Here is a 52,500-nt window from a genome sequence, read left to right on the forward strand (position 1 = left end):
CATTCGTCCGCGCAAGCAGCGATTTCTAGCACGAGCACGGCGGAGCCTGCGTTCATTAGTCCTGTGTGCACGCGTATGTTTTTATTTATGCCCATGCGCCTTTATGTACAACTTTACAAATGTATGTACAACTGGGTCCTGTAAGCCATATGCAGCATAAGAGTGACTGACCAGGATCAATCATATTAAACCAGTTAAACCAGGGAACATTCACGTTATCAGTCGTTGTCAAAACATGATTAGTAACACAGATCTATGGGCAGACACCCACATAATAGTAATCACCGTGTGAGGACTGTAGCAATTACTGTTGTAATCCTGGTGTGAGGACTGTTGTAATCCTGGTGTGAGGACTGTGGTAATCGCGGTGTGAGGACTGTGGTAATCACCGTGTGAGGACTGTGGTAATCGCGGTGTGAGGATTGTGGTAATCGCGGTGTGAGGACTGTGGTAATCGCGGTGTGAGGACTGTGGTAATCGCGGTGTGAGGACTGTGGTAATCGCGGTGTGAGGACTGGTAATCGCGGTGTGAGGACTGTGGTAATCGCGGTGTGAGGACTGTGGTAATCGCGGTGTGAGGACTGTGGTAATCGCGGTGTGAGGACTGTGGTAATCGCGGTGTGAGGACTGGTAATCGCGGTGTGAGGACTGTGGTAATCGCGGTGTGAGGACTGTGGTAATCGCGGTGTGAGGACTGTGGTAATCGCGGTGTGAGGACTGGTAATCGCGGTGTGAGGACTGTGGTAATCGCGGTGTGAGGACTGTGGTAATCGCGGTGTGAGGACTGTGGTAATCGCGGTGTGAGGACTGGTAATCGCGGTGTGAGGACTGTGGTAATCGCGGTGTGAGGACTGTGGTAATCGCGGTGTGAGGACTGGTAATCGCGGTGTGAGGATTGTGGTAATCGCGGTGTGAGGACTGGTAATCGCGGTGTGAGGACTGTGGTAATCGCGGTGTGAGGACTGTGGTAATCGCGGTGTGAGGACTGGTAATCGCGGTGTGAGGACTGTGGTAATCGCGGTGTGAGGACTGTGGTAATCGCGGTGTGAGGACTGTGGTAATCGCGGTGTGAGGATTGTGGTAATCACCGTGTGAGGACTGTGGTAATCGCGGTGTGAGGACTGTGGTAATCGCGGTGTGAGGATTGTGGTAATCACCGTGAGGACTGTGGTAATCGCAGTGTGAGGACTGTGGTAATCGCAGTGTGAGGACTGTGGTAATCGCGGTGTGAGGACTGCGGTAATCACCGTGTGAGGACTGTGGTAATCACCGTGTGAGGATTGTGAGGACTGTGGTAATCACCGTGTGAGGACTGTGGTAATCACCGTGTGAGGATTGTGAGGACTGTGGTAATCACCGTGTGAGGACTGTGGTAATCGCGGTGTGAGGACTGTGGTAATCACCGTGTGAGGACTGTGGTAATCACCGTGTGAGGACTGTGGTAATCACCGTGTGAGGACTGTGGTAATCACCGTGTGAGGATTGTGAGGACTGTGGTAATCACCGTGTGGTCCGACTACTCCAAACAGAACACAAACTCCCAATAAGTTCAACACTTTATTCCTGAAACACTGGTTGCACCATTCAAAGTGGCACAAGATTGTGTGTGGGTGCATATAGCGCTCTCTCTCACACACCTCTAAATTAAAATTATATGTGTGTGGGTGCATCTCACGCTCACACACACCTCTAAATCTGATATAAAATATATAATGTGACAATGTTTGTCATATTGTCCTCTTTTTTGAACACGTTAATCTGCTGTACAAGAATGCACCTAAAACCTCTCCAGACGTCCGAACCACACAAAGGTAAGAACAGGTTAGATTTCATCTGTACATCAGAGGAATATAAATGTCTGTTAATTGGAAGAAAATATCTCTCTAAAAGCTACAGCAAATTTATCTTCATTCCATTCATGTCTTGCAATTAAGACGATAACACACATGATAATGATAAACCATTTTCATTTCATCTGGAAGGCAACGTGTTCCTTCTACTTATATAAAAGATTAAGAAATTACACATTTAAAAACGTACAATAAATAAGATATTTAAGATATCTGCAGGCATTCCATTAGGAGTAGATCACAGACAGGGAGACTGGGCCATTTCTCTCCACTTGTATGAGACAACATGGCAACGGCAGCCCAGCACGGTGGAGTGTCTAGACGGGACTTGTGGCGTGTGTGTGTTGGGTAATGTGGGGCCCGCAGCTGTGTGTTCTGTTCCTCTTATAGCGTGTTCATGATGAAGTTGTACATCTGGTTGAGCACTACGAAGTGGACGGGCAGACAGGATCGGCGGTCCTGGGTCGCAGGGTCACAGGTCAGCCAGGAGAGGGCGTTATACTGCTCCAACACAAACCTGCACAAACACCACACAACCACTGTAACCACTGCCATAAACTACACATGAAGTTACATTAAATTAAGTCTTAGACTTAAACAGACTCAGTTCAGTCCTAAAAACTGCTGCTACTAGTCTTGCACTTAAGCAGTAAGTTCTCTTACCAAAAGACTGGAGCAAGTTCATCTGAACACTCCTTTAAGTGGACGTATAACAGATCCACTCTACAATTATCTGCTATTCACATCTGTCTCTACAGCGGACACAGGTAGAACAGACCAGCTCACAGCTCCGTCAGAAAGACGCCTACACCCGCCCACATCCTGCACGAACTCTGACCCCTCGTTGTTTATAACCTTTGCTGTATTTTTAAGCTACTGATTCACCTAGTGTTGCCCTTTCAATAATCAACCTGCGCTGACTGCACACTCCCCTCAAAGCAGCATCTGTTCTCAGTGTAGACGTCCACATAGCAACATAACGCTGGACCCTCACTGTACCCACATACTAAAGGCCAAAAACAAACTTCTATTAAGGAAAAAAGGAAACCACAGTGTCATTACAGCCGTACTGAAGATGAGCACAGGTGAGAGGGCGTGGCTAGCGGATGATGGGTGTGGTTAAAGGGAGAGGACGGCTTGGGGATACCTGAGCACGTCCGAGGTGTGGCTGGAGTCCAGAGGGTGGGAATGTTTACTGTGGAGAAGCTCGTCTGACTGCACCGCACTGCACTGCAGGTGTAACGAGGCCTACACACACACACACACACACACACACAGGTTTAGAAATGCAGCGTGAGCTACACACCAGTGTCAAAGATACCCCTCCCATTTCTGAACCATCATTTTTGAGACTAAGAGTCCTGCTCTTCATCCTCGATACATCATGACAGACCGGACAGAACACAGAGCTACGCTGGCGTCTAGCCGCGTTGGGGCGTCTTCAGGGGGCGTGGCTCACCTTCAGGAAGAGGGGACACTGGTTCTTGGCCTGTGGACAGGAGGACCAGAACCAGTCGGGCAGCGGGCCGGCTCGGGCCGTGGACACAAAGTAGCCCAGCGCCATGGGCTGCTGCAGGATGTTGGGCGTCTCCTCGTGAGACTCCATGCGGTCTGTGTTCAGGCCCTGAGAGACACGACAGTAGCAGTTCAGAGGTCAGCTGTGCTGGGATTGACGTCAAGGTTAACTGTGCTGGGATTGACGTCAAGGTTAACTGTGTGGTCTACTGGTTCCAGACTGTGTTCCAAAAGTCTTGCATTTGGTATCTATTCTACACGGATACCAGCAAAGATGAAAATGTAAAATGAAATTTAAGTGTGTAAGAACAAAAAAGTATAGCAAATTCATGTAAAGCTGAAATAAATTCTAAAAAAATCTAAATATAAATGTGGACAAAAACTAAATTGCATAAAGTAAAAGTGAGGATGAGTGGTGAGAATAAAGGGCAGTACAGCAGTACAAGAGGAACGTGGAGAGCTCAAAGTGTTTCCAGTCACATAAATCCCAGAAAGGAGCATTTAGGTTCAAAACCATCTACATTATACAGAATCTATACAGATTCTTAACCTAGTCATCGTTACAGTGCTGAGCGTCACAGAGCTGCGGCTCCATCAGAGGGCAGTAGAAAAGCCGACCGCTGCTTCCCTGGTCTGGTATGAAGGGTGAGAGTTGGCAGGAGGCCAACAGAAGCACGTGAGACGTCGGCTGAAGGAGCGTACCTTTCCTCCGCCACCCCCGTGGTCATGGGAGCCAGGCGACTGCACGGGAGACGCGCTGGGGGAGTTGGGTAATATGTTAATGAGGTCGGGGTCCACGTCGTTCTCAGAGACGAGCAGGTCCAGAATTCCATCCATGCCATCTGAGAAGAGGGCAAAACTTTTACACTCAGAACGTGAGTCGTAAATTTACCGGTACGACGTACCAGTGCGTCATGGGGCACAGAAGAGAGAAGGTGTTGATGACATCATGCTGGGAGATTTGAGATTGTACTGTAAGATTTGTTAATGATGAATTTGCATATATATGTAATTCAGTGTAGACCACACTGTGTTGGTGAAAGAACCACAGATGGGATCAACACGTCGAACCAATGGGGTTCAGCTCGGTGCTAACGGAGGTCTGTGGACACTCGCTTTGCTTCTGTGGGCAGGAGACTCACCGTGGATGGGGTTGAAGGGCAGGTCAACGACCTGGACCACAGCAGAGGTGGGGAAGACCAGGATGTGGGTGCAGGACGTGTCCTGGGGGGTGTTCAGCTGGGACGTCTGCATGTTGAGTGTAGTACTGCGGCCAAACACAGAGCCGGTGGACACAGAGTCTACACACCCACACAGAGACAGACGGACACACACAGAGACAGACGGACACACACAGAGACAGACGGTCAAAATCTTGAATGTTGGGACATGAATTGTTATTTAATGTCAGTTCTGTGGACGTACTCTACCTGGCATGATGACAAAGGAGGCCTGAGGCTCTATGGCGACCAGACAGGCGCTGAGGATGCTGGGACTGTCTGTGGTGGAGATGCCACACATTCTACACACCTCCTTCAGACGCCAGCTCAGGGACTGCAGGTTCCGCCTACTCAGCAGGATACTCCAATCTGATTGGGCAGAAGCAGGTAAGAGCAAATGAAGCGTGACCGACGAGGCCGCGTGACCCGGGACTCCAACGGTGCAGACCACGCCCACCTCGTAACTCCCCGTGACCCAAGCGGCCGAGCCGTCCAATCACGACCCTCCACGGCAGCGAGGTGAGCTGAACCAGACCCATACACCACTCCCACAGCTTCTGCAGGCCCAGCCGCCGGGCCGAGCCTTTCTTCCTCCGGGCCCTGTGGGAACAACGTCAGGCCTTCAGTTTCACACACAAACACATCCCAGAACAGGCTCCACCCCCCACGCCCCAGCAGCGCGCACACACACACACACACACACACACATATATACACACACACACATATATACACACACACACAAACACACGCGCGCACCCCAGAACAGGCTCCGGCCCCCATGCCCCAGCAGTACACACATATACACACACACACACACACACATACACACAAACACATATACACACAAACACATATACACACAAACACACACACCAGAACAGGCTCCGCCCCCCACATCCCAGCAGCACACGCACGCACGCACGCACACACACGCACACACACACACACACACACACACACACACACACACACACACACACACACACACACACACACACACACACACACACACCGGTTGGGCACGTCCACGCTGATGACGCACGTCTCCAGCAGCTCGCCGTGCTGGTCGGTGCAGCTGGCCAGCAGCCAGCGCTGGTCGTGTGAGAGGCAGTAGGCCACGAAGAGCACGTTGAACTTCTGCGCCGTCTCCCCGAAGGTCTCGCCCAGCTCCGTCTGCTTGTCCTTCACCGGCGCCAGGACGAACGCCGGCGCATACAGCCGCCCGCTCTCCCACCTCTGCAAGGTCAAAGGTCGATTATAACCAGGCGTGAGCACACCTGCGCAGGTGGGCCGAGCTGGTGGGGGGGGGGGGCGAGCGTACCGCACAGGTCTGCAGCGCGGCGTCGATGGCGAGCCCGGGCCCGAAGCCCGTCAGCGCCTTCACGTTGGTGGAGGTGGGGGCAGACCGACGGCACTGGGCGTAGACCGAGAAGGCCAGAGATTTGAGGTTCTGGGCGTAGGCGTGGTGCTCCTCCCCCCGCACCGGCTGGAGCAGGTACTGGCACGGCACGACCTGCAAGGAGGCGCCGGGAGAAAACCCGTCAGTACACACGAGGTAAAAACAAGACAGTGGAGGCGGCGGGGGCGTGGCCTGCGGCTCACCTGGACGGACACGGCGCTCCTGATTGGTGGAGGGAGGGCCTGCAGCATGTCCAGGTAGCAGCAGAGAAGAGCCAGCGACCACATGCTGGAGCCCCCGCCCTGCTCATAGCTGAAGGGGTCGAGCAGGTAGACCACGATGGCGGGGGGGCAGCTGGGGGGGTGCGAGTCTCCGTCCGTCGGCACACCCACCTTCTCCCTCTCCATGGTGCTGTAACGGGACAACAGCCGGGTCAGAGAGGGGTCGGGGCGCAAAGCGGTTGTGAGCGGAGCCGTGCGGAGGGCGAGGTACCTCTCCGGGGGCTCCGGGTGGGGCGGGGCGGAGGCAGACTCCCCCACGCCGCCTGGACCCTGAGACGCAGCCTGCTGAGAACCCTGCATGCCCGAGGAACCAAAGGAGGGCAGTGAGGCGGGCTGGGCGGCTGCCACGCCCTGAGGGTTAGAGGTGGAGGCTGGGGTGGGGGTGGTGGAGGTGACGCTGGAGGTGGAGGGGGTGCTGGAGGTCGGCGGCTGCGTGGAGGATGAGGACGAGGACGAGGAAGGGTTCCGCTGGGTGAGCAGCGAGCTGTCCAGGGACTGAGCTGCCAGGTACGGCCCTGAAGAGGAGGAGACCCAGATTATCAGCTGAAGACCCACCGCTGCATGTCTAACCCTACAGGTTCATAACCTGCGTGTGGATTCAGGACGTCGTACCCAGGTCATGGAGACACGTCTGAGCGTAGAGCCGCAGTTTGGCCAAGGACTCGCTGCTGGCCTTACTCGTCCTGAGGAACCAGTCGGTGAGGGGGAGCTGGGCGGGGGGGCGGGGGCCGAGCGTCACCCACGCTCACGATGCCGTCGGCGTGATCCCCGCAGATGGGTCTGTGCCGTCCGAGCCGGCATGCCTGCGGAAGATACCGGACCACGACGCCCCCCGTTACAGCACACGCCGTGTGGGGCGGGGACAGGACACGGCCCACACAGCCCGGTCTGCACCTACCTCGTACGTGGCCGTCAGGTCCCTGAAGAAGGTCCGGGCGCCGCCGAGCAGGGTGTCGTTGTCGGGACACACGACCACGTAACCGACGTCCCTCTGGGGGCCGAAGGGGTGGAGAAGCAGCTTCTCCCAGTAGGGCAGGCCGTAGGGGGACAGCAGCACCAGGTCGCACTCGTACCCCACCAGGAATGCCGGGATGGGCAGGGGCTCCGGAGACTCGTCCGTGCCTGTGAGAGACGCAGGAGAAGGCAGGTTACACCTCCACGCCCGGGAGACCACGCCCACCTGCCTGAGCCACACGGGCATCTCGCCGGGTTCTCCAGGCGTACCGTAGGAGCCTCTCCCGGCCATCTTGTGGAACTGCTGCCAGGTGAGAGGACCCTGGACGCCCCAGGAACGCACGGAGCGCTTTTTCTGCACAGCGTCCTGCAGCACGGGCTGAAGAGACAGGAGCATCCTCAACACATCCTGGGAGAACAACGAACTCACGTCCACCGCTGAGAGAGAGAGAGAGAGAGAGAGAGAGAGAGAGAGAGAGAGAGAGAGACAGAGAGAGACAGAGAGACAGAGAGAGAGAGAGAGAGAGAGAGAGACAGAGACAGAGAGAGAGAGAGAATGACAGAAAGGGAGAGAGAGAGAGAGACAGAAAGGGAGAGAGAGAGAGAGACAGAAAGGGAGAGAGAGAGAGAGACAGAAAGGGAGAGAGAGAGACAGAAAGGGAGAGACACAGAGAGAGAGAGAGAGAGAGAGAGAGAGAGAGAGAGAGAGAGAGAGAGAGAGAGAGAGAGGGGGGGGGTATATTTAACCAACAAACTGAGCTTAATAAAAAACAAAAACAAACAATAAACCCCACACAACACAATTTATGAGCTACACAGTCTGCCTGATGCAGATCCCAAATGTCCTCCAGTGTCCTGGTGCACGTGCATCTGCAGTCCTGCGGGGGACTCACCACTGCGTTTGGCCCAGGGATGCAGGCAGGAGTTCTTCACCAGCGTCTCGTCCACCTTCCCCCCAGACATGTTGTCCATGAACTGTCGTCCGTGTTCCAGAGCTACGTAGCAGTCGCTGTAGTGGTCTCGCTCCTCCAGGCGCCGGGGGGGGCGTGGCCACGTGCCGGCCGGCTCCGCCCCGCTCAGGGGCGTGAAGGGGTTGGCGCTCTGTTCCTGCAGCAGGAGGAGCAGCTGGTCGGGGAGGCCCTCCCTGGCCCCGCCCACAGTGGGCGGGGAGGAGGCGTGGCGAAGAGCCTCGAAGTGCTTCTCCGCCTCGCGGCCGGCGTCCGAGCCCCGCCCCACGATGTCCAGCTCGTCCTCCAGGAAGAGGCCGGAGCCGTTGCCGTAGCGGCGGTTGACGACGGCGCTGAAGCCGCAGGAGCAGGGGTCGGGGGCGGAGCCCGGCGGGTCCAGGGCGGGGTCGGCGACGTACACGCCCACGTCGGCGCCCTTGATGTTCATGTTGCACACGCAGATGCAGCAGCTGTCGAAGTTGCAGTCCTTGAACAGGTTCATGGTGGAGTCGGACAGGATGAGCGTGACGTACAGGCTGTGGGCCTCCGGGACGCTGGGCGCCGTGCCCGGCCCCACCGAGCCCAGCGGCCGGCAGGTGGAGGCGGTGGAGGCGGGAGAGTACAGGTCCGAGCTCTCGTACTTCAGCGAGCCCTGGACGCTGGCCGGGCCCCGGGGCGTGCGTGGGGTACGGGGTGTGCGTGGCGTGGGGGCGGAGAAGCGGGGCGTGGCCGGAGAGGGCAGGACGCCCGCTCCGCTGTTGCTGGGCGGGGCACTGTTGCTGGGCGGGGCGCTGTTGGACTGGTAGGGCGTGTAGGCCTGGTTGTAGTCTTGGTCCACTACGCTGCCCACGCTGGGGATGTTGCTGCGGAGAAACGGAAACAAACAGTCACAGCTGCTGCTCATGAACCCACAGCAGCGCTTCGCATGCAGGAAACACTATACGTCTGGTGATGGTGTGCGGTGGGTGTGAGGGTGTGTGTGGGGTAGGGGTGTCACGATTTCAATATTTAATCGAAATCGATCGAAATTATGTCACGATCTAGAGCCTCCAAGTCAAAAAGAGGATCGACGATCCCTCCCTCTAAGCTACGCAAGCACACACACTACGCAAAGTAAAGCCTGGTTTATATTTGACGCATCGTGAGTGTCGTGAGGGTCCGCGCGCCAAAAATGACGTAATCACGGTGGCTCCGCCCATGCATGAGGGCCTCGCGCGCTGGCGATTCGCGAGGTCGTGCACCTCTCGAATTTTGTAACTTCGCGCGCACCCCTCTTCAGCGCAATGAAGCAAGTCATGTTTGCTGGGCTCATACACCTTTACAAGGTGGAATTAAAACACTAAAGTATGTCACTTTCAAGGTCCATTTCAATAATTCCCAGCACGTTAAACTTAATTAACTTAAATGTTTATACATATATTCATATACATATATATATATATATTATTCGAAATAATGCGCTTTTTTATCACATTATTTAATGGTTTATTTTCAAAACGCCCAATCTTAACATCTTCACGTTCTCTCATGTTTCGTCCTGGAATTACAAGATGCTCGTATTTGTTAACGTAATACAAGAGAACTGTTCAGTTAGACAGATATTTGTTGTGAAACGAAGTAGTCACAATTTCAAGCATTTTCAAGTACTTTAGCCTAAATTCCAGCACTTTTCAAATCTGAAACACAAAGCAACATTAAAATTCGTCAGGTAAATGTTCCTTCCCCTGTTTTTGAGGGGTGTTTATACTACCATATATCGTTACGGAGAACACTGCATAGAATGTGACGCGGCAAGTATAAATGCCTTTGCAAAAGTATAAGGTCGCACCTTACAACTAAAGTATTGCTCTCCATGTATGAAGACACTAAAGAAATTGTTTTTTTAAGAAATTTTGTAGGATAGAGTTTAGATTGTTAAGGCTCTATTTGTTCTATCATTTTGTACATGACTGTTCCTGTATTTTTTTTTATTATTTTATGTTGCACATTGCTGTTTTAATAGTGCACATTGCTGCTACCAAAAAGAGAACAAGATTGTTACATTTATCCTAATTTAATTATTTAAATTTGACCATTAGTGCCTAATGTGGTGTATTACAGATCACTTGTATCACTTATATCAAACCCACCTTTTGAAATAAGATATTGTAAATTTGATTAATCAAACCAATGACTGACCATAGACTAATCTAAAACTGGCATAGGCCTCTCCGAGAATCGAATCGAGACCCTAAAATCTAAAAACTTATACAACCCTAAAAACTTATACAATCGAATCGAGGATTTAGAGAATCTTGACACCCCTAGTGTGGGGGTGTGCACAGTAGATGTGTGTGGGGCAAGGTTAGAATCGTTAACAGAAAAACGAAAAACATTTTCATTAACTGAAATAATTAACGGTAATTAAAAGAAAAAAACGATAACTAACTTAACTATATTACATGTTTAGAAAACTAACTAAAACATTCTGAAATTATAGATAGGATATCCTTCGTTTTTGTGTTTGTCAATCAGTCTTGTGGACTGATGTGAAATCGATTTTTTTCACTAGAAGTTTTGTATTAGCTGGCAGAAGCGTACGACACCTCATGGTCCGTCACGTCTTGTTTAGAGCTCCTGCTTGCCACTGACCTTTGATCAAACCAGTGATCAATTAGTTGCTGGTTAGTTAATGTGCAGGAAAACCACAAGCGGGTGGATGCACTAGTTAATGTGTTGGGACTGGATGTCATCACGACTGTGTGACTCGATTGCCTTCAAAAAGTTTAGCTTTTCACACAAACCAAAATAGGGTTACGTTTTTATGTTCGTGTCTGTCCTAGTCTGGCAATTTTCAGCAGCAATATTACACATTTTGCACTTAAGGCTTCTATCTTGTGGACTGTTGGTTGTTCAACAGTAATTGAATGCATTTTTTTAAATGGTATATTTTGTTTTTATTACACAATATTTACTTTGAACTTTTTGAGTCCAGCACCTGACAAATAACCCAAAGTATAAAAAAACTAAAACTAATACTACAACTAATGAAAACTAAATTAAAACAAATAAAAACTAGCAAACATGCTCTAAAAACGAATTAAAACTGAATTGGGAAAAAAAGTCACAATTAAATAAAAACTCAACTATAATGAAAAATCCAAAACTATTATAACCTTGGTGTGGGAGTGTGAGGGTGTGTGTGTGTGTGTGTGTGTGTGTGTGTGTGTGTGTACTGAGCACCTTCTACCCCTTTAAGCCAGTTTGGAGATTTTATATATATATATATGAATGTTATTAATCTCAAGATTTACAAAAGCATAATTTATAAATAAATGATTAAGTTATTAATTTTAAACAGTTTATCAATTTAAAATGGCTAATAAGCAGTTATGAGCTAGGAACTGAGCTCTGTGCTGCTCACAGCGCCCACGACTTCTTGTAGAACAGAAGGGACTATGTGGTGGGGGAGGTTCTCCAGAACGTACCAGTCCTTGCTGAGGAAGGGCGGGGCCGGTGCGGGCCGCAGGGCGTCCAGCTTGCCTGCCGTCCAGCCGGGTCTGTACACACACTCGTGGGGCAGCCTGAGGGGCAGCAGGCACTGGCTGGGCAGTGTCTTCAGCGGAGCGTAGCGGGAGCAGCCCACGAACGCCTGGCTCCACTCGGGCCTGAACACGAAGGAGAAGTCCTGCCAACACCAGGTACACAGAACTCAGCGCCAGAGCCACACACGCTGTGATACAAGTCGGGTCCTGCCCAGCGGAGAACCAGGAAGTCCAAATAATGAGATATTAATGTTCATCTCACCTTGACTTCAGAGGGCCGGGGGCTACAGAGACTCTCGTCCACCTCCGGCCTGAAGGTGGCGCCCTGAGCCCCGTCGTGCGGGACGAAGCTGGTGCTGGCGTCCACGGAGCCGCAGTCCCTGCTGCCCATGTTCATGGGGGAGAAGCCCATGATGTGCTGCTCCGGGGAGGGTGGGGTGGGGAACATCAGGTGGAGGTCGGCAGAGCCTGGACACACACACACACACACACACGCGCACACGCCAACGCGTTTACTCAACGGAAGAGAGGGACGCAGTTCCACACGCAAACACACGCTTCAGGCTTTTACAGTCAGGCTTTTACAGTCTTTTACACAACTGTGGCAATATTTCCAGAGAAACTGTCAACTTTGAGCTAGTGGACCTGAATGTTTTCAAGACTGTGCAAAGCCGACATACTTATACAAGAGAGGTTGTCAGCGACGGTTGCTTTGGGCTCCACGCCAGCACATTTCTCCTCCGCTCCTGCTCTTCTAACTCCAGGCTGTTGGGAGGGAGAAGATCAGAGACCATCCGCACGTCTGCCTGGAGAAGCTCTGGAGACCTCAGACGTGTGAGGACATACAGAACCGGAACAAACCAACACACACTAGCAGCTCAACACACACTCCTGCCCTGTTGCGTGTTAACAGGGGGAGGGGGTGGGCAAAAACCACACAAAAGCAACCCGAGCAGTGATGAGTGTCAGCGGAGGTGGGGATGAGGTTTAGCCAGACAGGCAGAAGCTCTGAGCAGAACCGAACACTGCCGACCCTTGTGAAAGAGTCCTACTGATCACCAGTGAACTTCAACAGCATACTTAAAAAATGTATTTCAACCGTGAGCCTTCAAAGTCTCCTGCTAGGAAACCGCCGTCCAATAGCAGCGTACTTACTGTGAGCTCATCCTCGTCAGAGTTGAACAGGTTGTCCAGGTCGTTGAAGGACACGACCAGGTCCGTCTCGTGAATGAGACTGGTAGAGAGAAGAGGTTTACCTCCGGCCGACTCATGGGCATCTATGGAGGAAAACAGCGAAATCTGACAAGTGGCAAAAGCTCGCAAAGACCTAGCAGGGCCATCAGGACAAACAACACTCCTGAAACCGAGGTACTCACCATCAGCGGAGGAAGGACTCCCATCATCCCTCTGAAAGAACAGACACACCATCAACCACAGTGCCAGACACTGTTTTCAGAGTTATATGCAATAACCACACGCACTACAAATACACATGTGCGTCTTGTGAAAATCAAGAGTCCCATTACACACTGTAGCAAATTTGTACTTCATACTCAAACAAACACTATTTTGGACACATTTTCTGTTTTAGATTTTGCTGTCTTCACTTTGTCCTCTACCAACAGTCATTTGGAAAACAAACGCGAGATCACACAAACTGAAAGTATGTGCTACTGCAATTTTACGACCTTACATTTGAAACTATTTAAAAACATCTGAAGGATCCATAGGAACCCTTACAGTACACAGATCACAATTTTATACGACATTTTGTTAGAAAAAGCTCGTTGTTTTGGCATGTTACATAGCAGCTTGACATGAGTGGCGGAGGACGTCCATCAGGAGGACGTCTATCAGGAGCGTAGAAGACTAGCGCCGTTCTTCAATCTGTTCGTAGTGGTCTACTCACCGAGACACTGGCTCGCACTGAACGTGGAGACCGAACACGTACGTTATTGAACTGCAGCGAGCAGCTAGCAGAAGCCGTTGGCAGATCACTGACCATCTTTCTTTTGCCAGACTCTGATCCTGGTCTCTTGTCTTTGAAGGAGAACTCCTCATCCCCCTCGACAAAGGCGTAAGGGTCCCTGTGCAACTCCTGATTCCCCTCGCCCACAGCTACGGGGAGGCTGTTTTTCTTCTGAAGGTACATCTTCTCCCTTTCCTCCGACACCTTCAGACGCATCGAGGTGGATGACATCGTCCTGGAAAACACAAAATTTCAGAGAACTTTGGTGCAGAGTTTCATTAATCTGCTGATATAATGTGTTACGACGAGATGTCTGAATGGGAAGTGTGTGTAGAAGAGTGAATCAGGTGTGTTTACTCTGTGGCTGAAGTGTGTGTGTAGAAGAGTGAATCAGGTGTGTTTACTCTGTGGCTGAAGTGTGTGTGTAGAAGAGTGAATCAGGTGTGTTTACTCTGTGGCTGAAGTGTGTGTGTAGAAGAGTGAATCAGGTGTGTTTACTCTGTGGCTGAAGTGTGTGTAGAAGAGTGAATCAGGTGTGTTTACTCTGTGGCTGAAGTGTGTGTAGAAGAGTGAATCAGGTGTGTTTTCTCTGTGGCTGAAGTGTGTGTGTAGAAGAGTGAATCAGGTGTGTTTTCTCTGTGGCGTGGCTGAAGTGTGTGTAGAAGAGTGAATCAGGTGTGTTTACTCTGTGGCTGAAGTGTGTGTGTAGAAGAGTGAATCAGGTGTGTTTTCTCTGTGGCTGAAGTCTGTGGCGTGGCTGAAGTGTGTGTAGAAGAGTGAATCAGGTGTGTTTACTCTGTGGCTGAAGTGTGTGTAGAAGAGTGAATCAGGTGTGTTTACTCTGTGGCTGAAGTGTGTGTGTAGAAGAGTGAATCAGGTGTGTTTACTCTGTGGCTGAAGTGTGTGTGTAGAAGAGTGAATCAGGTGTGTTTACTCTGTGGCTGAAGTGTGTGTGTAGAAGAGTGAATCAGGTGTGTTTACTCTGTGGCTGAAGTGTGTGTGTAGAAGAGTGAATCAGGTGTGTTTACTCTGTGGCTGAAGTGTGTGTAGAAGAGTGAATCAGGTGTGTTTACTCTGTGGCTGAAGTGTGTGTGTAGAAGAGTGAATCAGGTGTGTTTTCTCTGTGGCGTGGCTGAAGTGTGTGTAGAAGAGTGAATCAGGTGTGTTTACTCTGTGGCTGAAGTGTGTGTGTAGAAGAGTGAATCAGGTGTGTTTTCTCTGTGGCTGAAGTCTGTGGCGTGGCTGAAGTGTGTGTAGAAGAGTGAATCAGGTGTGTTTACTCTGTGGCTGAAGTGTGTGTAGAAGAGTGAATCAGGTGTGTTTACTCTGTGGCTGAAGTGTGTGTGTAGAAGAGTGAATCAGGTGTGTTTTCTCTGTGGCTGAAGTGTGTGTGTAGAAGAGTGAATCAGGTGTGTTTACTCTGTGGCTGAAGTGTGTGTGTAGAAGAGTGAATCAGGTGTGTTTACTCTGTGGCTGAAGTGTGTGTAGAAGAGTGAATCAGGTGTGTTTACTCTGTGGCTGAAGTGTGTGTGTAGAAGAGTGAATCAGGTGTGTTTACTCTGTGGCTAAAGTGTGTGTGTAGAAGAGTGAATCAGGTGTGTTTTCTCTGTGCCTGAAGTGTGTGTAGAAGAGTGAATCAGGTGTGTTTACTCTGTGGCTGAAGTGTGTGTGTAGAAGAGTGAATCAGGTGTGTTTTCTCTGTGGCTGAAGTGTGTGTGTAGAAGAGTGAATCAGGTGTGTTTTCTCTGTGGCTGAAGTGTGTGTGTAGAAGAGTGAATCAGGTGTGTTTTCTCTGTGGCTGAAGTGTGTGTAGAAGAGTGAATCAGGTGTGTTTACTCTGTGGCTGAAGTGTGTGTGTAGAAGAGTGAATCAGGTGTGTTTTCTCTGTGGCGTGGCTGAAGTGTGTGTAGAAGAGTGAATCAGGTGTGTTTACTCTGTGGCTGAAGTGTGTGTGTAGAAGAGTGAATCAGGTGTGTTTTCTCTGTGGCTGAAGTCTGTGGCGTGGCTGAAGTGTGTGTAGAAGAGTGAATCAGGTGTGTTTACTCTGTGGCTGAAGTGTGTGTAGAAGAGTGAATCAGGTGTGTTTACTCTGTGGCTGAAGTGTGTGTGTAGAAGAGTGAATCAGGTGTGTTTTCTCTGTGGCTGAAGTGTGTGTGTAGAAGAGTGAATCAGGTGTGTTTACTCTGTGGCTGAAGTGTGTGTAGAAGAGTGAATCAGGTGTGTTTACTCTGTGGCTGAAGTGTGTGTGTAGAAGAGTGAATCAGGTGTGTTTACTCTGTGGCTAAAGTGTGTGTGTAGAAGAGGGAATCAGGTGTGTTTTCTCTGTGCCTGAAGTGTGTGTAGAAGAGTGAATCAGGTGTGTTTACTCTGTGGCTGAAGTGTGTGTGTAGAAGAGTGAATCAGGTGTGTTTTCTCTGTGGCTGAAGTGTGTGTGTAGAAGAGTGAATCAGGTGTGTTTTCTCTGTGGCTGAAGTGTGTGTGTAGAAGAGTGAATCAGGTGTGTTTTCTCTGTGGCTGAAGTGTGTGTGTAGAAGAGTGAATCAGGTGTGTTTACTCTGTGGCTGAAGTGTGTGTGTAGAAGAGTGAATCAGGTGTGTTTACTCTGTGGCTGAAGTGTGTGTGTAGAAGAGTGAATCAGGTGTGTTTACTCTGTGGCTGAAGTGAAGGCGTCCCGGGCCGCAGTACTGAGTTTGTCCACAGGGAGGCGGGGTGGACGCAGGTCCGTGTTTCTCCTGCCGGGTACCCTGAAGAACGTCCACGGGTTGGACGCCTCACCCTCACTGGGGCTGATGGCGGATCCCACGTACACGGTGGGCTCTAGGGATTCTGGGTAAGCGGCGGGGTACTCGGTGGGCGTGGCCTGGAGGGCGGAGTGGTCCAGGTTCTTCTGAGGTAAGAGACAGGGCTCTGTGGGGGGCGGGTAGAACTGCTGGTGGAGGGGCGTGGAGGAGCGCTTCATCTGACCCGTGGTCTCCTCCTCCTCCTCCCGCTCGCAGAGATGTGGGCTCAGAGGCGGAGGCTGTGGGGAGGCGTCGCCGGGCGCCGCGTGACCTTTGCTCCCAGGGACGTGAGCAGGGTGGAGGCTGGGGTAGTGGCCCTCGTCCGGCTCCACCCTCAGGTCCTGGGCGGGGCTGCGGTGGTGAAAGGGCGTGGCGGGTCTCTTCTGCTGCTTCTCCGTCTTCTCCAGCTTCTCGGCCGCCTTGTACCTGGAGGGCGGAGGGGGGGGGGAGTCCCGCCACGCCGCTCCAACGCTGCTTCACACTTTTGTGCCTGCAAATGTGGTTTCTACATTAGAGCACTCACAACAACTCATAACGAACCACACGCAGCGGGACGGGTGGGTGCGGGACGGGTGGACGCAGGAGAAGCAGGACGTGTCGACGCTGAAGTACCTTAAGCAGTTGCAGTGTGTCCTCTGATGGGGCTCCACAAAGTCCCACAAAACACAAACTTGCTTTGTCTCGTCCTCACACACACCGCTGGTCACAGCTGAGAACTTCCTCCTGCAATCAAGAGACACACAGCTGCTCACACCAGGGCCGTGGTGAAGTGGTGAGTGAAGTGGTGAGCGATGGTGAAGTGGTGAGTGATGGTGAAGTGGTGAGTGATGGTGAAGTGGTGAGTGATTGATGGTGAAGTGGTGGGCGATGGTGAAGTGGTGGGCGATGGTGAAGTGGTGGGCGATGGTGAAGTGGTGGGCGATGGTAAAGTGGTGGGCGATGGTGAAAGTGGTGGGCGATGGTGAAAGTGGTGGGCGATGGTGAAAGTGGTGAGTGAAGTGGTGAGTGAAGTGGTGAGCGATGGTGAAGTGGTGAGTGAAGTGGTGAGTGAAGTGGTGAGCGATGGTGAAGTGGTGAGTGAGTGCTGGTGAAGTGGTGAGTGAGTGATGGTGAAGTGGTGGGCGATGGTGAAGTGGTGAGTGAGTGCTGGTGAAGTGGTGAGTGAGTGACGGTGAAGTGGTGAGTGAGTGACGGTGAAGTGGTGAGTGAGTGACGGTGAAGTGGTGAGTGAGTGCTGGTGAAGTGGTGGGTGAAGTGGTGAGTGATGGTGAAGTGGTGAGTGAAGTGGTGAGTGAAGTGGTGAGCGGGCGATGGTGAAGTGGTGGGTGACGGTGAAGTGGTGGGCGACGGTGAAAGTGGTGGGCGACGGTGAAAGTGGTGGGCGACGGTGAAAGTGGTGGGCGACGGTGAAAGTGGTGGGCGACGGTGAAAGTGGTGGGCGACGGTGAAAGTGGTGGGCGACGGTGAAAGTGGTGGGCGACGGTGAAAGTGGTGGGCGACGGTGAAAGTGGTGGGCGACGGTGAAAGTGGTGGGCGATGGTGAAAGTGGTGGGCGATGGTGAAAGTGGTGGGCGATGGTGAAAGTGGTGAGTGAAGTGGTGAGCGATGGTGAAGTGGTGAGTGAAGTGGTGAGTGAAGTGGTGAGCGATGGTGAAGTGGTGAGTGAGTGCTGGTGAAGTGGTGAGTGAGTGATGGTGAAGTGGTGGGCGATGGTGAAGTGGTGAGTGAGTGCTGGTGAAGTGGTGAGTGAGTGACGGTGAAGTGGTGAGTGAGTGCTGGTGAAGTGGTGGGTGAAGTGGTGAGTGATGGTGAAGTGGTGAGTGAAGTGGTGAGTGAAGTGGTGAGCGGGCGATGGTGAAGTGGTGGGTGACGGTGAAGTGGTGGGTGACGGTGAAGTGGTGGGCGATGGTGAAAGTGGTGGGCGATGGTGAAAGTGGTGGGCGATGGTGAAAGTGGTGGGCGATGGTGAAAGTGGTGGGCGATGGTGAAAGTGGTGAGTGAAGTGGTGAGTGAAGTGGTGAGCGATGGTGAAGTGGTGAGTGAGTGCTGGTGAAGTGGTGAGTGAGTGATGGTGAAGTGGTGGGCGATGGTGAAGTGGTGAGTGAGTGCTGGTGAAGTGGTGAGTGAGTGCTGGTGAAGTGGTGAGTGAGTGCTGGTGAAGTGGTGAGTGAGTGACGGTGAAGTGGTGAGTGAGTGCTGGTGAAGTGGTGGGTGAAGTGGTGAGTGATGGTGAAGTGGTGGGTGAAGTGGTGAGTGCTGGTGAAGTGGTGAGTGAGTGACGGTGAAGTGGTGAGTGAGTGCTGGTGAAGTGGTGGGTGAAGTGGTGAGTGATGGTGAAGTGGTGGGTGACGGTGAAGTGGTGAGTGAAGTGGTGAGTGAAGTGGTGAGCGGGCGATGGTGAAGTGGTGGGTGACGGTGAAGTGGTGGGTGACGGTGAAGTGGTGGGCGATGGTGAAAGTGGTGGGCGATGGTGAAAGTGGTGGGCGATGGTGAAAGTGGTGGGCGATGGTGAAAGTGGTGGGCGATGGTGAAAGTGGTGGGCGATGGTGAAAGTGGTGAGTGAGTGCTGGTGAAGTGGTGAGTGAGTGATGGTGAAGTGGTGGGCGATGGTGAAGTGGTGAGTGAGTGCTGGTGAAGTGGTGAGTGAGTGATGGTGAAGTGGTGGGCGATGGTGAAGTGGTGAGTGAGTGCTGGTGAAGTGGTGAGTGAGTGACGGTGAAGTGGTGAGTGAGTGCTGGTGAAGTGGTGGGTGAAGTGGTGAGTGATGGTGAAGTGGTGAGTGAAGTGGTGAGTGAAGTGGTGAGCGGGCGATGGTGAAGTGGTGGGTGACGGTGAAGTGGTGGGTGACGGTGAAGTGGTGGGCGATGGTGAAAGTGGTGGGCGATGGTGAAAGTGGTGGGCGATGGTGAAAGTGGTGGGCGATGGTGAAAGTGGTGGGCGATGGTGAAAGTGGTGGGCGATGGTGAAAGTGGTGAGTGAAGTGGTGAGTGAAGTGGTGAGCGATGGTGAAGTGGTGAGTGAGTGCTGGTGAAGTGGTGAGTGAGTGATGGTGAAGTGGTGGGCGATGGTGAAGTGGTGAGTGAGTGCTGGTGAAGTGGTGAGTGAGTGCTGGTGAAGTGGTGAGTGAGTGACGGTGAAGTGGTGAGTGAGTGACGGTGAAGTGGTGAGTGAGTGCTGGTGAAGTGGTGGGTGAAGTGGTGAGTGATGGTGAAGTGGTGGGTGAAGTGGTGAGTGCTGGTGAAGTGGTGAGTGAGTGACGGTGAAGTGGTGAGTGAGTGCTGGTGAAGTGGTGGGTGAAGTGGTGAGTGATGGTGAAGTGGTGGGTGACGGTGAAGTGGTGAGTGAAGTGGTGAGTGAAGTGGTGAGCGGGCGATGGTGAAGTGGTGGGTGACGGTGAAGTGGTGGGTGACGGTGAAGTGGTGAGTGAAGTGGTGAGTGAGTGATGGTGAAGTGGTGAGGTGGAGATACACACTTGTGAGTCCTGTTCACGCTGCACTCCTGCCACACCGTCTCCACCAACCGCCTGGCCAGCTGTCGCGGGACCTTGTCTCTGTGGCGACTGAAACAGCTGACGTAGCCATCGGGCGAGGTCGAGGGTTTGGTCCACCGCGGGGCAGGATGAGCGGCTACGGGGGAGAACACAGTTAGCCAAGCTTTACCGCACTGTAGTCATGACAACACGAGCTGGGTTGTGGAGCGGGGAGGTACCTTTCTGGACCTCCTCCGGCGATGTGGGCGGAGTCAGGGAGACAGAGGAGATGGCAGGCTCTCTGTGCACTGCGTGACTGGCTTGGCCTGCGGGGCACGCCCCCATCCCACCAGCAGGGGTCACTGCAGACACGCTCACCGGCAGGTCTGACTGGGCCACCAGGACCAAGCAGGCCGGGTACACCATCCTCACGCCAGCTGACACACACACACACACACACACACTTTTGCACTCTGCTTACAACAGTAAACAATGTCTATCTAATTAGAGTAATTATCTAATATCTAAACAATATGATAACCGAGATAGTTTTATTTTCGGCAGGCTGTCATACCAACAAGAACCTCCACGGCGGCCAAGGAATGGTCTTCCCAGTCCAGGTCGTCTCCCTGGGCCGCTGGCTTGGTGCTCAGGCTGATGGGGTAGAACAGCTTCCATTCATCTATTAGCTTCTGAGTTGAAGGGGCAGAGAGCTTGAAGGTCTGACCCGTCAGAGTGCCGCTCAAACCATAAGGGCTGAGAATCACTGTAAACACACATCATCATCGGCGTATTCAAACATCCACGCCAAGATTAAAGTGCTTCTGTGAACTTCTGTGAACTTCACGTTTGCCTTCAGACACCTTAAGGCAGTGGTTCCCAAACTTTTTCTGCCGTGCCCCCCTTTAGTAGATGAGAGTTGAGCGCGCGTATGGAATATTGTTGTTTTTTTAGCTTTCTGCCGTAGACCTCAGACCACTGCTCTTTATTTTATTTCTGTAAGTAACGCATTAAATGAGCTTTGGACAACTCACCAGTTCATGTATGAACAGTGAAGTATTGCTGGAGCCCAGGTTTATTTTGGTCAACCAGCAAATAAACGGATTAAGTGGAATAGCACCAGCGCGAGTATTAAGGTTGAACTAACTTTCGAAAAGCAAGCAATACAAGCATAGATCTGTTTTTATGGATCGGTCACATTGTCCCCGATACCCGATCTAGATTTTTTTCAGATATTAATATCGGAATCGGTGCATCCCTAATATTGACACATGTGCACGTTTTACTTTCAAGCTCCGCGCCCCACCTAGGGGGCGCGCCCCCCACTTTGGGAACCACTGCCTTAAGGCCTTAAAGGCCTGTTGAACACGGATTATATATAATGCATACGTAACATTACAACAGTTCAGAACACAGAGCTGGGATTAACCCGCACGCCAGGAACGATATACATGTAGAAATACAGGATGGGTAACGCGGCAAGAAAAACACTTGTGAAAGGAGTCGGACTGGGGGCTGTTGGGCTGGTCCAGACGGCAGCAGCGGGAGAAACAGCGCGGTGACCCAGCTGTCTGGAGAACAGCTCACCAGCGCCTGAGTGGGCGTGTGCTGAGGTAAAGAAGCACGCTAGGCTGGAGACTCCCAGAAGGCTCACAGTGCAGCTGACGGACGGCTCCAGGACCCGGTGAGGCTAATGGGCAGCGCTGCACTGTACCCGTCTGCTCAGACGCCAGCACTGCCTACCACGCCTGCATCAAGATCGCGGCGTTTCAGTTTCTGTGACCTTTCTTTGAACAAACAGCAGTGCTGACGACCTTCTGAATTAACCTCGTTTCAGACGGGCTCCAAGACGAAACCCCCGCTACCCGACATACACTGCAGGCTCCCGGCTAATCGCACAGGGCCCAGGAAATGACATCACCGAGAGCTAATGTGCTGGAGCTTGAATTCGAAGAATCGATCAGTAGAGACATCGGGCCCAGACCAGCACAGTGTTCTGACAGCAACCAGCACAGCGTGGCTCCTCCCCCATCACGCAAACGCACCACAGCACGCAATCATCTTAACGCAGAGTGTTCAAAGTGATGAGTCCTTACGTCTCCCGGCGGGATTTACACAGTGGCACCGCGAGGACGTTCGTCAGCTGCCAGGTTACCACGGCGCTCTGCTAGTCCACCTAAAGCAGCAGATCTAACGTCCTGCTAGCAAAGCCTGGAGTCTGAACAGCGCCAGAACTGGAAAAGCTGCAGCGATCTGTCCAAGAGCCTCATTTGTACCTTGAGCTCTCTAAAATTTGCCAAAGCACATCACGTAAACCCTTCGAATAAATAAATCGGTTTTCCCCTCCATGAATACCACCAGTGCCAGTGCATTTCACACATTTGGCAGACACTCTTATCCAGAGCGACTTACAGTTTGAAGCACGTGAGGAGTGTAGAGTTGGGTGTCTTTTGCTGCTATAGCTCAGATGGGGTTTGAACCCTGATCCCCCAGGGGGCAGACAGTCATGTTACCCTCACCCCCACACGGGTCTGGTCTTACCCTGCACTGGACCGGTGCTGTGCTGGGCCAGCGCCAGGTGCTCTTCATTCAGTAGGTACACAGGCTGGTGCTGGTTGATCTCCACGCTGGTACACACATTGCTGTCTCCGTGTAGGAAGAAGGTGAAGGAGCAGGAGAGGTGTTCACTGGGAGACAGACAGGGGGGAGAGTTACGCTGGACACACATACACACACGCAGTGTCTGTGTGTTCATAGAAGTAACTGCTGGACTCCTGTGCAATCCCATCACTGACACATACCTCTTACTGACAGGCTTCTCGTCCTTCTCGTAGGGCCTGACGAACCACCGTCCGAGACGCAGGAAGCGGCGGGACATCAGGCAACGCTCCAGCAGGTTGTGGATGGCTTTGAAGAGCAGCGTGCGGCACTCGTAGCTCAGACCGCTCTCCCACAGGCCGTCCTCGTTACCTGCACGAGGGAGAACGAGCAGACATCAGCCACGCCCCCCCGGCCCCGCACACACATGCCCCTCACGGCTGCCACGCCCCCCGGCCCCGCACACACACGACCCTCACTGTTGCCACGGCTGCGTGGGCCACGCCCCCAGCGTCAACAGGTGAGCAAAGCGTCCAACAGTCAGTGGAAAGACTGGATGATGAGGACTGAAATGAGCCGTGGAAGAGTTCAGAGAATTACAGAGGTCTAAAAGACTGATTGGCTCTTTGAGTCCACTGCACACATGCGCTGTGGAGAGTGAGCCGCTGCCTTCATCGTGGAGCACCTCATCCTCACCACCGCACCACTGCACCCAGATCAGCTGCACTCTGAAACCTGAGCCCACTGGCCAGCCAGAGGTAACCCCACCCACGGGTTCGTAGCGGCAGCACAGGAGAGCTCAGAGCCACCATTCAGTTTGATTTACAGGTCTTGTAATGTGTGATCGATTCCCTGTACAAATTAACCTCTGTAAAACTACCAGTGGTGGCCACACAGACACCCCCCCCACCCCAGGTGAGTTGCCATGACGGCGAGGAGCTGTGGTAAGACGTACTTGACAGCTCAGGGTGGATGAGATCTGCAAAGTTGGGGTCATCACCCCACCAGAAGAGCCAGAGCTCCCGGCGGCCAGGGGTCTGGTGTCTCTGCCACACACTCAACACATCGGCCCTGAGGCAGCGGCTGAAGCTACACAAGATGGGGTCTTCCTCCGTCACCGGGAAGAGGACGGGGGACGATGTGGGGCCCTGCCACACAAAGCACCTCCATTTGATACCTGTGAGGTCAGCCTGGGGTCAGAGAGAGAGAGAGAGAGAGAGAGAGAGAGAGAGAGAGAGAGAGAGAGAGAGAGAGAGAGAGAGAGAGAGACAGAGTGTGTTAGAGAAAGGACAATGCAATAACTAATGAACTAAGCCATGCTGCTAAGCTGCACAAAATACCCTCAAAATTACCCTGACTGACCATAGTGATCAATGCCTGTCTTATATTTTACAAGTTTATGCAACAAAATGCAGTTTTCAAGAGCATGAAAGTAACTTGTTTCTCAGATGCAAATTAGTGTGGGAGAAGAGATTGAAAGAAAGATGACAGTTACGCTATTTCTACCCACTCTTAGTGCAACAGCATTACACTGAAAAAACACCTAAGATAATAATAAACACTTTAAAACATTTTAACATGACCTCCCACTGTAACTCAGCCAATCTGCAAGGAAAAGGTTCGTGTTACTCCAAGGAAAAACTTTGTTCTCCCCCAAACAATAAAAATTAAGACTTTTCCCTCTTTAGACGAATGTATATGGCAAGATAAGATGGTGTCAGGAGGAGGTCTAGTCATGATATATAGTTACTCTAGCGTGGACGTGGATTTAACGTTAGAAAGCACCAACATACAACCTGATGTATACTTAATATATTAATGTATGAACATAATATTTAACATTTAAACGTCAAACGTTAATTGTAATATTCTTGACGTACACAAAAGTCTGACAACATCTATGAACTACTCAAAAGCGAGCTGTTGAGCTAAATGTGAATCTAAATCCACTAATATCAGGATCTGCAGTTAAAACAGGTTATAAACACACACAGTCTGGGCTCCCTGGTCCACAGGCCCTCAGACTACTTCAACAACTTGAGCTAAATGTGAATCTAAATCCACTAATATCAGGATCTGCAGTTAAAACAGGTTATAAACACACATATTCTGGGCTCCCTCGTCCACAGGCCCTCAGCCTACTTCAACAACTTACCAACTTGTTAACGCCTGTTTACCTGCGATGTAACTACTCACAGCAGCCGGGCAGCTCATACACACACCGGAGCGTGAGGCGAACCCCGTTAACACACTCTACCCGACCGACAACTTCGTGATTTGTACATTTTAATCACATTTTATCAACCTGTTTCTACATCGCACAGCTCAATGGGCCTCGAAGGCTTGTTTTGCTGGCTAGCTAGCCTGTGCTAGCCGCTAGGCTAACACTGGGTCCCGTAGTTCAGGTTTCTTACCAGGCAAAACAGGTTTGAGTGGCAGTCCTCCAGGCTGGCCCCGTTGGGTACGAAACAAGAACTCATCCTCAGGGCGAAGACGAGCTCGCCATTATTTCATATCACTGGAAGAGGTCGGAGTCCGGGCGACTGTTGCGGCGGGGCGACGATAAACTCACGCACACCGCCTCTTGAAACAACCCCCCCCCCCTCAAGACGCTAACGAGTTAGCACCTAGCTAGCGAGTTAGCACCTAGCTAGCGAGTTAGCACCTAGCTAGCGAGTTAGCACCGAGCTAGCGAGTTAGCACCTAGCTAGCGAGTTAGCACCTAGCTAGCCAGTTAGCCCCGAGCTAGCCAGTTAGCCCCGAGCTAGCCAGTTAGCCCCTAACTAGAGAGTTAGCCTTTAACTAGCGAGTTAGCGCCGAGCTAGCCAGTTAGCCTCTAGCTAGCGAGTTAGCACCCGAGCTAGCCAGCTAGCCTAGACAACTCTTCACAATTCTCGAGCCTCTTCTTCTTTAACTCGTCAGCCCGAGTCACTTGGCTACTATGAAAGACGCGGGAAAAACAGTTGTGATATAAATCCTAACGAGCTATACGAGAAACGACCAGCTTTATATATATAACGTGTTAATCAAAACAAGATTAATTAAACCGTTAAAGGTAAAAAAAACAAAACAACAACACCCCTCCCCCCTTTACTTAGCAGCAGGCTACCGAGACGGCTAGCCGGCTAACCCACGGACGGCGGCTGCGCTAGCCGACTAGATGTTAGCCAGCCGACTGGCGAGCAGTCAAGTCGAGTAAAAGTATTCAGTGTAAAAAAATCGATATTTCCCCCCCAGTCTGCACAGGAGGATCGACTGACTGAACACCGGTCATTAAAATAGTGTAAAAGTCGGAGCAGAAAGTCAAGTTTTAAAGACGCGACACTGTCCACTTCTCAGCCGCGTCTCGCTGGTGTTCAATACAGTACACGGGTCGTATCCGTTAATGGCGGCCGCGACTCCGGGCCGACGGGGAACCGACGGGGGAGCGACGGGGAGCCGACCGGGCGGAACAGAGTCGAGTCTCAAGTCCACGGATCTGTGAAGTCGGGCGTCAACGTTTAAACTACAGTGTAGTCGGTTCTCGATTAAGACATTCTCCCTGCAGACACGTTTCTGAGTAGATGTACTGTGAGAAGTTTTTAATAAGTGAAGTCCTGACATTTCACATTTTTGGTGTGTGTTTTGTGGCAATTTCATTGGCCCTCAGAAGAGGTGTGAACCTGTGCAGGGACGCTTGGGACTCCCCGACCTATGTTGGATGCATAAAGTTCCCCAGCTGTGGCGTTGTTGTTCTCGCCAGAGTCAGGCTGACATTGTGTAAGGACGAAATGATCTCAAAACTGAAGAAGGGAACACTGCTAGTTGATTGCACATTTTGGTGTACAATTTCGGAAATGCCAGACAGAATGAAAGTGCAAACCAAGAGCTTGGACGACTCAGGATGTATGTGCTATATTGTCAGCATACATAGAAACAAACATCACGAGTGTCTGTTTCTTGGCCAGAATAGTAAAGATGTACTTAACTACTTACACAAATGTTTACTTTTTTTTTGTTTCTTCAGAAAATTATTAGCGATACCATATTACATACTGTAATACTGTAAAATAGTTAAATGCAAGTTGAAAACAAAACAATAAAAATGCAGTCAATTTTATACATTTTTACCATTATATGTTCTAAATATGCACAATTGCACTTTGAGGTTTCTTCCTTCAAGAGGACTTTGTGTTTAGAGTGGATCAATTATGCAGGTGAGAGTTTGGACCTGGATGTCATAAGCAGCAGACATACATCTTAATTCCTTCACCAGTAATACATGCTAGACAGGATGAGCTGAACTGTGCGTCATTAGCTGGTTGTTCTTGCATCATTTCACACATTACAGTTTAATAGTTTGGTAAATTCCAAAGAAATGCAACAGAGTTCATCTAAGAGCTATAAAAGGACTGTTTGGAAGAGGAAGTGTGTAATATGTTTGTGACACACCAACAAAAGTAATTCAGAAGGATGTTTCTTAAAGCAACTTTCTTAAAATGTCTAATTCCGAGCTTTGGCCCTCTTCCATGCCTTGTTGTGGTGGTGATTTTACAATTTTTTGAATTTTAATGTATTGTTTTATTCCTTAATTTTTCTGTTTGTGAAGTACTCTGTAGCATTTCATGCAGTGCTATATAAATGAATGTTTACTTACTACCTTGTGTCCTGGGCTGCTAGGATGGACTCCACCCTCTGACCCTGAACTAGGTTCATCAAGCCCAAATCATGAGACCAGAGTCAGCTGTAGTGTGAGAAGCTGTAGTTTATTTATATCAGAGGGAAGGTCTGTAGAGGTGTGTGGAGAGGGGGATGTAGTGCAGAGAGGGAGAGAAGGATGTGTGATGCTACCAGTTATCATAAGTTCCAGGGAAATTATACAGCAACATGGAGTAGTGTTTGAAATCATGGGTATATAGATTTTTGTCATTAGATTAGGGGTGGCAGGGCAAACCAATGTGATTTTCTTCATCCAAGACTAGCCAAATGATTTCATTCTAACAACAAGAATTTGATTCTTATACTAAGTAATTTAGAAGATAAATGAATTGACTCAATCATCATGATTTATTATTTTTATCTGACTTTATATCATTTTTTAACTATTTGATTAGAACAAGCCTAGTATAACTAGACACAACTGTCTTGTCTTCGTATTACCAGGTGGTGAATTTCAAGATAACCACATCACATGGTCTGGGAATGTAACATCCAACACCTGAAAACGGTAAACCTAAGTCAGTGTATGTTCTGACATATATATTTCTATATGTCTACGCGCTAGTAAGGATTGATAGAGGCTCTATGTAGTCCTGAATCAGTACTCACCCACATCAGGTTTTATTATGGTGCCGTTATCGAGCTGTGAGAGAAGCTCCCAGTAAGTGCGCTGGGTTGTGTTTCCTGCCACTCCGTTCACGCTCACGAGGAACGGGCCATAATTCGGATCCTCCACTACAGTGAAACTGTGCAGACAATTCTATGCCTTTCAGTACTGCTAAAACTCTTTTACAGATCACTTGTACTGTAGTCAAAAATTCATGTCTTTATTTTATGGCTCATATAATTTGCATTCTTATTATGTGCATATTATTTGACCTGAATTTTAAAGTACATACTTAAATGTTTTGGTATTTTGCAGATTCCTCATAGCTCCAAGCAGAATGCCTCTCATCGCGATTGTAGTGGTGTACGTCACATTATGTTTGATAAGGGAGTTGAATACAATTAACTTAATTCGATCTTTCATGAGATCTGCAAAAATGTATCGATCAATGTCAATGTAATGACAATTACTGAATGTATAACTGAAACATTAATATTATTGTAACTTCCAAGTAACAAACATGGTAGGCAGGGAAAGTTTAAAAGAGGGTCAGTTATACTAATGGTCCAAAAAGAGAGAGAGAGTTGTTAGCCTAATTTGATATGAAATGTGTCCACACTCACATGTAGGGTGATCCACTGGAGACAGTAGATATGCCAGTGGTGACAGGGCTAGAAGCAGCAGGACTCGGTGGACCATCTTGGGTTTGAGCTGAGGAGCTGTGTGGGTTCTGCTCTTAGTGAGAAGGGTTATATGTTTCACTAGTTTCACAAGATTACACACTTAACTTCCCCTTGTGGGCAGTCATGGTCTGGTTAGAGAACCGGTCTTGTGACCGGAGGGTCATGGGTTTGATTCCCAGGCCTGAGGCCATGACTGAGGTGCCCTTGAGCAAAGCACCAAACCCCAACTGCTCCCCGGGCACCGGGCTAGGGCTGCCCACCACGTGTGCACCACAGCCCCCTAGTAATCACTAGTGTGTGTGTGTGTGTGTGTGTGTGTGTGTGTGTGCACCAAAGCCCCCTAGTAATCACTAGTGTGCGTGTCTGTGTGCACCACAGCCCCCTAGTAATCACTAGTGTGTGTGTGTGTGTGTGTGTGTGTGTGTGTGTGTGTGTGCGCACCACAGCCCCCTAGTAATCACTAGTGTGTGTGTGGACAATGTGGTGGACAAATTTTGATTGAAGTGAAAATCACAATTGACCAAAATGGTGGCACATTTACATTTAATGTATCTGTTATCTGACTGACCAAACCAGAATTACAAATACGTTTGTCCCTTTGATTAAAAGACAAGACATACAGTATTTGTGTTTACATTCATGGCATTTCTGCATCTGGCAGTTGCTCTTATCCAGCATCTACATGCACACGCGCGCACACACACACACACACACACACACACACACACACACACACACACACACACACACACACACACACACACACACACACACACACACACACACACACACACAAATAGATAGATCTCCAGACTTCTTCTTCTTTCGGCTATTACCGTTTAGGGGTCGCCACAACAGATCAAACTCCTAACCACTTCTGCCACTGCTCTCTTTGCCTTACGATACATCTCCTTGTACCTGTCTACTTTCTTCATCTCGCAGAACACCACCACCATTACCCAGTACCTGCCTCACCTCATCCCTGAATTTTACACCACAGTCCTCATCCTTTAACTTCCACCACCTGATCTTATGTTCCGCTCTCACTCTCTTCCTCTTCTTCACCTCCAAAACCATCCTACATATCACCATCCTATGCTGTTTAGCTACACTCTCCCCTGGTAACACCTTGCAATCACTAACCTATTTCAGGTTTTGTCTCCTAGAGGATATAGTCGACCTGTGTGCATCTTCCCCCACTCTTATGTTAATCTGTACTCTTCTTTTATCTTAATGTAAGTGTTAACTACAGCCATCTTTATCCTTTTAGCAAAATCTACCACCATTTGTCCTTCCGTATTCCTTACATTAACACCATATCTACCCAACACCTCCTCATCACCACTGTTCCCTCCACCAACATGTCCATTTAAATCTGCTCCAATAACCACTCTCTCTTCTTTAGGAACCTGCAAAACAACTTCATCTAACTCTCTCCAGAATTCTTCTTTCTCCTCCACATCACAACCTACCTGAGGAGCATAAGCACTGATGACATTCATCATCACCCCATCAATCTCTAACTTTACACAGATCACCCTGTCACTTACTCTCTTTACCTCCACTACACTCTTACTAAACTCATCCTTCAGGATTACCCCTACTCCATTTCTCTTCCTGTCTACACCATGATAGAAGAGTTTGAAGCCACCTATATATATATATATATATATATATATATATATATATATATATATATATATATATATATATATATATATATATATATATATGAGAAATATATATAGGTCAATTTCTCCTGATTGGGTATGGCGTTCATTCGTCCTGTTTCCTGGTCTCTAAACTGCTCTGCGTGAAATGCAGCTGTTTATTCACTGAAGTATTTACTGTTTATTTCCTCAGACATAACGACACACTATCATGAGATCAGCAGCCTCTAGACATCAGAGACTATCAAGTTTTTTCCAGAATGAGAAACCCCTGTCTTAGCTACATCACATTGGCGCCCAGTTAGATTTCATATCGATTATAAAACACTTCTAATGACCTACAAAGCACTAAATTGTCTTGCCCAACAGTACCTCAGTGATCTCCTGATGCACTATGACCCACCACGGCTGCTTAGATCAAAAGGTGCAGACTCTCTTAATACCTGAATAAGGAAAGCTAACACGGGGAGAGTCCTGTCCTAAATAACTTCCACACTATGGAATAACCTCCCTGTCAATGTCAATGCACCTTTTCCACATACAAGCATAAACCTGATGAAGCCATTTTCTGATGCAAATAAAGCCACTGTGTGTTCCTCTGGTAGTATTTTCATTAATTTAATTTAGTTTGTTGGGCAGTCAGAGACACGAGGGCTGTTCTTCTTCTTGGAATGTTTCCATCTAGAGCAAAAGTAGGACTTAATTTTCATTCTTTCCTATTAGAACACAGAGCGTTGTTGGCTACAAGCAATATATCACCCTGAATATAGGTCAGCCTGAAACAGCATGACAACAGCTTGTTCAAAGTGGCCCATATCTGAATGTACCTCACATTAATACGCCGCAGTAACCATATTTCTATGAATGTTGGTTGCTTAGCAACTTACATGAGTACTTGCTCTGTATGCACACATCTGGGAAGACGTTTCAACATGCAAGATAAATACATCCAGATACATACAGCCAAATTAATACATCCAGATAAATACATCCAGACAAATACAGCCAGATTAATACAGCCAAATTAATACAGCCATATTAATACAGCCAAATTAATACAGCCATATAAATACAATCACTGGCTTGTATTTTTGTGTATTGGCACCCCCCCCCCCCCCCCCCCATGCATCAGTGGAATAGGGGGATTTTATTTGAAAGACATTTGAATGAAAATGTGAAATAAGATTAACTTCTTGAAAGAAGTGAAGTAAACAGACATCTCCTATGGAGCACAGGGAACACAGTTTCCAGACACAGTGCACTGATTCCCTCCTTCTGTGTGCTTAGCTTGGACATCAGAAATGCTTGTGTTTGGTAGTCTGCTCCATTCTAAGAATCGTAAGATGGATTCGTATCTACCTGGGATGAATAACAACAATGTGTAGTGCCGATCTGAATGGCGTCACTTCTCTGATTGATTTCTCTTCCTTTCTGGGTCACTCCTGAGTGGGAGGTGTGACATCTCCATCTTCACCGTCACCTCCACATAGTTGTGATATTTTACTGCAGTGCTCTCATTTCAGATCTGAATTGTTTGTATGTCTCCTTGCGTCCTGCTTCTGTCTCACTGCTGTATCTCCACGGTGACAGGATGGTGATGTGCAGAGTGTTGAGAAACACTCCCTATCTGACAGGAACCCTCAGCTGCTCTCTGGAAGGACTGGGATCTTCTCAAGTAAAACTGGGATCTTCTCAAGTAAAACTGGGATCTTCTCAGGTAAAACTGGGATCTTCTCAGGTAAAACTGGGATCTTCTCAGGTAAAACTGGGATCTTCTCAAGTAAAACTGGGATTTTCTCAGGTAAAACTGGGATCTTCTCAGGTAAAACTGGGATCTTCTCAGGTAAAACTGGGATCTTCTCAGGTAAAACTGGGATCTTCTCAAGTAAAACTGGGATCTTCTCAAGTAAAACTGGGATCTTCTCAGGTAAAACTGGGATCTTCTCAGGTAAAACTGGGATCTTCTCAGGTAAAACAAGCATTGTGTTCTTTATCAGCTGTCAACAAAATTCACAAACAATGCCGCAACTTATACTGAATCTTATTGCTGTGTCAGCAATGCATTACAATTTATAAAATGATTTTTAAGAAAATTGTACAGTAGTGTTCTGTTTAAATATATGTCATTATGTTATGCTAGACTTATAAACCACTCTGAATTCAGATATTTGTAGGTTCATTGTAATGTGATTTAATCTGTCTGAAGTCTGATTTCAGAGGTTGATTTGTTTGCTGTGTGATATGGTGTTCATTGTAAGGTCCCTCTTTCCCTACTGAGTTCATGGTATTGTTTGCGATTGCGCCTGCCAGTTCCGCCCAAACCAACATTTGTCACCGGAGGTTGAGAAGTCTCAGACATCCGTAATTATATCAGGCTGTATGCTACTGGAGTGACTGAACCTCCTGACTGTCAGAACGGAAGGAATCCATCACTCTCCTGAGATCTGGTTCACCACCACTTCTGTCTTGCATTTATCACACCTTCCATACACAGCGAAAATTATAGTGCATATAAAATATTAAATAAATATAATTAATTTAAATAGAACAAGTTATCAATAGAATGTGCCAAAAATGTATTCCTCTAAATGTGTTCAGGTATTCCTCTAAAATGCTTAATAGATTTTTTGTATTTTTCCTTAACAATAGCTGGGGTTGATTTTTTTTCTGCTTTTGTGTTACTGCAATACATTACTTGGACTACAAAGAAATATAATCCCAGAATGCATCGATGTTTAGGAGATTATTCTGATGTAATTAAGAAAATTAAGAAAATTCTCTTGAAAGTAAATAGTGGGGAGAAGTATATGGAAAGCAGAGGACCACAGACAGACAGACAGACAGACAGACGTTTGACATAGTTTGAAAGAATAAATAAAATTTATTTTAAACATAATTTATCATAAAATCTTTTGCTTTTATTTAATCAAGACAAATCCAGGTGGATTGCACAATCATGACATTTTCTTTTTACCAAGTGGTGAATTTCAGGATAACCACATCGTTTGGATTTGGAACAAAACATCCAACACCTGAAAAAGGTCACACAGATCACGTATGTTCACATGTAACACGCATCTTCACGTATGTTCACATGTAACACGCATCTTCACATATGTTCACATGTAACACGCATCTTCACGTATGTTCACATGTAACACGCATCTTCACATATGTTCAGATGTAACACGCATCTTCACATATGTTCACATGTAACACGCATCTTCACATATGTTCACATGTAACGCATCTTCACATATGTTCACATGTAACACGCATCTTCACATATGTTCACATGTAACACGCATCTTCACATATGTTCATCTCCAGTTAGTAGTGTTGGGAATGTCACTTTTACAGTAAAATGTATTCACTTTGATTTCAGTTAAATCACATTTAAATAGCGTTACTCCTGAATCATTACTGAATCAGTACTCACCTGCATCAGCCCTTATTGTGGTGCCATTCTGGAGCTGGGCTAAGATCTCCCAGTATGTGTGCTCCTCAGCGTTCCCTGCTACGTCGTTAACACTCTCCAGAAACAGGCCGTAGTTACGATCGATCTTTACTTTGAAACTGTGCAGATAATCCAGTGCTTTTCAGATCCAGCACACTGACTTTTCTGACACGTGCACTACTGACATCTCAAACATGTCTCGTGCCTCAGTGGATTTGAATGTTCAAAATGGTCTACTTGAAAATATAAAAGGAATAAATAAAATATTCAAAATGGTCTACTTATTTTGAGTCTACAGAAGTGACACTGATGCAGTGATTTGTTTATTGTACAGTGTGAATGTTGATGCAGTAACTTACGTGAGTTCTTTGTTGTTTTGCAATGTCCACAGAGCGCCAAGCAAAACCCCTTTGTATGCAATATCAGTGGAGTAGGTCAGATTCTTTTGGTTGGTAATGGAGTTTTGAATAACTACCTTGATTGGATAGGGCCCCTCAATATCTGCAAGTGTTAAATATTACAGCATTACTGTAAAGTCAATCAGTATTTATTTCTAGCTAGAGATGAAAAAAGCAATTCATAAGATCTGCATATACAATTTCCAGGTAGATAAAATGATAAAATGATAAAATGCAGTACCATTAAATGAGTTTGATACGTATACGAGACAAGTGTACAAGACATTTGATATGTGTACAAGACATTTGAAACCTGTAATGATGTGTGTAATTACTACATAGAGTTTATACAACTGTCATTTATAGCAGCTGCACATTAATTCTGATTCACTTGCTGTTATTCATGGCAGTGACCCAGGAAGCTTTAGTCATGGAGCATGAGTGCGTCCTCACCTGAGGTGACGTCCCTGGACGTCCCACATGACGTCAGCATGTGTCCAAGCGCCAGCAGGGACAAAACAACCATGGCTTTGAGAAACATCTCCACGCTGCAGACTGGAGCTCTGTGTGTTCTCCTCAGGGAGAGAAGCCCTTATATTCTCCACCGCGGTCACGTGATCACACCGCTTCAGTCTGTCCGCTTACCTATTCTGCTTATCAGGTGACCCAATCGGAGTCGCAAAGGAAAGTCTTTGGACAGACGCAGCCCCGTCGACAGGAGGGGACAACCGGGTCTGTTGTCCCGGGCCCCAGGGCCAGGGGGGCCCATCAAAGAGCCCAGCAATTTATTTTTTATTTAAAGTCTATAATTTTTAAATAATCTTGAAATCTTTCATTAATATAAAATTCTGTACTCAAAATAAACTCAATAGCTAAAATATATATGTTTTTTTTTTACCTATCTGCATATTTTCCATTAAGTGCATACACCCCCGCATCCCACTGAAAATGGTTTGATCCAGCACCGACCGTAACCGGCTGGTACCCGCACAACAGCGGGAAATACAGTGGTGGATAGTTAAAGTAAATACAGAAATCTGGAGCGCAGAAAAGAAAGGAAAACATTTACCTGACGAATTTTAATGTTGCATTGTGTTCCAGGTTTGAAAAGTGCTGGAATTTAGGCTAAAGTACTTGAAAATGCTTGAAATTGTAACTACTTCGTTTCACAACAAATAGCTGTCTGACTGAACAGTTCTCGTGAAGACGTTAAGATTGGGCGTTTTGAAAATAAACAACCATTAAATAATGTGATAAAAAGCGAATTATTTCGAGTATATGTATAAATATTTAACTTTATTAAGTTTAACGTGCTGGAAATTATTGAAATGGACCTTTAAAGTGAAGTACAAGTGATTTAATTCCACATTATAAAGGTGTATGAACCCTGCAAACATGACTTTGTTCATTGCGCTGAAGCACGTCGCGCGCGAAGTTACAAAAGTCAAGAGGTGCACGACCTCGCGAATGGACAGCGCGCGAGGCCCTCGCACACGGGCGGTGCCACTGCGATTACGTCATTTTCGCGCGAACCCTCGCGCCGCTCGCGACGCGTCAAATATAAACCAGTCAGCTGTCAGAAACAGCTTTGATGTGTGGCTATATTATATACTATATGACCTAACAGAAGGATTGTCAAATGACGAAATTCAAATGACGTGCGCCGGGGGAAGGGGGGGGGCACATTAAACTTTCTTGTCCCGGGCCCTAGCAAGACTGTCAACGGGCCTGGACAGACGTCCTTCATCAGCTGTGCAAGCAAAGCACCTCAAAGTGTGTGAAGCAGTGTGCTTGCACAGGTGACAAAAGACCTTTGTCCCAAAACGTCCTGTTCCTCTGGTAACCTTGTGAATGTGAAAAATCCACTTTCATTTAGTCAACCTCTACATGTACACTGCAACAACTCCCTCAGAACTAACGCCTGGCAGCCCATCCTCCCCCAGCTGGTCTCTGTGTCCTGTCCCATGTGTCCTGAGTGTCCTGAATGTCCTGTCTAGTAGCTGCTGTTCCCAGGACTGCTCTCTTCTGGATGGAGATCATGGGTGTTGTTCCTGGGATCTGCAGGAACCAGTTTGGAGGACACAGCCTCTCGTGCCTCTAATGACCACAGGAAAAATAAATATTAAACTATGATATTGTAGTCCCATATCTTTATTCTGGGAGTAAAACAATGCATTTCTGGGGAAATCATTAGCCATGTTATCAACCTTATCTTACATAACTGCTGCTCATGTTTGTATAAATTGAAATAATGTGAATGTTGCCTTGAGATTTACATTTCAGATGTGAATTTCCTTAATGTGGGACTAATAAAACATTATCAGATCTATTAAATCTCTACCACAAGCTTGTTCACAAGCTATTGCTTGGGATGACACACTTATAGAAGGATAGCATTATTGACCTCTCATTGTACTTTAGAAATCCATCACAAGAATTGTGGAAGAATGATTATAATATAATACTATATTAAGCACTTTCATTTAACATGAATTACATACAATATATTTGATGTTTGTGTAGAGGAAGCCATTGGTATGCCTCATGATTTGTGTATAGTCACCATGACACAAATACTAACTACGTACAGTCTCAAGACAGCCAGCTGGGTTCAGGGCAGTAGATAAATTAGTATTCAAAATCACAAACTTGTTCAATGTAAGAACAATCATGTCCATAAAGACAGCGGGAATGAGAGGCACCAGGTTACAGTGTGACAATGTCCAAGGTCAAAGGTACATACGGTAGCTCAATAGAAGCATAACTACACACAACACTGACCCAGGAGGGTCCCTTATACTCACAGGTAGAGCAGGTCACCACTGCTGGACCATTGATAGGTCGTCTGGCTGGTTGGGGGTGTGGCTGATGACTGATGACAAGTTTCACTTTACTCGCATTTGACATTAGAAGAATACAGTACACCAAGTAATGACAAGGGAAGTAGTTAGTCCACCAGGGGGCACTGTACTACTACTCTGCTGGTGGGTGTTGAAGTTCCAAACCACATATTTCATATCTACAAACGTTTTGGTCCTGTTCTCTCTCCATTTCTCCCTGCTTTCCAAAACTGAAAGATTGTGACAATCAAATCAAAATACTTAAAGCTTATAACCTATGTATAACATTTTAAAACTTTTGTATACTCAAAGTTTAAAAATCAGTCAAACTGAGAACATATACTGGCCAGAAGATTAATTCTAGTGGCAGCACTTGATTGAATTCTCACAGCAGGACATCTAATTTGAAGAAACAGCTGTATTTATTTTGCTGCACTGCTACAGTAGCAGGAGACAGAAGGGCTGGTGGTTGAAGGGAATCCTCCCGTAATCTTACCAGAGGGGTGAAGGGAGGAGTGTTAACAACTGCCCTCTACTCATAAAAGAGGACGGGGCTCTCTCTCAGATGGATGAACAAAACAAGCAGGACTGAGACACCTTTACATGGGAGCTGGACTAGATCACCCTGACCAGATCACCCTGACCAGATCACCCTGATCAGATCACCTTCACCAGATCACCAGGGCTGCAGTTGCTCTCTTGATATCCACTTGAAATACCAAGGAAAGAGAACAAGGATCTTCCTGAGCCTTTAGGCCAGATGCTTGTGCAGAAACTCTAAGTAAGCGCTTGGATCCTGTGATCTGGTTTGGAGTGGTTACACACTCGTGGATCGTGCGGTCCAAGCTGGAGTCTAGTGCGATGCTGAAGAGAGTCCGTTTCAAGGTACTTACAGATGTCACTTCTCTCAGGATGTGGGCTGTGATACAGTGCAACCCTTAGATATTTACCATATGCTTTAATTTATAAGGTCTGTGCTACGTTGTAGATGTGTGCTCCTTCTGCACACGTGATGCCATTTAACGTTTTAGTCTTTTTTTAACAAAATGTGCAAAGTAAGAATTTGTTAAATTGATGCGTGTCTATTGCTCTTTGCCCCTTGTGTGGGTTTTGTGAAGTGAAGACTTTACATTTGCCTACTGGCAACATGTTTGTCCCTCATAATCACCAACAGGCCTGGTTGGACGTGTGTCCCAGCGGGCCTGGTTGGACGTGTGTCCCAGCGGGCCTGGTTGGACGTGTGTCCCAGCGGGTCTGGTTGGACGTGTGTCCCAGCGGGCCTGGTTGGACGTGTGTCCCAGCAGGTCTGGTTGGACGTGTGTCCCAGCGGGCCTGGTTGGACGTGTGTCCCAGCGGGCCTGGTTGGACGTGTGTCCCAGCAGGTCTGGTTGGACGTGTGTCCCAGCGGGCCTGGTTGGACGTGTGTCCCAGCGGGTCTGGTTGGACGTGTGTCCCAGCAGGTCTGGTTGGACGTGTGTCCCAGCGGGCCTGGTTGGACGTGTGTCCCAGCAGGCCTGGTTGGACGTGTGTCCCAGCGGGCCTGGTTCTGGTGCGTGTGCAGAAGGCCAGGGGACTGAATGAATCAGTGATGTGTCTCTGTGTCTGTGTGTTGCTGTGTGTGCATGTTGTTGTGTTGCTCTTCTTCTTTAAAGAGATGGTCGTAGAAGTGTAGAAACTGCTGTGGTAAACGAGCCCGTCGTAAAAGTGAGTTTGGAGCTCTGGGTGGAGAGAGAGTGAAATCTGTAGTTCACCTGTTACTGTTCTCACAGCTGACTTACACACACACACACACACACACACGCACGCACGCGCACGCACGCACGCACGCACACACACGCGCGCGCACACACACACACACACACACACACACACACACACACACTTGAGCACGCACGCGCACGCACGCACACACACACACACACACTCGCACACGCACACACACGCGCGCACACACACACACACACACACACACACGCACGCACGCGCACACACACACACACACTCGCACACACACACACACGCACGCGCACACACACACACACACACACACTTGAGCACGCATGCGCACGCACGCACGCACACACACACACACTCGCACACGCACACACACGCGCGCGCACACACACACACACACACACACACACACACACGCACGCACGCGCACGCACGCACTCGCACACACACACACACGCACGCGCACGCACACACACTCGCACACGCACACACACACACTTGCGCACGCACGCACGCACGCGCGCACACACACACACACACACACACACACACACACACATACACACACACACACACACACAGGAAATTAGACTCATTCTGGATGAGCATGGGGAATTCCTGGTCCGTGGCGCTTTACTCAGAGTCAACAGTGATGTCGGTGTTACTGGTGAGAGACCCAAACCTCCATGCTGGTGCCCGTTCACAGCCCACTGCTACATAACAGACCAGTTCACACTACACCCTCTCCACATAGCTGGAGTTACAGTGTGTGTGTTTTTGTGTAGCTTTGGATTGAGAAGTTTCTGTTTGTTTGTATAAACAAGCGGGGGAGGATTCGCAGAATGGCATTGGTTGTGGTGGGGTGTGGGTGGGTTGTGGGCGGGGTTTCTGTGGTGTGGGCGGAGTAGTTGGTGTGGTGTGTGAGGGTAGGATACCCCTCAGTACTGTATTATACATCTCATGCTGTCTGTGTGCAGTGTACCCACACACACCACTAGGTGGCACTCTTACTACACAGTGTAATCACCAGTGCTACATATATTCGAAAGTACAGTGGCTGCTTTAGACTTGTTTTAACAGCTCTAATTCTATTGTGTACAGGTGGATTTGTGTGAGAGAGTGAGAGTGTGAGAGTGTAAGAGAGTGAGAGAGTGAGAGTGTGAGAGAGTGAGAGTGTGAGAGAGAGTGAGAGGTTCTCACAAGTGCCTACACACCTGATGTCTTCACTGCACATCTGGGCTCACAAACGACCATTAAGGATTTTGCAGTTTCCCCTCATTACAGAATCATTATAGAATCACACTGAGCAATACTGACCCGTTTCCCCTCATTACAGAATCATTATAGAATCACACTGAGCAATACTGACCCGTTTCCCCTCATTACAGAATCATTATAGAATCACACTGAGCAATACTGACCCGTTTCCCCTCATTACAGAATCATTATAGAATCACACTGAGCAATACTGACCCGTTTCCCCTCATTACAGAATCATTATAGAATCACACTGAGCAATACTGACCCGTTTCCCATTAAATATCTCCGCTCCAGTCTTTGCATGTTAATCTCTGGCGTACCATAGAAGAGGAAGTGTGAGTGGTCAGATGTGTTGGGGCTCTAACACACCTGTTTTAAACTCATGTAGGGTGTGATGAGTGAGTCTGGTGTGTCTCCAACAAGGAAAACACTAAATGTAGTGGGAGACACTTCTGATTTGATCATTCATCTTTTATTGAGAAATTGTATTGACATTTCCTGCTCGCTTTGTATCAAAAACATCGTTCAATCGTTCAAATGAATCAATTTGTCATGCTGTGATTCTTTTTTCATGCCAGTTGATTCTTTTCTGGATGGATGCACATCACAGTCCTCTGGACCTGAACCGCAGTGCCGGCTCAGAATCTCCAGGTGCAAACACAGCAGACTCTCTGTGCCAGTCTGTGTTTCGCAAGCAAGCAGCCCCCAGCTGGCCCAGTGCTCTTACACTGATGAATAAAGCAAATCCCTTTTTTTACTGCGGTGGGCAGCTCGTGTGCTTCAAGAAACGTCGCCCACGCCTTCTGTTCAAAGAGGCAACGACAGGGAAGAACACAATGAGAAGAGAGCAGTCGGCACAGGCGCACGTGTCTGCGTGTGTCTGCGTGTGTCTGCGTGTGCCTGCGTGTGCCGGCATGCCTAGACGGCTCGTAAAACGCTCCCAGCTGGAGAATCTGTGGAGGGAGAAGTAGGAGCTCAGAGTGAGTGTAGCTGTGAGGTGAGAAGGTTCAGCACATAGACAGGACAAGGCAACAAAACACACAGAGCTTCAGAGAGCTGCAGCAGGTGTTTCTCCAGAGCTCTACTGCCCCCGCCCAGACAGCAGAACGTCCTGGCACCCCTCACCCGCCCCTGTAGTGGTGCACCACTGAGCAGGGTGTAGCTCCTTCAGAGTCCCCCCCCCCCCCCCCCCCCCCCCCCCCCCCCCCCCCTCAGTGGAGTTTTAATACAGGCTGCTGTGCCAACAGGGCTGGACCTGTGAGCTCGGTGAACAAGAGAGGAGTTCTTCAGTCAGGATAATGACAGCCTTGTGTCAGGCTAGGAGGGGCTACAGCAAGGAGACAGGGAGGGTGTGAGCGAAAGAGAGAGAGGGAGAGAGAGAGAGAGAGAGAGAGAGAGAGAGAGGGAGGGAGAGAGAGGGAGGGAGAGAGAGAGGGAGAACCAGGGAGTCAGAGAGATTGGGAGGGTGAATCAAAAAGAGTGGCGGCAGAAAGTTGGAGAGAGAGACGGGAGAGACCGAGAGAAACTGTCAGGCTGAGAGAGAAAGAGGGAGAGAGAGAGTGAGAGTAGGTAGAGGTAGAGAAGTGTGTTGGGCCCACACGCAGGCATCAGGATTTTCTCCAAACTTCTGGATTGCTTTTCTGAGCTGTTCAGTTAACAGGGGAGTCTGAGCTGCCTGAACTCTTCCAGGTTTGTAGAGGCTCTTAAATTTGATATTATGTTTTCTGCTTATTCTTAAAGTTTTGTAATATTTCAAGAAGGGGGAACGGGGTAAATCCCCATTACAACTACAAAGACGTGTCTTTAATCCTGACTCATGAAGCCCAGCGTGCTGTATTGTGTTTCAATGGTACCTTATGACTTCATTAATGTTTATGTGATGAAGTTATTCTAAAAATTTCTTCACAGAACATTATATTATATTCCATAATACAATGATTTTATTATGTGGAGAAAGGCAGTTTCACTCAGCTCATATTCAGGAAAGGACTGGTGTGTTTGTTCAACGGTTTAACACTGCCCAGTATCCTTTACAGCCTGACCTTAAAAATGGAGGCATTTGTTTATCTGATCTATGGACATAATGGACACCTTCTGCTGGAATGTTGAGAATGGGAGGATGAGAGAAAGAGATAGAGATAGAGAAAGAGATAGAGATAGAGAAAGAGATAGAGATAGGAACAGAGAGATCTATTAGAACAACTCCTCCCCTCCCCTCTGCCTGACCCTCAACACAGAGCAGGCTGGTGAGGGTTTCTTTGATCAGATGAGGCTTGATGAGTAGAAGTTTCACTCTCCTCTGCTCTGTGCTTGGTTATAATAATCAAGGCTTTGTTCTGCACTGTCAGGCCCTGGGGCCCCCATACCCTGCCCGTGGCCCTCACACCCTGCCTGGGGCCCCCATACCCTGCCCATGGCCCTCACACCCTGCCTGGGGCCCCCATACCCTGCCTGGGGCCCCCATACCCTGCCCGTGGCCCTCACACTCTGCCTGGGGCCCCCATACCCTGCCTGGGGCCCCCATACCCTGCCCATGGCCCTCACACCCTGCCCGTGGCCCTCACACCCTGCCTGTGCCTCCCATACCCTGCCTGGGGCCCCCATACCCTGCCTGGGGCCCCCATACCCTGCCTGGGGCCCCCATACCCTGCCCGTGGCCCTCACACCCTGCCCGTGGCTCCCACACCCTGCCTGGGGCTCCCACACCCTGCCCGTGGCTCCCACACCCTGCCTGGGGCTCCCACACCCTGCCCGTGGCTCCCACACCCTGCCTGGGGCCCCCACACCCTGCCCGTGGCTCCCACACCCTGCCTGTGGCCCTCACACCCTGCCTGGGGCCCCCACACCCTGCCTGTGGCCCCCATACCCTGCCCAGGGCCCGTAAACTCCGCCTTGTGGCACAGTCAGGTGGACTAACTATGTGTAACAGTATTGAGGGAACTTAACTAGAACTAGGCTGAACTAGACTGGAATGGTTATGTCAGAAATAGCAACAACACTAAACTAAACTGGTGTGAAGCCGACATTCAACTGCAAACCAAAGTTGAAGCAGAAAGGTGTGTGTGTGTGTGTAGCAAGCAGCTATGAGATCATTGTTGGCTTCACAGCAGCTGTAACATCTACACCCTGCTGGTATTCACTCTCTCTGTCTCTCTGATATACTGTCTGCACACAGTTTACACATTTGCTGAGAGTCATTATTCACTCACAACCTCCACACGCTTCAGACTCCTGCTCTCTGTTTTTAAAACGTCTGGACACGAGGCGGCTGTCCTGCTACTAGTATGAAGTGGTTACCTCACCGCTCAGTTCCTCCTCACATCACAGTCCCACTCAGACGGGACGGCGGGTCACGTTGGGACTCTTCACTGCCGAAGAGCACATTCCAACGTGAATATCGCACAGTGCCGTCAGTGCTAGTAACTCTTCCTCCCAAGACTCAGCCCCAAGTAGTAGACAGGTCACTCCAGGTCACGTGACATCGGGGCCGTAGCCTGCAGGAGCTCGGCTGGCTTCTGGTGTAGAGACGAAAAAGGTGAGTGTTGGTGTAGTTCTTCTTTATTTTTGAGGTTTTTGAGGGCTCATTGGCACTCTGAAACTTTGTAATTATGGGGGTCAGGTGCTGCCTGGCAGTCCTGGATCTCTGCAACCTGAGAGAGCTGGCCATGCCTTGACTGGATCTGGAGAATCTTGACTGGATCTGGAGAATATTGACTGGATCTGGAGAATATTGACTGGATCTAGAGAATCTTGACTGGATCTGGAGAATATTAACTGGATGGGGAGAATCTTGACTGGATCTGGAGAATCTTGACTGGATCTAGAGAATCTTGACTGGATCTAGAGAATCTTGACTGGATCTGGAGAATCTTGACTGGATCTGTGCTTAAATGTGCTTATATCACTTCACAAGCAGAAGGGGGATTTTAAGTAAGTTTGTTTGGAGGACTTATGTAGAGTTAATTACTGATCTAGTCAACAGATGTTTGCCTGAAGACAGAACTGTCCTGTAATGTAATATAAATGTACACTATTGAAAACCAACAGGTAGTGAGTGGAATAGATGTTCAATGTGAGCTTTAGTGTACATTTTAAAAGGGTTGATGTTACTGTAGATTACATAAGGCATGGAGCTGTCTCAAAGCAAAGTTCTCTACACTTTAAATGGTCTGAAACAGAGCGCTGTCTCCATTTTGAGATTTGTATTTTGCATTTCTATGCTGAACACACATAGCAGTACCATTATGCGCTGTTATGCCAGACCTACACAGACATGCCCAGAGCTGATTGGACAGGCCAGATAGCCACTCCCACCCCCAGCAGTCTGAAAGCAGACACTACGCCATTTCAGCCGCACTCGACCTCTGCCGTGGGCTGCGTGCGGGAACACTGAGCTGATTCACCAGGCTGACGATGCCCAGTCGTCCCTCACACAGGTTGGGCAGGATCCCGTCCTGTTACTGCTGGTGTCGTACGAGGTTCAGGGCCCAACTCTGCTCCTGCGCGCTGATCGTGAACGCTGAATGGAGCTCTTTGTGCTGAAATGCTTCTGGAGCTCAATGTTTTTAGGAAACAAAAAGCTAAAGTCAGTGGAACATTTGAGAAAGAGCCTGTTGGAACATGGAGAGTTCTATTGCCCCCGAACTAGGAGGAAGGAGGGGTTAGTGGGAGCAGAGGGAGAGACTGACTCAGTCCTTCTTAAACAGAAGCTACAGCCAGGGAGGTGTTAGTGGGGCAGGTCCTTCACAGGGAGGTGTTAGTGGGGCTGGTCTTTCACCAGGGAGGTGTTAGTGGGGCAGGTTTTTCGCCAGGGAGGTGTTAGTGGGGCAGGTCTTTCACCAGGGAGGTGTTAGTGGGGCTGGTCTTTCACCAGGGAGGTGTTAGTGGGGCAGGTCCTTCACCAGGGAGGTGTTAGTGGGGCAGGTCCTTCACCAGGGAGGTGTTAGTGGGGCTGGTCTTTCACCAGGGAGGTGTTAGTGGGGCAGGTCTTTCACCAGGGAGGTGTTAGTGGGGCAGGTTTTTCGCCAGGGAGGTGTTAGTGGGGCAGGTCTTTCACCAGGGAGGTGTTAGTGGGGCAGGTCTTTCACCAGGGAGGTGTTAGTGGGGCAGGTTTTTCGCCAGGGAGGTGTTAGTGGGGCAGGTCTTTCACCAGGGAGGTGTTAATGGGGCAGGTCTTTCACCAGGGAGGTGTTAGTGGGGCAGGTTTTTCACCAGGGAGGTGTTAGTGGGGCAGGTCTTTCACCAGGGAGGTGTTAGTGGGGCTGGTCTTTCACCAGGGAGGTGTTAGTGGGGCAGGTCTTTCACCAGGGAGGTGTTAGTGGGGCAGGTCTTTCACCAGTCATTCCATCATTCCCTATTCAGGGCTGTGGTCTAAGCCGAAGGACAATATCTAATGTCTTAAACGTTGCACATGTAGATCTCAGACCACGGTGTCTTTTTTGTTTTCATCATGTGACATGGTGCCTCCTCCGTTCACGTTGGTCGTGTTTGGTCACACCAGCCTCTGCGTTGTGTGGATTTCAGCAAACCCAGGTCAAGCCCAAGCTCTGATGTTCACACGCCACACGCCGCCTGGTGCAACTGTGTTTTCGGCACCAGGTGGAGAACGCGTCTCCATGACAAGGCGATGATGGAGTTCTCCCCCCAGGAAGCGACCTGTTTTCTCTGTCCTACAGGAAGTCTGCATATATACACACTCTGGGCCCCCGTCGTCCTGGTCAGTGAGTCTTCTGTTTGTTTTTGTTTCCTCTGGCCGCTGTCTGCATGGTTATCTCTGTCAGCTGGTCCAGAATCGCCCTCACCCACATTGTGCTGTTGGACAGGAACATCCATTGTGTTCTGGCCACGTGATTCTATAATGAAGGGTCACGCTGGAATTTGTTCCAACGATGGCTTGACATGATGCCAGACGTTAAGGAATCCCCTCAATTATGTAACTTGGTATTGTTGTGGATGTGAGAGTCCATTTTAAAAGTGAGACGATTTGGATCTTTTTCCTGTTAAGAATGGTCACGGAAGACTTTTGGGTCTACATGGAACATCGGGCCTGAAGGGACACCCAGGAACACCAGTAATAGCTTCCTAGTTCTTCTCTAAAGGATCATCTTGGTTGTGGGTCAGAAGAGATAAACAGGCAGGAGGCCTGATGTCCAACAGCACAGAGCTGCGATTCTCCCCCAAGACGTCCATCCTGTCCCCTGTTTATGTTCCCCCTCGCGGGCCTTCTAACCTAGTTTACAGCTTCCTTTGATTCTCTGTGCTCCATAATGAAGGGGGTCTATTCTGCTGACATTAACAGACACATGCCCATAGAAATCTCTGACTGTGCTTCTGTGACTGGCCCGTGTGAGGATGTGTTGAGGGCCCAACACTCCCTACAGCTTAGACCTCACCAACACAATGAGCATCAGTGCATGGCGGATGCCAGAAACTGCCTTTGGCATTATAAAATGCCCCCGAGAGCCTCTCCCAAGCCTGGTAGATGTTTTATTTTCTGACTTAAAAGTGCTGAGGCGGAACAGAATAAAGGATCGGTGCAGAAAAGATCACAGGAGAATATTACTAGAAATATTTAAACCCTGTTCAAATATTTAAGTTTTTCCATGGTCATGCACACAAATTTTGTACTCTCAGACTACAAAAGAGGTTTTGTACACTGTCCAAATGTCGTTACATAATTTGGAAGTGTGCGGAATTTGCTGCCTACACATTTTTGCCTAAATATACATTTATTGCTTTGCCAGTGTGTCCCCTGAGCCATCTGCCTCATACTTGTGGCACTCTGAAGCAGTGCTCGAGTCTCCCACGTCTGTGGCCATAATCATATGCTCACAGAAATGTCAAGTTATTTTTCGTCTGCTCCTCAATATCCTGTCAACTCATGTCCTTCCCAGCCTCAACACACACACCCCCCAAACACACACTCCCCAACCCCTCCCCCAACCCCTCCCCCAGCCCCAACACACACACCCCCCAAACACACACTCCCCAACCCCTCCCCCAGCCCCAACACACACACCCCAGCCCCCAGCCCCCAACCCCTCCCCCAGCCCCAACACACACACCCCCAAACACACACTCCCCAACCCCTCCCCCAGCCCCAACACACACACCCCCCAAACACACACTCCCCAACCCCTCCCCCAGCCCCAACACACACACCCCCCCAAACACACACTCCCCAACCCCTCCCCCAACCCCAACACACACACCCCAGCCCCCAGCCCCCAACTCCTCCCCCAGCCCCCAACTCCTCCCCCAGCCCCCAGCCCCTCCCCCAGCCCCAACACACACACCCCAGCCCCCAGCCCCCAACTCCTCCCCCAGCCCCTAACTCCTCCCCCAGCCCCCAGCCCCTCCCCCAGCCCCAACACACACACCCCAGCCCCCAACTCCTCCCCCAGCCCCCAGCCCCTCCCCCAGCCCCAACACACAAACCCCAGCCCCCAACTCCTCCCCCAAACCCTCCCCCAGCCCCAACACACACACCCCCAGCCCCCAGCCCCCAACTCCTCCCCCAGCCCCCAACTCCTCCCCCAGCCCCCAGCCCCTCCCCCAGCCCCAACACACACACCCCAGCCCCCAGCCCCCAACTCCTCCCCCAGCCCCCAACTCCTCCCCCAGCCCCTAACTCCTCCCCCAGCCCCCAGCCCCTCCCCCAGCCCCAACACACACACCCCAGCCCCCAACTCCTCCCCCAGCCCCTCCCCCAGCCCCAACACACACACACCCCAGCCCCCAACTCCTCCCCCAGCTCCCTTCTCCTCCGTCCTGTGGCCCGTGTGTCCTGTGTGTCCCGTGGCCCGTGTGTCCTGTGTGTCCCGTGTGTCCTGTGTGTCCTGTGGCCCGTGTGTCCTGTGTGTCCCGTGGCCCGTGTGTCCTGTGTGTCCCGTGTGTCCTGTGTGTCCTGTGGCCCGTGTGTCCTGTGTGTCCCGTGGCCCGTGTGTCCTGTGTGTCCCGTGTGTCCTGTGTGTCCCGTGGCCCGTGTGTCCTGTGTGTCCCGTGTGTCCTGTGTGTCCTGTGAATGTTCCAGCAGCCACTGGCAGTGAGAGGGTTTGTCTACATACTGTTGAAGATCTTTGCTTCTGCAACGGTGGAGTCACGGTGATGGACCTCAACATGGGTCCTGTGTACCAGTATATAATGTGTGTGTATATGTGTGTATGTGTGTATATGTGTGTATATGTGTGTATATGTGTATGTGTGTATATATGTGTGTATGTGTGTATATGTGTGTATGTGTGTATATGTGTGTATATGTGTGTATATGTGTATGTGTGTATATATGTGTGTATGTGTGTATATGTGTGTATGTGTGTATATGTGTGTATATGTGTGTGTATATGTGTGTGTATATGTGTGTATATGTGTGTATATGTGTATGTGTGTATGCAGGCCCGTTGACAGTCTTGCTGGGGCCCGGGACAAGAAAGTTTCATGAACAAAGTCATGTTTTCAGGGTTCATACACCTTTACAAGGTGGAATTAAAGCACTTGTACGTCACTTTCAAGGTCCATTTCAATATTTTCCAGCACGTTAAACTTAATTAAGTTAAATATTTATACATATACTCGAAATGATTCGAAACAATTCACTTTTTATCACATTATTTAATGGTTGTTTATTTTCAAAACGCCCAATCTTAACGTCTTCACGAGAACTGTTCAGTCAGACAGCTATTTGTTGTGAAACGTAGTTACAATTTCAAGCATTTTCAAGTACTTTAGCCTAAATTCAAGCACTTTTCAAACCTGGAACACAATGCAACTTTAAAATTCGTCAGGTAAATGTTTTTCCTTTCTTTTCTGCGCTCCAGATTTCTGTATTTACTTTAACTATCCACCACTGTATTTCCCGCTGTTGGGCGGGTACCAGCCGGTTACGGTCGGTGCTGGATCAAACCATTTTTCAGTGGGAGGCGGGGGTGTATGCACTTAATGGAAAATATGCAGATAGGTAAAAAAACATATATATTTTAACCATTGAGCTTATTTTGAGTACATAATTTTATATTAATGAAAGATTTCAAGATTATTAAAAAATTATAGACTTTAAATAAAAAATAAATTGCTCGGCTCTTTGTTGGGCCCCCCTGGCCCTAGGGCCCGGGACAACAGACCCGGTTGTCCCCCCCTGTCGACGGGGCTGTGTGTATGTGTGTGTATACGTGTGTATGTGTGTATATGTGTGTATGTGTGTATATGTGTGTATATGTGTGTATGTGTGTATATGTGTCTATATGTGTCTATATGTGTGTGTATATGTGTGTGTGTATATGTGTGTATATGTGTGTATATGTGTATGTATATGTGTATGTATATGTGTGTATATATGTATGTATATGTGTATGTATATGTGTGTATATGTGTATGTATATGTGTATGTGTGTATATGTGTATGTATATGTGTATGTATATGTGTATGTGTGTATATGTGTGTATATGTGTATGTATATGTGTATGTGTGTATATGTGTATGTATATGTGTATGTGTGTATATGTGTGTATATGTGTATGTATATGTGTATGTGTGTATATGTGTATGTATATGTGTATGTATATGTGTATGTGTGTATATGTGTGTATATGTGTATGTATATGTGTATGTGTGTATATGTGTGTATATGTGTATGTGTGTATATGTGTATGTATATGTGTATGTATATGTGTATGTGTGTATATGTGTATATATATGTGTATGTGTGTATATGTGTGTATATGTGTGTATATGTGTATGTGTGTATATGTGTGTGTATATGTGTATGTATATGTGTATGTGTGTATATGTGTGTATATGTGTATGTGTGTATATGTGTATGTATATGTGTATGTGTGTGTATATGTGTGTATATGTGTATGTATATGTGTGTATATGTGTATGTGTGTATATGTGTATGTATATGTGTATGTGTGTATATGTGTATGTATATGTGTATGTGTGTATATGTGTATGTGTGTATATGTGTATGTATATGTGTATGTGTGTATATGTGTGTATATGTGTATGTGTGTGTATATGTGTGTATATGTGTATGTATATGTGTATGTGTGTATATGTGTATGTATATGTGTGTATATGTGTATGTATATGTATATGTGTGTATATGTGTGTATATGTGTATGTGTATGTGTGTATATGTGTGTATATGTGTATGTATATGTGTATGTGGGTATATGTGTGTATATGTGTATGTATATGTGTGTATGTGTGTGTATATGTGTATATGTGTATGTGTGTATATATGTGTGTATATGTGTATATATGTGTATGTATATGTGTATATGTGTATATGTGTGTATATGTGTATGTATATGTGTATGTGTGTATATGTGTATGTGTGTATATGTGTGTATGTATATGTGTATGTGTGTATATGTGTATGTGTGTATAAGTGTATGTGTGTATATGTGTGTATATGTGTATGTATATGTGTATATGTGTGTATATGTGTATCTATATGTGTACGTGTGTATATGTGTGTATATGTGCATGTATATGTGTATATGTGTATATGTGTGTATATGTGTATGTATATGTGTATGTGTGTATATGTGTGTATGTGTGTATGTGTGTGTATATGTGTATATGTGTATGTGTGTATATGTGTGTATATGTGTATGTATATGTGTATGTGTGTATATGTGTATGTGTGTATATGTGTGTATGTATATGTGTATGTGTGTATATATGTATGTGTGTATATGTGTATGTGTGTATATGTGTGTATATGTGTATGTATATGTGTATGTGTGTATATGTGTGTATGTATATGTGTATGTGTGTATATGTGTATGTGTGTATATGTGTGTATATGTGTATGTATATGTGTATGTGTGTATATGTGTGTATATGTGTATGTATATGTGTATGTGTGTATATGTGTGTATATGTGTATGTATGTGTGTATATGTGTGTATATGTGTATGTATATGTGTATGTGTGTATATGTGTGTATATGTGTATGTATATGTGTACGTGTGTATATGTGTATGTATTGTGTGTGTGTATATGTGTATATATTGTGTATGTGTGTATATGTGTGTATATTGTGTATGTGTCTATATGTGCATATGTGTGTATGTGTGTGTATGTGTGTATGTGTGTATATGTGTGTATGTGTGTATATGTGTGTGTATGTTTGTATGTGTGTGTATGTGTGTATATGTGTGTATATGTGTGTGTGTGTATATGTGTATATATTGTGTATGTGTGTATATGTGTGTATATGTGTGTATGTGTATATGTGTGTATGTGTGTATATGTGTGTATGTGTGTATGTGTGTGTATATGTGTATATATTGTGTATGTGTGTATATGTGTGTATATGTGTGTATGTGTATATGTGTGTATGTGTGTATGTGTGTATATGTGTGTATGTGTGTATATGTGTATATATTGTGTATGTGTGTATATGTGTGTATGTGTGTATGTGTGTATATGTGTGTATATGTGTGTGTGTGTATATGTGTATATATTGTGTATGTGTGTATATGTGTGTATATGTGTGTATGTGTATATGTGTGTATGTGTGTATATGTGTGTATATGTGTATGTGTGTATATGTGTGTATATGTGTGTATATGTGTGTATGTGTGTATATGTGTATATATTGTGTATGTGTGTATATGTGTGTATATGTGGGTATGTGTGTATGTGTGTATATGTGTGTATATGTGTGTATGTGTGTATATGTGTGTATATGTGTATATATTGTGTATGTGTGTATATGTGTATGTGTGTATATGTGTGTATATGTGTATATATTGTGTATGTGTGTATATGTGTGTATGTGTGTATATGTGTGTATATGTGTATATATTGTGTATGTGTGTATATGTGTATGTGTGTATATGTGTGTATATGTGTATATGTGTTGGTGGTGGGGGGGGGGGGGGGCAGCATTAGCGTGTTCTGCCCACCAGGTGGAGGTCTCAGATTAGACAGCTGGCAAATGAAGATAAACGTTCAGAAAAACTCTTCTCCTCTTCTCCTCCTCTCCTCTCCCCCTCTCTCCCTCTCTCCCTCTCTCCCTCTCTCCCTCTGCCTGGCTGAAATGTCACTGGTGAATAATCCCCAGTGGGCAGAGGCGCCAGTCTGTGGTTCCTCTGCTACTGAAGCTCCACTGAAAGCCTCTTCGCTCCAGTTCTGTGTTCGCTCTGGTAAAGTACTCGCTGCGTTTTCACTCGTTCAGCACATTTCAAGCACATGGAGCAGAGAGAGAAACGGCAGGAGCGGTGGCTCCATCACGCACGCTGCACACTGTGATTATCACCGCGCGGTTAGAGCCACCGCTGGCTGATACACAGCACATTGGCCAGTGGACCTTCAGCATTCCTGGCAAAGCAGTCACTCTTTCCCTGCGGAGACATGTCTCCTGCCTGTCTCCCTGCCTGTCTGTGTGCCTGTCTGTCTCCCTGCCTGTCTGTCTCCCTGCCTGTCTGTGTGCCTGTCTGTCTCCCTGCCTGTCTGTCTCCCTGCCTGTCTGTGTGCCTGTCTGTCTCCCTGCCTGTCTGTGTGCCTGCCTGTCTCCCTGCCTGTCTGTGTGCCTGTCTGTCTCCCTGCCTGTCTGTGTGCCTGTCTGTCTCCCTGCCTGTCTGTGTGCCTGTCTGTCTCCCTGCCTGTCTGTGTGCCTGTCTGTCTCCCT

General features: G+C 48.2%; 3 protein-coding genes and 1 long non-coding RNA gene across 5 annotated transcripts in view; 1 reads left to right on the forward strand and 3 right to left on the reverse strand.

The window, feature by feature from the left end:
- Positions 1–1,544: 1,544 nt before the first annotated feature.
- med13b (mediator complex subunit 13b) lies at positions 1,545–26,105 on the reverse strand. Its single transcript, XM_076975770.1, is given in 32 exon segments — positions 1,545–2,367; positions 2,998–3,098; positions 3,310–3,474; positions 4,068–4,207; positions 4,508–4,666; positions 4,796–4,954; positions 5,043–5,185; positions 5,601–5,824; positions 5,910–6,101; positions 6,191–6,398; positions 6,480–6,783; positions 6,881–6,998; positions 7,000–7,071; positions 7,167–7,390; positions 7,493–7,660; positions 8,116–9,032; positions 11,637–11,836; positions 11,956–12,161; positions 12,374–12,458; positions 12,849–12,970; positions 13,070–13,100; positions 13,696–13,897; positions 16,311–16,892; positions 16,894–16,932; positions 17,055–17,165; positions 19,915–20,068; positions 20,151–20,348; positions 20,486–20,677; positions 22,453–22,598; positions 22,713–22,881; positions 23,465–23,699; positions 24,924–26,105. Coding segments are annotated over 32 exon segments (6,165 nt in total). The 5' UTR covers positions 24,990–26,105; the 3' UTR covers positions 1,545–2,234.
- A 1,130-nt stretch (positions 26,106–27,235) lies between these two features.
- On the reverse strand, positions 27,236–28,593 carry LOC143477911 (uncharacterized). Its single transcript, XR_013121661.1, has 4 exons — positions 28,438–28,593; positions 28,107–28,242; positions 27,817–27,953; positions 27,236–27,706 (listed from the first exon to the last, which is right to left on the reverse strand). It is a non-coding gene; the product is annotated as an uncharacterized LOC143477911 (long non-coding RNA).
- A 4,489-nt stretch (positions 28,594–33,082) lies between these two features.
- LOC143477177 (cobalamin binding intrinsic factor-like) lies at positions 33,083–34,770 on the reverse strand. Of its 2 annotated transcripts, none has more exons than XR_013121496.1 (4): positions 34,476–34,770; positions 33,984–34,125; positions 33,607–33,860; positions 33,083–33,199 (listed from the first exon to the last, which is right to left on the reverse strand). XR_013121496.1 is itself a non-coding variant. In XM_076975694.1 (4 exons), exons 1-4 carry the CDS (start codon positions 34,561–34,563, stop codon positions 33,138–33,140), a joined length of 429 nt encoding a protein of 142 aa, XP_076831809.1. In that variant the 5' UTR covers positions 34,564–34,770; the 3' UTR covers positions 33,083–33,137. The 2 variants fall into 2 exon arrangements, 1 of the variants encoding a protein (XP_076831809.1); XM_076975694.1 differs by having other exon boundaries at positions 33,607–33,743.
- A 6,535-nt stretch (positions 34,771–41,305) lies between these two features.
- The window catches only part of phldb1b (pleckstrin homology-like domain, family B, member 1b), a 71,034-nt gene continuing 59,839 nt past the window's right edge, over positions 41,306–52,500 (forward strand). The window contains exon 1 of the mRNA XM_076977205.1: positions 41,306–41,545. The gene's annotated coding sequence lies outside the window, so the exon portion shown is untranslated. The remainder of the gene's footprint in view (positions 41,546–52,500) is intronic.

Source organism: Brachyhypopomus gauderio, chromosome 16, assembly GCF_052324685.1.
Source record: "Brachyhypopomus gauderio isolate BG-103 chromosome 16, BGAUD_0.2, whole genome shotgun sequence".
NCBI classification, from domain to species: domain Eukaryota; kingdom Metazoa; phylum Chordata; class Actinopteri; order Gymnotiformes; family Hypopomidae; genus Brachyhypopomus; species Brachyhypopomus gauderio.

Bases quoted from the DNA above. Each gene is read 5' to 3' on its own strand.
- LOC143477177 (XM_076975694.1), bottom strand. From the start codon at position 34,563: ATGTTTCTCAAAGCCATGGTTGTTTTGTCCCTGCTGGCGCTTGGACAC. The intron at 34,126-34,475 runs GTGAGGACGCAC...TAACACTTGCAG, and splicing joins GTCCAGGGACGTCACCTCAG to ATATTGAGGGGCCCTATCCA. The intron at 33,200-33,606 runs GTGAGTACTGAT...GACCTTTTTCAG, and splicing joins CACAATAAGGGCTGATGCAG to GTGTTGGATGTTTTGTTCCA.